The following is a 58756-nucleotide window of genomic DNA, read 5'->3' as shown; positions in this document are numbered from 1 at the left end:
CTACTGTTGAACAGGGTCCATAGGGTTCTGGTCAAAAGCAGTGCCATTTAGGATGCTGGTATGTGAGCAACAGGACTATTTGAAGGGACCTATTACATTATTAAACCTACCTGTCCTTTGGCCTCTAGAAAGTATTTTAGAAAGTTAATAATTAATTCATGTTTTCTTTCTTGTGATATTTGTCATTTTGTGCCTTCGTTAGTTACTGAGGGGAGGTTAGGAGAGTAGGGGCACCTGTATGAGCGACAACAATGATGCACACTAAGTACTACAACGTTTGTGAAAAGCACTGATACTATCCAGAGGCATGTGAGGTGGAAAACATGTCTCCCTTGGAGAGGAGAAACATTGTAATCCAATGGTAGGACAGCAGCATTTAGATTTTCTTCTGTTGGAAAATAAATATCGATATTATTTGTCTTTGGTCTTATAATCAATGTTTTTTAACAGGTGTTGCTTGCTTTCACTTCTTCAAAAAATGAAACCTCTCAATCCTTGTATGTGATTGAATGTTCATATCCCCGTTTTTGTCTCTTTTTGAAAATCATTTTAACTGGAAATATGTGCAATACATTTGCTATGTTCACCAAATCAGCAACAAGAGTCACAGGTTCACAGGTTTTTCGTGTCATTATCATTATTTTAAACGGATGAAACTAGCATGTACATATGAAATGGTGACTGAATTCGAAACTCCCATGAATTCTTTCAGTATCTGAAGTTTGCTGTATATTTTATGAGTAATAAATGTTATTTAATGATGAACTCTGGGTTATCGGTGTGGGTTATGTATTTTATTTTATTTTGCATTGCGTCCACAACATGACATTTTTAAGGGCAATAGTAGCCTACATTTGTGTACAACTCGCAGGATTTCCATGCGTGAGCTTTCAACCGCTCAGGGCGTTGCATCAGCACGAGATTGGAAGTGCGTCAAATCTGTACAGCATTGTTACGTCATCACTGATAAACGTTGAAACTGATGAGAAACCGGGAGCAGTTCAGTCTGATTCTCGCTAGTCCTGGAGGAGCGTTCATTTTGGCAAGGAAATGTGCTGATTTTGCAAGGACGTGAGAAGAAAGAGTTCAAGGTAGGCATGTTATTTAAGCAATAAGGCCCAAGCGGTTGTGGTATATGGTCAATATACCACGGCTAAGGGCTGTTCTTACAACCCGAAGTGCTAGGACACAGCCCTTAGCCATGGTATATTTATTTTATTTATTTCACCTTTATTTAACCAGGTAGGCTAGTTGAGAACAAGTTCTCATTTGCAACTGCGACCTGGCCAAGATAAAGCATAGCAGTGTGAACAGACAACACAGAGTTACACATGGAGTAAACAATTAAGTCAATAACACAGTAGGAAAAAAAGTCTATATACATTGTGTGCAAAAGGCATGAGGAGGTAGGCGAATAATTACAATTTTGCAGATTAACACTGAAGTGATAAATAAATGATCAGATGGTCATGTACAGATATTGGTGTGCAAAAGAGCAGAAAAGTAAATAAATATAAACAGTATGGGGATGAGGTAGGTAAAATTGGGTGGGCTATTTACCGATAGACTATGTACAGCTGCAGCGATGGGTTAGCTGCTCAGATAGCAGATGTTTTAAGATGGTGAGGGAGATAAAAGTCTCCAACTTCAGCGATGTTTGCAGTTCGTTCCAGTCACAGGCAGCAGAGAACTGGAACGAAAGGCGGCAAAATTAGGTGTTGGCTTTAGGGATGATCAGTGAGATACACCTGCTGGAGCGCGTGCTACGGGTGGGTGTTGCCATCGTGACCAGTGAACTGAGATAAGGCGGAGCTTTACCTAGCATGGACTTGTAGATGACCTGGAGTCAGTGGGTCTGGCGACGTATATTGGCCATATATCACGAATCCCAGAGGTGCCTTATTGCTATTATAAACTGGTTACCAACATAATTAGAGCAGTAAAAAATACATGTTTTGTCATACCCATGGTATACAGTCTGATATACCACGGCTTTCAGCCAATCAGCATTCAGGTCTCAATCCACACAGTTTATAATTATTTTGAAATACCCATTTATATTAATTACTGTGGATTAAATATTGTTAAATAAATGAAATTATGTGCTATTCATTCTGTAATATCAAACTACAAATTCTATGGCCGGGGAGTCATGAGAGTTGGCTAAAGGTACAGTAGAATCTGTTGTGGGTCAAATGGGGGTCTAGGGTCAAAGGCTATGACACCACCTTCACATTTACGTCCTAAATGGCACCCTATTCCCTATGTAGGCTAGTGCACTACTTTTAACTAAGATCCATACACTGGTTGGCTGGTCATGAAAAACATGCGCTCGCTCATCAATGGCCGGAATGCGTGTATCTTGTTATGACTCTAAACCTCAGCTAGCAAGTGCTCATTATGCAAATGTATTTGTTTGCCGGTAACATTTAGAGACTAAATATAGTTTACATGTTGTCAACGTTCTAAGCGAACCCTGTCTATTTACTTTGTCAATTTTACCCAGTTACATGCCAGTTTTGTTGCTAAACAACCAACCCGTCTTTTTAGGTGTCATAATACCCATAAAACCTTGCAGTCAAACAGGGAAGGAAATGGTTCCAATCGTTTTTCCACCATTCATTTTTCTCATAGGCGATTTCAGAAACACATAAAATAAGGGCTGTGTTTCATGTAGGCTTACCCTGGTGTGCCATTTTTAGAACCATGTACATCTGTCACGGACAAGGTGACTTTTAGCAATACATTTGGCTCTATTTACTCTCAGATTCGAAATGTGTAATTAGCATCAAAGTAGACATGCAAAACTACAAATCCCTGCAAGCTCCTAAACGTCATTTCTAGCTGACACCTTTGCTAACAGGTTTTGTGTCAATTTAAAACTTGCACTAAACAGTTCACAGAATTGGCCATTTAAAGAAATGTAGCCAATTTATTAATTACTACATTTAGCTAACATTAGATAGTTAATCAAGAGATTCTTACCTTTGCCTCGATCAGCATGATCATCGTGGCATTTGTAGTTCTTTATGATAGCCACATTAGCAGATAATTAGCATTTCATTTTTGGGGGGTAAATACAGGCAAATATATTGATAAAAGTCACCTTGTCCTAGAGAGATTTACAGTTATCAAAATGTCACACCAGGGTAAGCCTACCTGAAACACAGCCCTTATTTTAAGTGTTTCTAAAATCCACTATGGGAAAAGTGTATGGTGTAAAAACGATTGGAACCATTTCCCTGTTTGACTACTATGTTTTATGGGGATTATGACTCATTCCTGTGGCACTCTATAGGGCTCCGGCCAAAAGAAGTGCATTATATTGGAAATAGGGTGCTATTTCGGACACAAGCATAGATATGATGCATTATGATGTGACCATAGAAATAGAATCACTAGAAAGGATAGAGCCTCTGATCACGGCAATTTGACTGGTAAACTGAACTGTACACCTGACATGATGTTCTGGTGATTTTATAGTGACCTTAGAGAGATTCCTTTTTCTGTATCTAGATCTGATAAAGATCACAGAGAGGTTGAGAGACAGACCAAGTTGGAAGAGGCTGTTCTAGAGACAGATATCCCAACTCTGTCACTAGAGGCTGAAGGAGAGATTGAGATGCAGGAAGCTGATCTGAAGACAGATGGCACATCTCAGTCACAGGAGGTTGAAGGAGAGAGTGAGTTGGACGAGGCCATTGTCATCCCATCTCAGTCACAGGAGGTATGATGTTTTGTGTTTTAATGATGCATTGAAGATTAAAATGACAAATTAATTGTCCAAGCTTGAGCTAGTAAAGGTATTCTAATCTAGGAGGCCAAAGGAGAGAGTGAGTTGAATCAGGTTGATCTGAAGACATCCACATCAACTCTAACACTGGAGGTCGAAGGAGAGAGTGAGTTGAATCAGGTTGATCTGAAGACATCCACATCAACTCTGACACTGGAGGTCGAAGGAGAGAGTGTGATGCAGGAGAGTGATGATGTAGAAACAGCCGGGCCATCTCAATGCCAGGAGACTGAACGAGTGGCAAAGGTAAATGCTTCCAGATAACAGTGTGTGTGTGTGTGTGTGTACATGTCTGTTTGTGCACGCAGACAGTAGTTCGTAAACAGACATTACGTTAACACTGCATGGCGAATTTGATTGAATTCCAGCCTAAGTCTGCTTTCTGTCGTCCCCATCAGGCTAAAGTGGTGACCTTCACTACCATGACCCGCAAGGCTGCAGCCTCCCAGACCAGCCTCACCCTCAGCAGGGGAAAGAGAAGCTACCCAGACCTACACACCTTTGTGCAGGACATGAAGGATGGGTTAGTTGCTCTTTGGTTCCCTGTGCATCCCCTAGATATGTTCCCTATTAGAGCCTTGGTCAACAATAGTTCCGTATTTAAGGAATAGGGGCCATTTGAGACGTACCCATAGGGACAATCTCAATTGCATTCTCCTCGAGTCCTCTCTTCTCGCCTCCTTCTCAAAACCCATTGGATGAGAAAGCCCTCCCTTTTGACCATCTCGTCCTATGGGTTTTGAGAAGGAGGTGAGGTGTCTCGGGCAAATACAAGGGACTCAACTGACCAATCAGGGATGTTTGGATGTGGCCTAGTTCCGTAGAGGTCCATCCATACCGTAATCTAAGAGAATAGAGGTAATGTCATGTAGTTTAATTGTGTATCTTTTTTAATTTACTTTTCAGCCATTGGAATCTGCTGAGTGAGAATATGCGTGCCGGGGTGAGTTATAGTCACTTCTAAAGTAGTTCATGTTGGTAAGATGGACCAAACATTCCAAACTCCTATTGGTGGAAATCGTGCAGGACCTTTAATTCAGAGGTTCCCAAACTTTTCCCTCAGGCCCCCCTTTCCAGCATTGTGGAACATCCTGAACCACTGCTTTAATTGACTAGCTTGAGTAAACACATGGTGCAGCAGTGCAGCTCCGTTAACAAACTAACTCTGTATGGTCTTTTAACATTTCAGATGAGCAGAGATGAGTTTAGTGCTAGGTGCATGGATATTACAAATTGGGTGATGGAGTCTACATCCACTGTGGTCGTTCCCGCCCTTGACCTCACCATGCAGATCAGGCTCTCTGATTCGTCAAGCTCTTCTGGATCAGGAAGTAATGAGGCTAGAGAAGTGAGCTCTCTTGGCCGCAGCGTCAGATTCAGCTTTCGTGGTGGACCCAGTAGACGCATCAGTTCAAGAACTACTTGCAGCACACAAACTCCCACGCCTTTCCCCTCCTCTCACAGGTACTTACCCCTATCCCCTCCTCTCATAGGTACCTACCCCTATCCCTTCCTCTCACAGGTACTTACCCCTATCCCCTCCTCTCATAGGTACCAACTCCTATCCCCTCCTCTCACAGGTACCTACCCCTATCCCCTCCTCTCACAGGTACCTACCCCTATCCCCTCCTCTCATAGGTACTTACCCCTATCCCCTCCTCTCACAGGTACTTATCCCTATCCCCTCCTCTCATAGGTACCCTATCCCCTCCTCTCATAGGTACTTACCCCTATCCCCTCCTCTCACAGGTACTTACCCCTATCCCCTCCTCTCACAGGTACTTATCCCTATCCCCTCCTCTCATAGGTACCTACCCCTATCCCCTCCTCTCACAGGTACCTACCCCTATCCCCTCCTCTCACAGGTACTTATCCCTATCCCCTGCTCTCATAGGTACCTACCCCTATCCCCTCCTCTCACAGGTACTCACCCCTATCCCCTCCTCTCACAGGTACTCACCCCTATCCCCTCCTCTCACAGGTACTTATCCCTATCCCCTCCTCTCATAGGTACCTACCCCTATCCCCTCCTCTCACAGGTACTCACCCCTATCCCCTCCTCTCACAGGTACCTACCCCTTTCCCCTCCTCTCACAGGTACTCACCCCTATCCCCTCCTCTCACAGGTACCTACCCCTATCCCCTCCTCTCACAGGTACCTACCCCTATCCCCTCCTCTCATAGGTACCTACCCCTATCCCCTCCTCTCACAGGTACCTACCCCTTTCCCCTCCTCTCATAGGTACCTACCCCTTTCCCCTCCTCTCACAGGTACTCACCCCTATCCCCTCCTCTCACAGGTACCTACCCCTATCCCCTCCTCTCATAGGTACCTACCCCTATCCCCTCCTCTCACAGGTACTTATCCCTATCCCCTGCTCTCATAGGTACCTACCCCTTTCCCCTCCTCTCATAGGTACTCACCCCTATCCCCTCCTCTCATAGGTACTTACCCCTTTCCCCTCCTCTCATAGGTACCTACCCCTATCCCCTCCTCTCATAGGTACTCACCCCTATCCCCTCCTCTCATAGGTACTCACCCCTTTCCCCTCCTCTTCTTGTAGGTCTTTCTAAAAACATTATTCCCATGTCCCTTGTTATAAGTACAAATATCCATTCCAGATCCACCTAGAGAGAAATACTACTTAGGTACTTCCAAATTCTTGGATCATATGTTGTATTTTGTTATCATGTACTATTCATTTCTGTTGTGCATTCTGCAGGTCCATGACCTCTTTGCTGAGTGATGACGAAGAGCGATATGTCTCCTCACCTGAGGGTGGTGATAGAGAGATGAGACACAGACCCCACTCGGCACCACTGAGTTCTGTGTTTGGAATCTCTGAGGATTCTGTCTTCAACATGGTCCAGAGAGGCCAGTCGCAGAGTGGCATCGTACTGTCATCCAGTTGGAGTAGACGGGAGAAATACAGACCTGTCAAAATACCAACGGACACCAGGTTTATGATGGGTATTGTAGAGTTGGTAATGAACCTTCTCAACTCCAGATTGGCTGAGCTAATGCAAAGTTTCAGTCAGGGAACTCTAGGTCCGCTGTCTGGTAGTATCTCAGCAAGTCAGCAGTTTGCCCAAGAAATGCTAAGCATGGTGTCTGCTAAGATGTATTCCCATGCCATAGAGCATATTGCGCACGGCTACAAGTCTCCCCTTGAGTTAGAGAGGGAGCTTGAGGCCATATTGGGTCCTCTGGCTGGACAGGTTATAGTCATCATCATAGATAGCATCTTTAAGGCTAAAGCCAACGGAGGAAACAAGGGACGAGCGACCAGCCCCTTGACCTATTTTCTCACTGCCGTTTCGGCAGAAATACAAAGCCTAGTTGTTCAGAGATCGGTTAGCAGACCGTCCACCAGACTGTCCAACAACGACCCACTGCTGAACATTTCCAAGTCAAAGGTCTTAAAATCAGTTCTGCTCAAAATGGCAGAACTCTTTGGCCAAGGTCCAAGTGAAACCTGTCTAGTTCCAGTAGTCCAGAGTCAGTCCGACAACTCTGTTTGCGACTGGACTCTGAATGCAGGCACCGTTCATCCAAGTCAATTTCTGTCCCACAACAGAATGTCAGAAGTGTCATCCGATGTTGTGGATCTTGTACTTGAGGTTTTTGGGATAACAGGATTTTTGGATAGCAGGAGCCCGTCAAGGCCACAGAGTGCCTGCTCCTACAACTCAGCTAGTGGAGCAATAGATATGAGAGCTCTTGCTGGGGACTTGGTCAGACAGGTGTCTGTCAAACTCAGACCCTTTGTCTCTGAGAGTCAACTCTCCACCATGTCCATGACAGATCTGTCATCTATTTCTGACTCCACCTTGAAGCAGTTGTGTTGTAGCTCTGCTGTTGCTGCAGCAACGGTCTGTCAAGCAATCAAAATGGAGCTCGAGAACCAGAGACCAACCGACCTGTCAGCCAGAGACCTACTATCGTCTCTGGTAGAGAGCATTGAGGACATGGATATTTCTGACATCCTCCAGGGCCCGTCGGCCATTTTGGAGGAGGCTGCTATGATTAAGCACCCAGAGATCTCCACCTCGACAATATACAGGTCTCTGCTTCTCGACTCATCTCTCGCCTCCTCTAACATGGTCACTGAGAGCATTATCTTCAACAGCCCACGCCCATCAGAGGAGAATGTGAGTATTCAGAATGTGCTCCCTGTTGATAAAGTTGACATCCTCCATGGTCAACCAGTGGAGGGGTATATCGTCAAAGCTGAGCAATGCATCACTCAGGTCATTCAGGATGCAGCTGTGACATATACTAGCGTGCTGGATAAAACCGACACTGGGAAACTGTCAGAAGTTCTGTCTGTCTGCGTTTCCGCTGAGAATATTGAGGATGCATCCTCTGATCTATTTGGTGGAATTATTTCCGACCTGCATGAGGTATCTGAGGTCAATAAGACCTCCATGCGTACGAAATCAGGTCGCAAAATGTTCTGGATGGAAGTGAGTTCAGGTTCCCAGAAGATTTATACCAAAACCCTGGACAAACTGAGGAAGCTTTTCACCTCTCACCTTCTCACTGAGGGAAAAAATACTCCTGTGCAAATTGAGTTATATGACACTGGACTACTTGTAACTGAGACCACTGTGGAGGTATCTCCTGTACAGAAGACAGACAGTAATACCTCTTCAATGTCCTCAGCCCACCAGCTCACCCTCGACACCTGCACTAAAGGGGTCATCAAACAGGTGATCTCGGTGCTGAGGGTGGAGACTTCAAAGGAAGTCAAATGCGAGAGCATGTCAAATGCATCCTTCGACTTCAACCAGAAGTTGGACTCTATAATTTCGAAATTAGAGAGCCTCACCATTTCGAGTGACGGGACGTCAGCCAAGATTGCCAGGCTCACGCGATCTCGTAGTGCAGCCAGCAGATCCTCTAACATTTCCATCCAGAGCTTTCACAGTGCTGAGTTCCAAGCTACGGCCAAACTGATTGTGCGTGAGGCCATTCTCAGAGCTGCTAGCGAAGCCAACTGTTCTTTGCCACAGAGCATGACTAGCAGCACCTTCTCACACCATGTGGTTTCTACAACTGAAGATATAGTGAATATGATCATGCAAGACCTTGAAAGTCTATCCCGGTACACAGTGGAGGACACAGACTCCTTCCCACTAGGAGAGAAAAAGCTGCAGTCCCAGCTCAATCCCAGAGTTGTCTTTGACACCTTATTGGATGCTGCTCATACCATGTACCACAGAGTAAAGGATAGACTGAACGTCTTTTTGTCTTTTCCACCCGTGTCAGTCACCACAGCCAAAGATGTGCTGGACTCCACCCCTGTGGAGACACTCAGATGCTCAAAGTCCCCTGACACTGCTCTTGTTAAGGACAGGAGCCGCCCTCCGTCTGTGAGAAGTGAGAAGCCATTTTCAAAAGTCAGTTTGACTAAAAGGTCTAAAGCCCTTGTGTCTTCGAGTGGCTCCTCCACAGACCACCATGTAATTGACACATGCAGTGAGGATGTCACTCTGCCTACCAGGAGTATGTCAGTTGTGAGCGACACCAGTTTGAAGAGAACCTCTCCTCTCCATGGTAGTGGATTGAGTGCAAGTTGTGAACCTCTTGTGGCTCTACAAGACGGAACAGTGGCAGTCAGCCAAGAAGGCTTTAGCAAAACTGCAAAGGAGACGCTCAGCTTGATCCTAAATGTGATCAAGTGCAGATTGGCCAACTCTGAGAGTTCATCTGTTGGGCAGAATGCAAGGGAGGAGCTTCTGATAACCACTAACATGTTAGACTCTCTACTGGAGAGCCTTGACCTGTTGCCTGACATGAGTGCTGCCAATGAGATCACAAGGACAGAATGCCATACCTCTAACGCAATGGACAAGACAGGTTCACAGTCAGCGCTTGTGAATCAACAAGAAATAAACATATCTGACACCAGTCTCATAGTGAAAACTATAATGGACACATTGAAGACAGACGACCCAGAGATGACTTCAGCAGAAGAAAATCTGGATAGACTCCTGTCAATTGAAGCCCTTCAAGATGCGTCTGGCAACCTGATCGCAAAGGTCCATGGTCTCATTCAGGAGATAACCATAAGCCGCCAGCTTCAGTCCACGACTGGCCACAGAAGCCTCTCTCAACCAGCTCTGCCAAAGCCAGCACTGAGGAAGCTGTCAAAGCACGATGCGTCAGAGCTCGTTTACAGCTTTGCCCAGACTTCTGTTAGCAGACTCCTGGGGCAGTGTTTGGTTAGGCCTATGCCACCCACCGCTGACAGGGTTTTGGATCAGGTCATCAAGTTGATGACAGACATGGTGATGGACAGCCTGACTGATCTGTCCAAGTCTGCAATGGAGGATGGTAAGTGAAAGTACCTCTTCATCTGCATAGGACTTCATTGTAACATGATGCTCACTACATTGCATTTTATGATGTGAACTTTGCTGTTTGCGTCCAAAATGGCACCTTCTTCCATATTTAGTGCACTACTTTTGACCAGAGCCAGACCCTATGGGCCCAGTTCAAAAGTTGTGCACTATAAAGGGAAGAGAAGGCCTTTTGGGACACAGTGACTGATTTCCATTGTTGCGTCCTCTTCTCCCAGTTATTGTACCCAGGTCGGTCACACCAGCTTGCTCTTCTTACTCAGACACCAGCAATGCTGCAAGTGACATCACTCATGGTATTGTGGCTGACCTTAATGCTACTGAGGAATTCCCTGCCAGGGGCCTTAGCCCGGCTGATGTAAAGGCTGACGGCATGGCCCGCCTTCCCTCTGCCAGGGGGGAAGAGACTAAGAAGAACAGGAAGTGGCATTTCCTGCACAAAATTGTCAAGATTCCAAAGATCAGGATTAAGGTAGAGGGCTCAGTGTCTTTAGATTACCTCTGTAAGGCAGGGCTGAAATGTACCCTACATATTCACTAAACCCCTATTGTCTCTGCATTAGAACAATGCTGTTGTCATTGTCTTTAGGAGGTTGAGTGAGGCCGCTGTAATACAATCCTAATACACATGGGAGCGAGAGAGTCAATGGATGTGTTCCAAATTGCACCCTATTCCTTATATAGTGCACTACTTTTGACCAGAGCTCGATGGGCCCTTGTCAAAAGTAGTGCCTTAAGTAGCCAATAGGGTGTCTTTTGGGATCCATGCCATATATTTTACACAGGCTCAGTTGTCCTGATGTGTTTTGTCAACAGCTGTTCAAGACAAAGGGGGAACCGAAGAGCCACCCTGAACAGGATTCTCTGCCTACCAAACGTCTCAGAGAGACTCGTATTTCACAGGGTAAGTGATAAGCATCGATAATGTCATATTGATGTATCACCCTATGGCCAGCTTGTTAAAACGGTGACTACAGATACAGGCGGACAGACAGATACACACATTCATTTTCTGATTATGAAATATTATTTTCACAGATGCTGAGTGTGAGGTTCCATCCACTTCCCCACCCAAAGAGGACCTGACAACCACACTGGCCCCTGCTCCCCAGGAGTCCCAGTCCCGTAAACGCCCTCTCATAGTCAGGGTGTTACGAGCTATCTCCAGAGCCGTCTCCAAACCATTCAGAGAAGCTTTTGGGAAGAAGAATTAGCCAAATGCCAGATTTTATTACTATTTTAATCAGAGCCTTTATTTAATAAAACTTACTGCATGGATTTCTGTCTATAGTCGTCTTACTGTTTGTGCAAGATAATGGTACCACATTGTCAAACATAGTTATAGTGAAGCACTGTTTATGATTATTGATTGTGGAAATCACATTTTAATACAGAAAAGATGTCGTCACATAAAGACAGACATATAGGAGAAAACTCCGTCGACTATTCACATGATCAAGACACAACTAAAGCCATGAATGGATCATATTATTATACCTTGATTTCAACAAGGAACACAGACTGAGACCAAGGTGTCTTTTACAGCTGGGCCCTGCGTAGACATGTTACACATTCAGTTTAGCTACAATGATTAAGAAACTACACAAGACAAACAAGACCATCACAGATAACACACAAATACAGCAGCAGATTATTACGTTTGCACACAGGTTATTCCCCTAACAGCACAATAACTTGCATTACCCGAAAGTTACAAGCAATACAGAAATAAAAATCCTCCAATAATTATTTAAAATGGGCAACAGGGGGACAAGAGTCTCAAATTTAAGTTTAGTCTGCAGGCTTTTCCATTGGCAAGGAGCGTAACAGGAAAAGGCAGCCATACCCAACTCTGTGGAAATCGCATGGACCTCAAGTGTAATCCATGCTTGAGACCTGGTTTTAGGAATTCTAATTCTAATATTGATGAGTGATGATAAATAAGATGGTAGTTTATTCAGAAGTGCTTCATAGACAAACACGAGAACATATCTCGTCTCATGGACAGCGAAGTCCAACCCACATTTTGATACAAAACACAGTGGTGAGTTCTGTAGCTAGCGTCCGTAATAAACCTAAGTACTCAATGATAAATAGCATCCAGCGATTTAAGTGTTGATGCCATAGCATGCATGTAGATAATATCCCCATAATCTATAACAGACATAAAAGTAGCTTGCACAATTTGTATTCTATTTGTACAGGACAAACATGTCCTGTCTCTATAGAGGAAGCCTAGCTTGATTTTTAGCCGTTTACAAAGTTCGTCAATATGCATTTTAAAAGACAGTTCATCATCCAACCATATCCCTAAGTATTTATATGCAGAGACCAGACCTAATTCATTCGAGAACCATGTAAGCTCTTGTAAGTGCAAGTGTATTTTCAACCAACTTTTTGAACCTATTAAAAATCATAAAATGTGTTTTCTTTGTTTCTTGTTTTAAATGTACATTTTATTTTAACAATTTTAAAACAAGATGAACAGAGAACAGTTGTTACACTTTCTATGAAGCCCATATATATAATGCATACACTCAAGTCATACACTCATAATTATTTAATTGAGTTAAGTATAAGTGCAGTTATAAAAACATAATGAGACCTTGTTTTGTATTTCTTGCAATAAAAAAAGATACATATTCATAACTACTATCGTACGGCTCATGTGATTGGCCCTGAACCCGGAAGTCGCATAAACGGGTCATGCTTTGGGCAGCAGTGCCAGAAGTCGTCCAGTCACTCAAGTTTGCACTCTGTGGAGTAAGTGGCTATCGAAATATCTATCGATTGTCGCTACTCATATAATGCATTTTGTAATGCGGACAAAAACCAATGATTTGCAAGAGATCTAAAAACGACGTATAAGCTATTGAGTATCACTAACAGATTTCTGGACAGTAATAATGGAAGATGTGACAGGCGCTCAGCTCATTGCTGAGGCACTAAAAGCTCAGGTGAGATATGTGCAATTTATATAAAAGAGTATTACACTGTATAACGGTATTGCTACGGTTTGGTAAATAATATATTCGTCGCTGATCATGTCCTTGGCAGTGACAATGTAGCACTAGGAGTTGTGAAAGTGTGTCAAAGGTCATTGCACTGGTATTTTATTTTTTTATTTTTTTTATTTTACCTTTATTTAACCAGGTAGGCAAGTTGAGAACAAGTTCTCATTTACAATTGCGACCTGGCCAAGATAAAGCAAAGCAGTTCGACAGATACAACGACACAGAGTTACACATGGAGTAAAACAAACATACAGTCAATAATACAGTATAAACAAGTCTATATACGATGTGAGCAAATGATATAGCGAACTATTAATATTTGTGTAGCAAAACATTTAGATGTTTATGTGGATGTTTGTTAACATATGGAATAGCATATGTTAACACCCCTGTTGATGTATGCCAAAGTGTGTGTCAATGCAAAGAACATCTACACTACACTGTAACAATTCAAACTGTATCCACATGTATCTCTCTGCAGAATGTAGAGTATATGTTTGGAATAGTTGGTGTTCCAGTCATTGAAGTGGCTATGGCAGCTCAAGCCTCAGGAATCAAGTATGTGGGAATGCGCAATGAACAAGCCGTAAGCCACCTTTTATTTTTAGGAATCTTCCCATGACATTTTTTATGTGAATTGGTTGTGGGTACACCAGTAATACTGATGTGGTGTGTGTCATCCAACAGGCTTGCTATGCTGCGTCTGCTGTTGGTTACCTCACTGGACGGTAGGAGGATTGTCATTATAAGAGGGCTCTAGAGATACTGTCTCTCCTCTCTGAAATCCCTGACCTATCTCCATACATTGTTAATGTGGGAAGCAACCCATCTGCCTAGGGAGACTACTCTCTCCATACAATACTAAACCATGGGATATTAACTAGCCATACACAGACTTGTGTGTGAGGGTCAGTTTCATAGCTGTTTTACATTGCTAATTCTATCTGTCTCTGTTTGTTTTCCTGTCTTACTGCCTGTTCCTCTCTGTCTGCTTATCTTCCTGCCTGTCTGCCTGTTCCTCTCTGTCTGCTTATCTTCCTGTTTGTCTGCCTGTTCCTCTCTGTCTGCTTATCTTCCTGTTTGTCTGCCTGTTCCTCTCTGTCTGCTTATCTTCCTGTTTGTCTGCCTGTTCCTCTCTGTCTGCTTATCTTCCTGTTTGTCTGCCTGTCTGCCTGTTCCTCTCTGTCTGCTTATCTTCCTGTTTGTCTGCCTGTCTGCCTGTTCCTCTCTGTCTGCTTATCTTCCTGTTTGTCTGCCTGTCTGTCTGTTCCTCTCTGTCTGCTTATCTTCCTGTTTGTCTGCCTGTCTGCCTGTTCCTCTCTGTCTGCTTATCTTCCTGTTTGTCTGCCTGTTCCTCTCTGTCTGCTTATCTTTCTGTTTGTCTGCCTGTCTGTCTGTTCCTCTCTGTCTGCTTATCTTCCTGTTTGTCTGCCTGTCTGCCTGTTCCTCTCTGTCTGCTTATCTTCCTGTTTGTCTGCCTGTCTGCCTGTTCCTCTCTGTCTGCTTATCTTCCTGTTTGTCTGCCTGTTCCTCTCTGTCTGCTTATCTTCCTGTTTGTCTGCCTGTCTGTCTGTTCCTCTCCAGTCCAGGGGCGTGTCTGGTTGTGTCTGGACCGGGACTCATCCATGCTCTTGGTGGAATGGCCAACGCTAACATGAACTGCTGGTATGTTAGAACTCTACAAACAGAAGGCCCTTCTACTCATGTAGTGGTCCTTCCTTTCAAAAGAAGGGATGCTATCCTTACACTGCAAAAAATGATCTGAGGACTCCAAACTATCTCCGCTTGTCAGTTGATGTCATTGTGTGATACCACTCTCTCTGTAGGCCTGTGATTGTTATTGGAGGCTCCTCCGATCAAAACCAGGAGACCACTGGGGCGTTTCAAGAGTTTCCACAGGTACTAATTCAACCATGAGGTTTCTGACTATTGAACATTAGGGGGTGGTTTCCCGGACACAGATTAAGCTTAGTCATGGCCTAAAAAGCAAACTCAATAGAGAATCTCTGTCCAGGAAACTGGTCCTAGCAGTTTAATTGCTGAAAGAAGACATCATTTGTTATTTGTGGTTCTCTTTCTCCGTCAGGTGGAGGCGTGCAGACTGTACAGTAAGTTCTCAGCTAGGCCCAGCAGTCTGGATATGATCTCCTCAGTGGTAGAGAAGGTATACAGTCTCCTCTGACTCCCTATGTTTAGTCCTCTTCATATCATTTGGTATCACCTGCAATTGTTTTCTGAATTTCTCTAATTTTCCAGCTTAGCAAGGTAACTTAAGTGCTTCAGAAGAACACAGCCTTAATTGATAGTGAATGGAAGGGTATTTGGTCTGTCTTAGGCAGTACGCACTAGCATGTATGGACGTCCCGGTGCTGTATACGTAGACATATCTGGGGACATGGTCAATGCTAAAGTGGACAGGAGCAGAGTCAGGTTGGTGGCTATCACTGTCTCTCATCCGTTTAAAATGTATACTAATGTGTTACTGTTGAATATGTATACCTCTGACTTCACATCACCATTTAGATTTTATTTTGTTCTACCTTTTAACGTCTGAAGTGAACAAGAAATTACCAGATTTTGTTAAATTAGTTAGAAAATATAGCACTATATCAAAGTATTCTCATCAGAGAATAGCAATAAGCCTAGATAGCCCTTCATGATTTATTTACCTATGCAATGAAGTTGATAGGTAACATGTTTAATGTTTGACCAATTCTTTCCTATTTCCTTTGTCAGAGAGGTGCCCTGTTGTCCACCTCCTCCAGTGAGTATGGCTGACCATATGGCGATCACAGAAGCACTGGCTGTTCTAAAAGGAGCCAAACGGCCTTTACTCATCATTGGGAAAGGTAGGCCAAACGGCCTTTACTCATCATTGGGAAAGGTAGGCCAAACAGCCTTTACTTATCATTGGGAAAGGTAGGCCAAACAGCCTTTACTTATCATTGGGAAAGGTAGGCCAAACAGCCTTTACTTATCATTGGGAAAGTTAGGCAATGCTTTTTAATAGCCAAACCCAGAAGTGACATCTTGTGGAATTGCGTCAGGTACTTGATTCAGTTCTGTGGGGAGATATTAAGAGAAAGATACAAAGATACAAACGTGACTCTTCACCCCCCCCCCCCCCCCCCCCCCCCAAACAGAAACTTTCTGCAAGTTTCAGGCAAGTTTATGGGCCAAATGTCCCCATCCCCTTCTGACATTGAAAAGATGCGAGCACCTGTGAAATCGTGATTTGTCCAAATGATCAGTAGTGAAAAATCAGCGTACCAGAACAGAGTTCCTCGTTAGCGGAAGGTAGCCTAGTGGGTAGAGCGTTGGACCACTAACCGAAAGGTTGCTGGATCAAATCTCCCGAGCTGACAAGATAAAAATCTGTCGTTCTGTCCCTGAGCAAGGCACTGTTCCCCGGGCGCCGAAGATGTGGATTAAGGCAGCCCCGTACCTTTCTGATTCAGAGGGTTACATACGGAAGACACATTTCAGTTGAAGGCATTCAGTTGTACAACTGACTAGGTATCCCCTTTCCCCAGTCTGTTGACAGACGCTACTACCAGCTATGTTACTGTCTGTCCAGGAGGGATCAATAGCCAGCTGAAATGCACTGTAACATCTATAGCATTGTACCAGGGTTCAGCTGAAAACAGGACCACGTTCAGTAGACAAAAGTTGTGGACACGATTATTCATTCTACCTGTCAGAGAGGCATGTTTGTTCTACATGCTATATTTTTATCAGAACATTGCACAACGTTGTGTTCAGCTGAATGCATCCCAGCTGGGAAGGTCAGTCTGTTGATATCAGTGTGGCGGTGCCCTCTGTCTGTTTCCCTCTGCAGGTGCAGCCCATGGAAGAGCAGAGGGGGCTCTGAGGGAGCTGGTGGAGGGGTGTGGCCTGCCCTTCCTGCCCACCCCCATGGGTAAAGGGGTGCTGCCTGACGACCACCCCAACTGTGTTGCTGCTGCCCGCTCCAGGTCAGCCACTCCTTCTCTCAGCTGGCATCATATTCATGTACAGACCTTTGACTGTATAAGTAGGACCAGGATGAACAGACCAGGAGAACTCTGGGCCTTCCTGAAATCCCCATCTATAACTAGTCTCTTTTCATCACATTTTGTTGAATCTGATTGTGTTTTTTTCCCTGCTCTCTTCCTCTCTTCCTAACCCTCTTCATCCTCTCTTTCTATCCTCCTCCTCTTTTCCTAACCCTCCTCCTTCTCTCTTTCTATCCACCTCTCTTCCTATCCTCCTCCACCTCTCTTCCTATCCTCCTCCTCCACCTATCTTCCTATCCTCCTCCTCTCTTCCTAACCCTCCTCCTCCTATACTCCTCCTCTCTTCCTAACCCTCCTCCTCCTCTCTTCCTAACCCTCCTCCTCCTATCCTCCTCCTCTCTTCCTAACCCTCCTCCTCCTATACTCCTCCTCTCTTCCTAACCCTCCTCCTCCTATACTCCTCCTCTCTTCCTCTCTTCCTATCCTCCTGGTTCTATGGTCTTGGTGTGGACTGCAGAGCTCTGCTCCAGTCTGATGTTGTGGTCCTACTTGGTGCCAGGCTCAACTGGATCCTGCACTTTGGCCTTCCCCCCAGGTTTGACCCCCATGTAAAGGTCATCCAGGTAGGTCAAAGTTCACCAGTCAGATTTTCTGATTTCTGGAATCTTCCAACAGGGATTTCTGGGAATTTTGGGAAAGTTGCCATAATTTTGCAACCCTAGTCACAGGTCATGTCATAGTGTACTGCAGTTCATTGTAACCAGGTATAAATGTCTTTGAGTCAGTCTATTGGATTTAGTCTATTACCTATATAAGCTTCTCTATAAGTCTCTTGTGGTCTGTCTAAATAATGTCATGGCTGTCATAGTGCTGTACAGTACATCTGTAAGGTGGTGTGGTAAATGGCCAATATACCATGGCTAAGGGCTGTTCTTATGTACGATGCAACGCAGAGTGCCTGGATACAGGCCTTATTCCGTGATATATTGGCTATATACCTTAAACCCCAGAGGTCCTTTATTGCTATTATAAATTGGTTACCACCACATTCTAACAGTGAAAATATTACCCATGTTAAACGGTCTTTTATAAGCCGGGTGGTTTGAGCCCTGAATGCTGATTGGCTGACAGCTGTGGTTTATCAGACTGTTTACCATGGGTATGACAAAACATGTATTTTTACTACTCTAATTACGCTGGCAACCAGTTTATAATAGCAATAAGGCACCTCAGGGGTTTGTGGTTATGGCCAATTTACCATGGCTATGGCCTGTATGGTATATTGGCCATATACCACACCACCAATATATAATATTTATATTTATATTATATTTATATGTGTGTGTATATATATATGTATGTGTGTGTATATATATGTATGTGTGTGTGTGTGTGTTAGCCTTATCATTATGTGGTGGAACCTGGTTATTTCTGTTGTGTTTGGCCGGTCTTCCAGCTGCTGTTACATGTGTCGTGCACGGTGCTCTTCCTGTCATGTGTCGCGCACGGTGCTCTTCCTGTCATGTGTCGCGCACGGTGCTCTTCCTGTCATGTGTCGCGCACGGTGCTCTTCCTGTCATGTGTCGCGCACGGTGCTTTTCCTGTCATGTGTCGCGCACGGTGCTCTTCCTGTCATGTGTCGCGCACGGTGCTCTTCCTGTCATGCGTTGTGTTGCTGGTATGTTGTAGTAACGTTCCACATACTTTATTTATGTCAAGGTTGATCTATGTGCAGAGGAGATGGGGAACAACATGCAACCTGCTGCGGCTCTCCTGGGGGACGTCAATGCTATTGTCAAGCAGGTAACACAACTCAGTCCTGGGGGACGTCAATGCTATTGTCAAGCAGGTAACACAACTCAGTCCTGGGGGACGTCAATGCTATTGTCAAGCAGGTAACACAACTCAGTCCTGGGGGATATAAATGCTATTGTCAAGCAGGTAACACAACTCAGTCCTGGGGGACGTCAATGCTATTGTCAAGCAGGTAACACAACTCAGTCCTAGGGGACGTCAATGCTATTGTCAAGCAGGTAACACAACTCAGTCCTGGGGGACGTCAATGCTATTGTCAAGCAGGTAACACAACTCAGACCTGGGGGATATCAATGCTATTGTCAAGCAGGTAACACAACTCAGTCCTGGGGGACGTCAATGCTATTGTCAAGCAGGTAACACAACTCAGTCCTGGGGAAATCAATGCTATTGTCAAGCAGGTAACACAACTCAGTCCTGGGGGATATCAATGCTATTGTCAAGCAGGTAACACAACTCAGTCCTGGGGGACGTCAATGCTATTGTCAAGCAGGTAACACAACTCAGTCCTGGGGGATATCAATGCTATTGTCAAGCAGGTAACACAACTCAGTCCTGGGGGACGTCAATGCTATTGTCAAGCAGGTAACACAACTCAGTCCTAGGGGACGTCAATGCTATTGTCAAGCAGGTAACACAACTCAGTCCTGGGGGACGTCAATGCTATTGTCAAGCAGGTAACACAACTCAGTCCTAGGGGACGTCAATGCTATTGTCAAGCAGGTAACACAACTCAGTCCTGGGGGACGTCAATGCTAATGTCAAGCAGGTAACACAACTCAGTCCTAGGGGACGTCAATGCTATTGTCAAGCAGGTAACACAACTCAGTCCTAGGGGACGTCAATGCTATTGTCAAGCAGGTAACACAACTCAGTCCTGGGGGATATCAATGCTATTGTCAAGCAGGTAACACAACTCAGTCCTGGGGGACGTCAATGCTATTGTCAAGCAGGTAACACAACTCAGTCCTGGGGATATCAATGCTATTGTCAAGCAGGTAACACAACTCAGTCCTGGGGGATATCAATGCTATTGTTAAGCAGGTAACACAACTCAGTCCTGGGGGACATAAATGCTGTTGTCAAGCAGGTAACACATCACAGGCATCTAATATGTGCCCCATATCTGTATGTTACTGTATTGCTGGGTCCTGGTGGTATGCACAGTGGTCTGTATTTACAGTGCATTTAACAAGTCTCAATACACTTTACAAAAAAAAAAAAATGGTTAAAACAAATGTATTTTTTTAAAGAAACAAGCATTGATTATCCTGTCTGTAACAACTATTTGATTTTCAGCAAAGTATATATGGAATTGAATTGGTACAGATGTAGGATCTTATTTGAAGCAGTTTGCTACAGGCAGGAAAATAATCCTGCAGCAACAGGAATGTGAATTATTATGTGGATTATAATAATTTGACATTTTCTGTAGGGGTTGATACATTTCTCATAGGGGAAAATCAAGTCTGAAATGTATAAGAGTAAACACTTCAGAAGCCTTTTTAAACCTCAAATATACAACACATTTTACATGTCCTGCATTGCAGGAAAGTTCTCCTGCTACAGGGTGCTCAAATTAAGATCGTACATCTGTACTTGATTCAGTTTGCTTAGTTTCTACTCCTCATCTTAACTTTCAGATCCTAGAGTATGTTCATAAAGATGGCTGGAAGTATCCAGCTGATACAGAATGGTGGACCACATTGAAAGAGAAGATGGCTGCTAACGCAACAATGACAAAGGTGTGTTGGTGTGTGCGTTCATGACCTGTGACCTAAGCAAGTTAGCCTATCTACCACCCCTGATTTGATTGTGTTTCTCTCTCCAGGCATTAGCTCTTCAGTCAACAACACCCATGAACTACTACCAAGTGTTCCACCACATCTCCCAGCTGCTGCCCCACGACTGTGTCATCGTGAGTGAGGGGGCCAACACCATGGACATTGGGCGTACCATGTTGAACAACTACCTTCCTCGACACAGGCAAGGCATGCCGCCTCACACAAGTATTTTCCCTGTAGGCAAGTAGGAATTAGTTGTTGTTGTCCAGGAACCTGACAGGTTGACTGGATTACTTTTCAATGTAGTGCTGCCTGACAGGTTGACTGGATGACTTCTCAATGTAGTGCTGCCTGGCAGGCTGACTAGATGACTCCTCAATATAGTGCTGCCTGACAGGTTGACCTCTCAATATAGTGCTGCCTGGCAGGCTGACTAGATGACTTCTCAATGTAGTGCTGCCTGACAGGTTGACTGGATGATTATTCAATATAGTGCTGCCTGACAGGTTGACTGGATGACTTCTCAATGTAGTGCTGCCTGACAGGCTGACTAGATGGACTCTCTTAGTGTCTTACCCCCCCAGATATTGTTCCTTGCTTCCTACTTAACACACACGCAAACAAAGATACCTTTTTTTACACACTCTGAGCTCTTATTAACACAGCCATGTGTGTGTGTGTGTGTGTGCGCGCACGCAGGTTGGATGCTGGCACCTTTGGGACGATGGGGGTGGGTCTGGGCTTTGCCATCGCGGCTGCAACAGTGCAGAGGAACCAGAACACAGGCCAGAGGGTGGTGTGTGTGGAGGGCGACAGTGCCTTTGGATTCTCTGGGATGGAGGTAGAGACCATGTGCAGGTTGGTACAGTCAAGGTCTCTCTCACATAGCAAAATGTGGTTGTAGTAATCAATGGTCTGGTGCATAGGAGAATTAAAGTGTCAACCCTCTAACCTAGTCATTGATGCTTTCCCTCGTTGTTGATGCTTTCCCCTCGTCGTTGATGCTTTCCCTCGTCGTTGATGCTTTCCCCTCGTCGTTGATGCTTTCCCCTCTGACCAGGTATAAGCTCCCGGTGGTCATCATCGTGGTCAACAACAACGGGATCTACAGCGGCGTGGATGCAGAGACGTGGGAAATGATGGGGAAGATGGGAGATCTCACCACTGTGTGAGTACAGAGGGGTTTGGGTTTAAAGGTCAATTTGGGACTGGGCCTACTCTGACTGGTCAGGATTACCAAGGTCAGGATTACCTCTAGTGATGGTATGTTGGTCATCTTGTCCTCGGTTCTCCCCCCTCCACTCTCCCCTCTCCTCTCCAGAGCCCCCCCTGTGACCCTGCTGCCTGAAGCCCGCTATGATGAGGTCATGAACGCCTTCGGAGGACGAGGGTTCCTGGTGCGGACAGAGGAAGAGCTGCGTAGTGCCTTACAGCTCAGCCTCAGTGACTGGGAGAGACCTAGTCTCCTCAACGTCCTCATAGACCCCTCCTCAGACAGGAAGCAACAGGTAACTACAGGACAAATCTGACATGACACCCCGTTCCCTGGTCTATACCAGGCAAATTAAAATCTGGACGTCAAAGCCAGTTTGACTGACTGTCCATGGTCTGTCTCTGTCTCTTAGGAGTTTCCATGGCTAACTCGCTCCAACCTGTAGGCCAGTGAGGAAGACCTGCTTCCTTCTGCCACCTGATGGACAAATTGGGTACATCCCAAATGGCAACCTCTTCTCTATAAGTTTCATTCTCTATGGGTCCTGGTTAAAAGTAGTGCACTAAATAGGGAATATGGTGCCATTTGGTATGCAGCCCTTGTCAGTGAAGTTTCTCTCTATAACGTGGTGTTTGGAGACTGACAGCTCCTCTCTCGACCATGAGAAGGCTGCATGTGTTTTTGTATCTAATAAAGAATCATGTTTCTATGAAATGTTTTAATCAAGTCACATTTACTACACGGTAGTATTACATTTTCGATTTTGGAAATTTATACCATGATTAAGATGTAGATTTGTGAGAAAATGTCAGGTATAATATTTGTCTTTGGCTTGTTTACTATATTTGTACAAGTGTCCTTGAAAATAAACTTTGTTGCAGACAAACTGAAAGATATTAGTAGTTATTTTAGAAAATTCTAAGTGAATTCAATGTCTTTCAGAGCAGTAGACTAGAGGACTCTTTGCCACTTCCTTTTGAAGTAAAGGAAATGATTCTGTGTCCTGTTCATCTCTCCAGTCCCTCGGTCAGTGTGCCTTGTCCCCAACAGTACCCAGGTAACTGCTGATATTACAAAGTCCTCCAGCTCAAAATAAGCTAATGTGTAGCATGTGGTCAACGCAACTCCTTCCTCAAACTAACCTCTTACCCCTCTTCAGGGTTCCTCTGCCAAGGAAACATCATGGCTGACATTAGTTAATGAGAAATGTGTGCAATGTCAGTCTGTGTGACATTGGGTTGGAATCAGTGGAGGCTCCTCGGGAGGAAGGGGAGGACCATCCTCCTCAGTGAATTTCATAAACATAAAAACAGTGAAACATTAAAGTGAACCTTTTTAGATAAAACTAAATATATTAATGTCGCCAAATAATCTATTAAAATACAGTGTTGCAATGAAGGTCGACAGTAGCAATAACAGCACTCTGTAGGGTAGTACTATGGTGTCGCTGGAGGACAGCTAGCTTCCTCCTCTGGGTACATTGACTTCAATATAAAACCTAGGAGGGTCGTGGTTCTCACCCCCTTCCAAAAATGTACACATATTCCAGAGGACTTCCTTCAACCTATCGGAGCTCTTGCAGCATTAACTGACATGTTGTTGACCCAATCAAAGGATCAGATAATGAATCTAGTACTGAAAGCATAAGCTACAGCTAGCTAGCACTGCAGTGCATAGCATGTGGTGAGTAGTTGACCCAAAGAGAAAGACAATAATTGAAGCTAAACAAAGGAATTTATTTTAAAAATTAAGCGAGAGAGAGCTAGCTATATATTTTTTTCCACTTTCACTTCGCTAGCTAGTTTAGCCTACTCAAACACCTGGCTCAAACAGAGAGGGATGCTATGTTACCTAGCTAGCTGGCTAAGGCTATCCAACACTGGAACTCTTCCAAGTCACGGTAAGCTTTTGGTTTTATGAATTTATTGCCACTGGGGCCGCCAGTGTAACTGCTTGCTGACTATACACTGTAGTGCAATATTGTAGCGGGTTTACTAACGTGTTAGTTCTAGTAGCCATGTTGACTTGATGTGAGCTAATATGGTGACAACGATGTAGGCTGTGTAGCGGTTATGATATGAAGGTTTGGCTTGGAATGTTTTTTTTTCGCCTGACAGCTGATGTGTTGTGCACTGAAGTCCACAAGTGAAGGGAAAGGTGAGAGGAGGAGAGCGCGTAGATGCAAGAAGGAATTAGCCAATGATCAAAGTCACACTGTGTGTGTGGCTGCTATGGAAGTGAACTGTGTTTGTGTGAGTGGGTGTATTCATTCCACCTACTCTGTTAAAAAACATTTCTTAAACAGAAGAAAATAGAACAAAAAGGGATAAACATACCTGAATTTCTCCAATAGAAACTTGTTTGCAACTGTTGGGCTAACGATTACACCCTAGATCAGCTCGATGCAGGCAAGAGTGTGCAAGGCGGTATTGAATGTGTCACTGTCTGTCACCTTGATTACTGAAATTTCTCTCGACCTGTGCACCTACATTGTAAACTTTCACTCATAGGCTAGGTTGTAGCATCCTCATGATGGCTATAGGGAAAACGTGAGTATCCTAAACCTATCAATGTTACATTGAGATAGTTGAACGGAATATGAATGACAGTCATCCAATATGCTGTAATAGAAAAAAAAATCATCCCTCATCTTAAACAGTACCGACCTCCACTGGTTGGAATAAGGCCTGTGTGTGTGTGTGTGTGCGCGTGAGTGCATGCATGCATTTCCAATGTGTGGCTGTGTCCCTGCCTGACCAGCAGCACCCTGCATGCCTGTCATTCCTCTCTATAGGTCAGGGATTTCCACTGGGACTGGGAGGACAGCTGGGTCCCTGCCTGCTTCCTGCCCTGAGGCCTCCCCAGCCCAGCGTCCTCCCCAGCCCAGCGTCACCCCCCACGCCCTCCTCCCCTTACAACCGTAACTAAACTCCACCCCAACCTGCACTCAAATAACACATTTTCTCTTTTGTGAGGGAAACATGATTTATTCACCTTATTTGTTGAATATGTAACAATTATTTACTTAACAAACAGTAAGATATTTCTGTCCTGCTAATGCTGTGTTTTATGGTCTCCACTCTAGCACCCTGCAGCTAGTCTGGGTGTTGAGGACATGGGTTCTACGAGAGAGCTTGAACCTGACAAAAAAAATATATATATATATATTTTTTTTTACCTTTATTTAACTAGGCAAGTAGGTTAAGAACAAATTCTTATTTTCAATGATGGCCTAGGAACAGTGGGTTAACTGCCTGTTCAGGGGCAGAACGACAGATTTGTACCTTGTCAACTCTGGGATTTGAACTTGCTACCTTCCGGACTTGTGTTGGTGATGATAACCTAAAAGCTAGCATTCTATAGACAAGATGTGGTCTGTGTGACTCAAGAGAGAGAGAGAGCCTGGAAGAATTAAGAATAATGTTGTCTCATCTTCCTGGCATCTGGGAAACTAAGTAAAAGACCATCCTGTGTAGATAACCAAGGTGGCTTATGGGAAGGTTAGAAGTGACTGACTAAGCAATCTTGGTATCAGCTATATAAAAACTGTGCTTTGTCTGTAAAGGCTAGACTCTCAGCCTAACAGTCAGTCAAGACTGGTGGGCTGACGGTCTCATTATTGCAATAATTAATTTATGTTAAATAAAGATGATTGTTTGAAGAAATGACTAAGACCAAGTCTCTCTCAGTACTGAATTTCCACAACACTTTTCTGTGGGAACGAAAGGCCAGTGACTGTGTTCATTATTTCATGACCTGCCACCAGTCCTGTCTCACTCAGGCATCCTGATGGGTCAGAGGTCGAAGCCCCCCACCCTCCCAGGATAAACTGATGAAGGTCACCCAGACTGTCCCTCTCAAATTATATTTTAGGGTCACACAGAGCACAAAATGGCCTCTGTATTCTTTTATCAACTTCAGAACTCTTCATTAAGATAATAGAATGGGCTGCATTTCTAAAGGCATCTACAGAGAGACATCTGTACTCTGCCCACAAATCACATTGGTCTGGTTAGGGAACCCAGAGTGGTAGGACAAAGAAAAGCAGAAGTAAGCTTTTACTTGGGCATCTCTGCAGGCAAATGAACCTTAATGAAATCATGGAGTGAAATATGACATGGTAATTGAGTTACGGAGAGGGGAGGGCAGACCGGCAGCCAACTCTTACCTACTCCTGTCCTGTACCCATGGCTCCCTGCCACAACCTGAGCCCTCAATCTTCTGCCTCAGGTGCACGCACACGCACGCACGCACGCACGCACGCACGCACGCACGCACGCACGCACGCACACACACACACACACACACACACACACACACACACCTGAGAGATCATACAATTCCTTTGTTTGCTTTTCAGTTGATTACAATTCCTTTGTTGGCTTTTCAGTTGATTAGGGCATTTACAAGAATAATGTTACTGCTCGTGAGGTAGACCATCAGGCTGACTATAGAAGACTAGGCCAAATCCGGGGGAGTTGATGACAATTCTAGCTGTGGTGTGTTCAGTTCAAGACTCTGTCTCTCTGAGGATATTTATGCCCTGCCAATACATGAAATAGTACAGACAGACACAGCACTTTGTCAGCAGCTGCCTGCTGACAGAGTCTTTTCTCTGCTTGATGCAGGTCCACTGCTGTGCAATGTGTTCTCTTCCTTCCTGAGAGAACGTCAACAGAATTTCCGTAACTGTCAGTCTGCTCCCCACCACACACCAACCATCCAATCACTGTCAACGACAGAGGAGACTCCTCTACTCGGGGATGCTGACAAACCCCTGACTCCCAGCCCCATGTCAGACCAACCAGATGCCCTGACACTAACTACAGAGTATTGACTCTGGTCAAAAATGTGTACGCAACCATTTGATGTGAGTTCCTTGGCTGAGTAAATAGCTTGTAGCAGTCAACAGCTTCCATTTTCTCATCTTTATTTTGTTCTCAATAATGCATGTCTGTGTCAAACATGTTTTAATTATGAAATCAGAGAGGAGTTTTGAAATCCTGATATGCGAGTGCATTCACCACCAAAAAGCATTGTGTAATGTTATCACATGCTACCAGTGTACCTACAGCATACAGTACACTCATATTAGCCAAACAAATGGATATTTCATGTGTTTATACACGGTGCAATGGATAATACATTTATACCTGTCATATAAAAGTTGACGTAATATTCAGTCCTTACAGTTATACAGTTACATTAACAAGAACCATCAATATTTCTTTAAAAGCATATACCTTGTCGAGAGTTGACTAATATTTACTTACAGCATGTAGGCTTCATTCACAGTCTCCTTTGGCAAATCGGTTGCATTTTAAACTTGTAAATTACAGTACCACTAACATGCAGATGTAACATTTAGAACAGTCTTGAAATGACATATTTTCATACATCCACTTTTACGTGAGCAACAATATTTTCCTAAGTGTGGGTGAGGTTAAAGGTCGGCCTCCGTTGGCACGGCGACCTATAGCTTGTGGTAAAGAACAGCTTATCCTGAAACGTTCTCTTAAACTACTGAGGGAATACAGGAAGTACTGCAGACTACAACTATAGTGTTCAGTTCTCCACTGAGTGGTGCAGTAGTTCTGCTCCAGTTATATAACAGGCAGGCTGGAGGTATCAAGAGGAGTGCTGCTATAAATACGAGACAGGAAGATGTCCAGAGCTTTCTAGACTGTCATAAGGTTTCCCACCCTAACTATCGGAATTCACTTCCTACCAATTAGCAGCTAAACAAGCTTCCTGTTCTGCAATGAGGAAATGATTTAAGAACATGTAGTAGTAGCAGTAATAATAACAGTTTGCCTGCCTTCACGTGTCATATCTCCCTGCAGACAGTAGTTCACTGAGGTCCTCCTCTTTACCTGGAGGACTGAGGGCACGAGTCATCAACATGTACAGTAAGCACATCTGAGTGAGGAGGGGGGCAGTGTAACAGTCAGTGTGCAGCATAGACTCATTGGTCTCATCTGTGTTCTACAGTGGATATGAGGGAGGATTTCTCTGAAAACATTATGTTAGAGGTTCCTGAGTTAAACCGTGGAAATGTCAATCTAAACTAAAGCAAAGCTTGACCTTGCCCACAATGTCCACATTCTGAACGGCCCTCTTCAACTACAGTACAGTGCCATCAAAAGCTAAGAGCGCACGGGCCTGGCTGTCCAAATGGCACACTATCCCCTATATAGTGCACTACTTTTAACCAGGGCCCATAGGACTCTTGTCACAAGTAGTGCACTACATAGGGAATAGGGTGTCATTTGGGACAACAGCTGTTCAGTTCTACCAGAAGGTGAGGGTTCCCAGTCTATCAGCTTGGCTGCTATTTCCACAGGCAGTCATCTTGGCTTAATGCTACTACTGTACAGTACATAGCTTTACTGTTCTTCTGAAGAGGATCTGACCAAGGCTTCAGATCTGCCTCTTCAGTACAGACTGACCAAGGCTTAAGATCTGCCTCTTCAGTACAGACTGACCAAGGTTTAAGATCTGCCTCTACAGTACAGACTGACCAAGGCTTAAGATCTGCCTCTACAGTACAGACTGACCAAGGCTTAAGATCTGCCTCTTCAGTACAGACTGACCAAGGTTTAAGATCTGCCTCTTCAGTACAGACTGACCAAGGCTTAAGATCTGCCTCTTCAGTACAGACTGACCAAGGTTTAAGATCTGCCTCTACAGTACAGACTGACCAAGGCTTAAGATCTGCCTCTACAGTACAGACTGACCAAGGCTTAAGATCTGCCTCTTCAGTACAGACTGACCAAGGTTTAAGATCTGCCTCTTCAGTACAGACTGACCAAGGCTTAAGATCTGCCTCTTCAGTACAGACTGACCAAGGTTTAAGATCTGCCTCTACAGTACAGACTGACCAAGGCTTAAGATCTGCCTCTACAGTACAGACTGACCAAGGTTTAAGATCTGCCTCTTCAGTACAGACTGACCAAGGCTTAAGATCTGCCTCTTCAGTACAGACTGACCAAGGCTTAAGATCTGCCTCTTCAGTACAGACTGACCAAGGCTTAAGATCTGCCTCTTCAGTACAGACTGACCAAGGCTTCAGTACAGACTGACCAAGGCTCTCAGAATCCTCCTGAATACTGTATAACATGTACTAACATGCCCCTGCTGTCCTGATTAGTACAATTATAACATACAATATACTCCCTACGTACAATTGGAGACGTATACCTACTATATATACACAGTACGAAGCTCATGACAACGATAGTAAGTATTGTGATTGGTTAAATGCCTAGGTAATGACATCTGTGGCCATGGTCTCACAGCAATCTCAGCCTCATGCAAATGCTACAGTACATGACGTCATTGACATTGCAGTAAAATACACAGCACCCTACTTCTGATTGTTCAGACCTGGTTCTCTCTTCTTTAACAGTTCTACGTCGAGGTAAATATGGCTTCCGGCTCCACCCACGAGTCTCTCACTTTCTCAGAGCTTTCCCATTGGCTGTCTTTCCCTTCCTGGCTGTCTCTCATTTGACCGCCTCTCGTTCAGCGGCTGGTCCTATCAGTTGGGCAGAGCCTCTTCAGTCTTGAGTTGAGTTTTATTTAAGACAAAGTGAAATTGTCCAGTGCGAATGGATGAGGGGACGTTTTACCGGCCCCGGCTCCCCTCCTCGGGAGCTACATGGCTTCAGCAGCGATACAACAGAGTTAGTGTGTGTAGTTTTAGTTATTTTGTCAGGCTTAGTCCAGTTTGTCAACACTTCCTTTTTGAGTCTCTTGTTTGCAGTGTTGTTGTTGATCTTTTATTTGCATTACCGTCATCCTATTCAGTACCAAAGCAAACGAGACAAGAAGGATCCCACTGCTGTGTCCAGGGTCCTCCTCATGTGAAATACTTGCAGTTTGTAGAGTCAATGACACAGTACGGAGTGCATCTGAGACGACCATAAGACCTGGGAATCAAGAAGAATTAGAACCCTCTGTCAACTAATCATGACAATGGCAGACAGTTACTGCTTCATAGGGAACACAAAGTTATGAGGTTACGTACAGTAAGATATGGAAAGCAGACAAGAATGGATCAAGCCAGTAAGCCTACTAACCCTGGGAGATATGAGTTGCATGTCTGATAGCCAAAGTCCTTTCCATCACATTCCTCGGCCCCGTCGTAGCGATAACCATCTCCACAGTAAGCATGTTTACACTCTGAGGAGGAAGGGATGGAGAGAGAAACAGAGGGGGAGAAAAATAGAGACACGCGGAGAGAGAAAGACACAGAGAGACAGGGAGAGATCAATAGCCATTCAAACCAGACCGGTGCTTCTGTGTGTCATCAATAGCATTATCATTTAACAAGTGCATTTATCCAAATCAACTTCCCATGCGGTAACTGAACCCACAACAAACAGAACCATCAGCAGAACCAAACCACGAATCTGGTTCATCCACTCTGATAACATGACTTACTGACGCAGCCGTCGGTGACAATCCTATTCCCGTCGTCACATTCCTCCCCATTGGGAATCTGAACGATCCCGTCGCCACAGTAACCCTCCTGTTCCGGAGCGTTCTCCGTAGACTGGAACGGCGTCAGCTGGAAGAAAGAAGTCTTTTACAGAGATTAGAAACTAAAACTAACAAAATGAAATAAAACTGTAACTTAAAGACGAACCTTGCCAGGCTGTAAGGCTGTATACTGTAAGCACTTAGACATATCCCGTTTAGAAGATAGTGTATCAAGTGAGGTACCTGAATGGGCAGCCATCCGCTGGTGTCTTTGAAGTAAAGCGATCTCTGGTCTTTCCGGAAGGCTAGGGCATTGTCCGTATGAAGACGATCTAGTTCTTCTTGATTGTTTACCACAAATATCTGTACGAGAAACAACAAAATACATTCTGGGTGAGACACAATAAAGACTAATTCGGCCTATTAAGTGCCTTAGCTGAGGCAAGTTTCTGATTCGCAATAAATGTTGATCATGTGTTACTTGTGTTGCCTGCTCACCGCCGGCACTTTGGCGTAGTCGCTCCTGGAACTATGTTCATCAAACTGTGGACTCTTCACACTAATGGAGTTACAGCTGCAAGGTCCAGGAAGACCTGGTAGCCCCCTCTCACCTTTCGTTCCAACCACGTAGAGTCCTGAACAAGAAATAAACATTTAGATCATATATTATCAATGTAGGCATATGTATAAAAAGTGATGTACACATGAAACCATCTCTATATCACAGAGTACCACATTCAGAGACAGCCATGAGCGAGGTCACAGGGACTATATGTTATAAATACCTCTGCTGAAATGCACTGTCCTGGCCCCCTCGTCTATCTATGAAGTTGGTAAAGCAATCAACTTAATTTGCGCAGACACCTGAACAAGACACCGGCTGTCACAGTTTAATTACATGGTGACATAATGTTTGTAAATATGTAAGGAGCTTCTTGGCCCACTATGAATTTGTTTTAAGGACATGATGTCATGGCTTTAGCATCCGTCCCATCCCCGATCCCCCCGCCACCCCCCTCATGGTATCTGTTACACCTCAGGAGGGGGAGAGAGGGGCGGTGATCAGGTTCCTCTGAAGCTAAATTAGCTCTCTGGTGTTACCTCCTGCTGTGTTTTAATGTCTGCTTCCTTTTGCTGATGCTGCACGGGGGGCTGCCTGCCTGAAGCTTCTCACACCCATCCCTGAAGCTTCTCAGACCCATACCTGAAGCTTCTCACACCCATCCCTGAAGCTTCTCAGACCCATACCTGAAGCTTCTCACACCCATCCCTGAAGCTTCTCAGACCCATCCCTGAAGCTTCTCACACTCATCCCTGAAGCTTCTCACACCCATCCCTGAAGCTTCTCACACCCATCCCTGAAGATTCTCACACTCATCCCTGAAGCTTCTCACACCCATCCCTGAAGCTTCTCACACCCATCCCTGAAGCTTCTCACACTGACAGGACCTCATATTAAACCTCAAAATGTACTTTCCAGTGAGATTCTCCATGTTGCCTTTCTTTTAATTACAGGACAAAGTTTTAATAATCTAGGTCTGAGAAACTAGCCTTCAGAGTCCAGAAAATGGGCAGAGCCTCCAACAAAGAACATACCAATCACTCTAAATCTGACTCGATGTTCTTCCCTGGAATTCATCCAGGTACACACTCAGCCTGCATATCACAGACTGGCAACAGATTAGCATGTTAGCCCAGCCACACTCCCTAGCCCTACAGCGGTCTCTAAAAAAGCAAAGCTCAGATGGGAGAGCTGATGGAGGTAGAGTCCTTACCTGAGGCTGGGAGACCTGGGGGACCAGGGTGGCCTGGGGGCCCCTGAGGACCTGCTGGACCTAGAGGGCCGATAATCCCATTGTCGCCCTTCCCTCCCTGTTTAATCAGACAAGAAAAATACCACATGTAAAAACATTGACAGACAAACATATGGTAAACCTTTAGTGGTCGAAACATGTCACCACATCATAGTGATTTGAAGTTACAGTATGTTGCTCAAAGAGGGCAGCAGGTAGCATAGTGGTTAGAGCGTTGGACTAGTAATCGAAAGGTTGCTAGATCAAATCCCCGAGCTGACAAGGTCAAAATCTGTTGTTCTGCCCCTGAACAAGGCAGTTAACCCACTGTTTCTAGGCTGTCATTGAAAATAAGAATTTGTTCTTAACTGACTTCCCTAGTTAAATAAAGGTAAAAAACCTTTTTTAATCACAGCTTCTAACAGCATATGATATTAAGTAATTAAGTAAGATCCTAATACAGTATATCTCTCACCTGTTTAATAAACAAAACACCTCTTTAATACAGCATCTCTCACCTGTTTAATACAGCATCTCTCACCTGTTTAATACAGCATCTCTCACCTGTTTAATACAGCATCTCTCACCTGTTTAATACAGTCTCTCTCACCTGTTTAATACAGTATCTCTCTCACCTGTTTAATACAGTATCTCTCTCACCTGTTTAATACAGCATCTCTCTCACCTGTTTAATACAGCATCTCTCTCACCTGTTTAATACAGTATCTCTCTCACCTGTTTAATACAGTATCTCTCTCACCTGTTTAATACAGCATCTCTCTCACCTGTTTAATACAGCATCTCTCACCTGTTTAATACAGTATCTCTCTCACCTGTTTAATACAGTATCTCTCTCACCTGTTTAATACAGCATCTCTCTCACCTGTTTAATACAGCATCTCTCACCTGTTTAATACAGTATCTCTCTCACCTGTTTAATACAGTATCTCTCTCACCTGTTTAATACAGCATCTCTCTCACCTGTTTAATACAGCATCTCTCACCTGTTTAATACAGCATCTCTCTCACCTGTTTAATACAGCATCTCTCACCTGTTTAATACAGCATCTCTCACCTGTTTAATACAGTATCTCTCACCTGTTTAATACAGTCTCTCTCACCTGTTTAATACAGTATCTCTCACCTGTTTAATACAGTATCTCTCTCACCTGTTTAATACAGTATCTCTCTCACCTGTTTAATACAGCATCTCTCTCACCTGTTTAATACAGCATCTCTCACCTGTTTAATACAGCATCTCTCTCACCTGTTTAATACAGCATCTCTCACCTGTTTAATACAGCATCTCTCACCTGTTTAATATAGTATCTCTCACCTGTTTAATACAGTCTCTCTCACCTGTTTAATACAGTCTCTCTCACCTGTTTAATACAGTATCTCTCTCACCTGTTTAATACAGCATCTCTCTCACCTGTTTAATAAACAAAACACCTCTTTAATACAGCATCTCTCACCTGTTTAATAAACAAAACACCTCTTTAATACAGCATCTCTCACCTGTTTAATACAGCATCTCTCACCTGTTTAATACAGTATCTCTCTCACCTGTTTAATAAACAAAACACCTCTTTAATACAGCATCTCTCACCTGTTTAATAAAGCATCTCTCACCTGTTTAATACAGTATCTCTCTCACCTGTTTAATACAGTATCTCTCTCACCTGTTTAATACAGTATCTCTCACCTGTTTAATACAGTATCTCTCTCACCTGTTTAATACAGTATCTCTCTCACCTGTTTAATACAGTATCTCTCTCACCTGTTTAATACAGCATCTCTCTCACCTGTTTAATACAGCATCTCTCTCACCTGTTTAATACAGTATCTCTCTCACCTGTTTAATACAGTATCTCTCTCACTTGTTTAATACAGTATCTCTCACCTGTTTAATAAACAAAACACCTCTTTAATACAGCATCTCTCACCTGTTTAATACAGCATCTCTCACCTGTTTAATACAGTATCTCTCTCACCTGTTTAATACAGTATCTCTCACCTCTTTAATACAGCATCTCTCACCTGTTTAATACAGCATCTCTCTCACCTGTTTAATACAGTATCTCTCTCACCTGTTTAATACAGTATCTCTCTCACTTGTTTAATACAGTATCTCTCACCTGTTTAATAAACAAAACACCTCTTTAATACAGCATCTCTCACCTGTTTAATACAGCATCTCTCACCTGTTTAATACAGTATCTCTCTCACCTGTTTAATACAGTATCTCTCTCACCTGTTTAATACAGTATCTCTCACCTGTTTAATACAGCATCTCTCTCACCTGTTTAATACAGCATCTCTCTCACCTGTTTAATACAGTATCTCTCTCACCTGTTTAATACAGTATCTCTCACCTGTTTAATACAGTATCTCTCTCACCTGTTTAATACAGTATCTCTCACCTGTGTAATACAGCATCTCTCACCTGTTTAATGCAGTATCTCTCACCTGTTTAATACAGTCTCTCTCACCTGTTTAATACAGTATCTCTCTCACCTGTTTAATACAGTATCTCTCTCACCTGTTTAATACAGTATCTCTCTCACCTGTTTAATACAGTATCTCTCTCACCTGTTTAATACAGTATCCCTCTCACCTGTTTAATACAGTTTCTCTCTCACCTGTTTAATACAGCATCTCTCTCACCTGTTTAATACAGTATCTCTCTCACCTGTTTAATACAGTATCTCTCTCACCTGTTTAATACAGTTTCTCTCTCACCTGTTTAATACAGTATCTCTCTCACCTGTTTAATACAGTATCTCTCTCACCTGTACAGTATACAGTACAGGTGAGTATATAATACAGTATATCTCACCTGTTTAATACAGTATATCTCTCACCTGTTTAATACAGTATATCTCTCACCTGTTTAATACAGTATATCTCACCTGTTTAATACAGTATATCTCACCTGTTTACTAATCAGGTATATCTCTCACCTGTTTTCTACAGTAACTCTCTCACCTGTTTAATACAGTATCTCTCTCACCTGTTTAATACAGTTTCTCTCACCTGCTTACTAATAAATAATATCTCTCACCTGTTTACTAATCAGGTATATCTCTCACCTGTTTACTAATAAAGTATATCTCTCACCTGTTTACTAATAAAGTATATCTCTCACCTGTTTACTAATCAGGTATATCTCTCACCTGTTTACTAATAAGATATATCTCTCACCTGTTTACTAATAAAGTATATCTCTCACCTGTTTACTAATAAAGTATATCTCTCACCTGTTTACTAATAAAGTATATCTCTCACCTGTTTACTAATAAAGTATATCTCTCACCTGTTTACTAATAAAGTATATCTCTCACCTGTTTGCCCCTCTTCCCTGGTCTGCCCGTCGGTCCTCTATTCCCTGAGATTCCAGGTTCTCCCTTTGGACCCATTTCCCCCTGAGGACATAAACCACAGCACTCCATCAACAACAACATATGCCGGTACGTCATATAAATAACTGTGGTCCAGTTTAGAATTGTGTTCTTCAGTTATTATGGAGGGCCAGTTGATTCTGGTTCTATCCTGTTGTTCAATGAGCCTCCACTACACGTCACCCACAATGACCTCCTCCTGCTCCTTCTCCCCTTCCTCCAGCTCCTCCACATCAACCCCAGCAGCCGATAAACATCAGATCATGTAACAAGATGTATGTCTCACTTCTGTCCAAGCATTCCAGGGAAGCCCATTGTGCCCTTGTCTCCCTTCATCCCTCTCTCACTACGGTCACCACGGGAACCCTGATGAGACAGACAGGAGACAAAACAACTGTAAACAAAACATCCATAAACACACTGAAAACACACACATGTTGTTGAACCAACCCAGAGGAACTAAAATATGGTTTGTAATGTAATAGAATAAAAGAAAGCAGTCAAAAACATTTGAAGTAATCACCCACCTTTTCTCCTTTGTATCCAGGTAAACCCTAGGAAGGAAGATCAGAAGTCTGAAGTATAGAAATTATGAATAACATGATGGTTGAAATCAGACAATTTTCTCAGTGAAGGATGAAGGTTCACAGACCTTAGGTCCAAGAGGTCCTCTTGCTCCAGGTATTCCCATCAATCCACCATCTCCCTTCTCCCCCTGCCAGACACAAACGCACGCGTGCACACACACACGGCTCTGACAACACAGTTTTCATCTACCTTTACAAATAATATCATACAGATGTGGTATCTTAATTTTGATCACTCTGTCGCAGAGAATTTTCCTGCACCATAGGAAATTCAAATGAGCCTCATGATTTACATAAATTCACTGAAAACCCACAGTTCTCTTTCCCTTACTAGATTTTACTGCTAATATATAACCTGCTGTGGCCTATCAAAACTACAGTCCATTCTCATTAGAAATGATCACTTAAAAAAAAAAATCTAATCCTCCTGCTGCAAGATTATTTTACTCCTGCGACTAAACTGGTCAAATTAAGATCTAACACCTGTAGGTACAGGAACACACATATCTTATTGCATAATTTGTGTTCTATCATTTTTTTTCCCATACTATGATACGGTATAATATCATATTGACATTTGGGCACCATGAAATAGGACTTACTCACCTTGGGCCCATTTGGTCCTGGCCACCCGGCTGGTCCCTGGCGCCCCGGGAGACCTGGAGGCCCCGTCCGACCCTGGTGGGCCACAACATAATTTCTTTAGCACAGGGTTCCCAAATTGATTTTTTTTGCGTGGGTGACCCCTTATGTGATAGCAAATTCATCAGGGACAACCTCATAATATCAGAACACAAGTCCTACTTCAGAGTGGACTTTAACTAGCATAGAAGCAGTTTTACTATGACTTCAAGTCTTGGGTTCCAGGAAATACATCTTTAAAGGCCCCTTTTAGCGTCAGAGAAGAAATGCTCATTACCTGGAATTCTACACATTTTGCCTTTGGGCATAGAGGCCATTTTGCCATTTTAAAGTTGATTTCTTGCAATTCTAGTACCAGTGTAAATTTTGCCAACAACAACTACAGTGGGGCAAAAAAGTATTTAGTCAGCCCCAATTGTGCAAGTTCTCCCACTTAAAAATATGAGAGGCCTGTAATTTTCATCATAGGTACACTTCAACTATGACAGACAAAATTAGAAAAAAATAATCCAGAAAATCACATTGTAGGATTTTTAATGAATTTATTTGTAAATGATGGTGGGAAATAAGTATTTGGTCAATAACAAAAGTTTCTCAATACTTTGTTATATACCTTTTGTTGACAATGACAGAGGTCAAACGTTTTCTGTAAGTCTTCACAAGATTTTCACACACTGTTGCTGGTATTTTGGCCCATTGCTCCATGCAGATCTCCTCTAGAGCAGTGATGTTTTGTGGCTGTTGCTGGGCAACACGGACTTTCAACTCCTTTCAAAGATTTTCTATGGGGTTGAGATCTGGACTCCTTCGTTGCCCGGGCGGTGTGTTTGGGATCATTGTCATGCTGAAAGACCCAGCCACATTTCATCTTCAATGCCCTTGCTGATGGAAGGAGGTTTTCACTCAAAATCTCACGATACATGGCCCCATTTATTCTTTCCTTTATCAGTCGTCCTGGTCCCTTTGCAGAAAAACAGCCCTAAAGCATGATGTTTCCACCCCATGCTTCACAGTAGTTATGGTGTTCTTTGGATGCAACTCAGCATTCTTTGTCCTCCAAACACGACGAGTTGAGTTTTTACCAAAAAAGTTCTATTTTGGTTTCATCTGACCATATGACATTCTCCCAATCTTCTTCTGGATCATCCAAATGCTCTCTAGCAAACTTCAGACAGGCCTGGACATGTACTGGCTTAAGCAGGGGGACACGTCTGGCACTGCAGGATTTGAGTCCCTGGCGGCGTAGTGTGTTACTGATGGTAGGCTTTGTTACTTTGGTCCCAGCTCTCTGCAGGTCATTCACTAGGTCCCCCCGTGTGGTTCTGGGATTTTTGCTCTCCGTTCTTGTGATCATTTTGACCCCACGGGGTGAGATCTTGCGTGGAGCCTCAGATCGAGGGAGATTATCAGTGGTCTTGTATGTCTTCCATTTCCTAATAATTGCTCCCACAGTTGATTTCTTCAAACCAAGCTGGTTACCTATTGCAGATTCAGTCTTCCCAGTCTGGTGTAGGTCTACAATTTTGTAGCTTTTTGGTCTTGGCCATAGTGGAGTTTGGAGTGTGACTGTTGGGGTTGTGGACAGGTGTCTTTTATACTGATAACAAGTTCAAACAGGTGCCATTAATACAGGTAACGAGTGGAGGACAGAGGAGCCTCTTAAAGAAGAATATACAGGTCTGTGAGAGCCAGAAATCTTGCTTGTTTGTAGGTGACCAAATACTTATTTTCCACCATAATTTGCAAATAAATTCATTAAAAATCCAACAATGTGATTTTTCTGGATTTTTTTCTCATTTTGTCTGTCATAGTTGAAGTGTACCTATGATGAAAATTACAGGCTTCTCTCATCTTTTTAAGTGGGGGAACTTGCACAATTGGTGGCTGACTAAATACTTTTTTGCCCCACTGTATGCCAAAAAAATACTTGACAACTTATTTTTCCTGACTAAAGCTATGATAATGAGACGCTCTGGAAAAAAACGATAACTGTAACTTGATTTTAGTTGATAAAAATGTGACCAGATGAGAATTCCACACGGGACTAATGGACATTTCATTTGACATGAAGCTCCTTTTCATCTGTTTTGTCCAATCAGAAGTCAGGATATTTCATGCAACCCTCTCATTGGCAGAGTTGACATCTTTCAGTTGCGCGATCTGATTTATCTGATCTGTCCGACTCTCCCACAAAGCTCCCAGGTGGTCTCTTCAGTCCATCTTTTGAACGGATGTGAAGCCAAGACACTTCACTTGTAACTAACCTCAACCAGAAACAATCATGTTTATTCTCTTTCTTACTTTCATGTAGGGAAGTTCTGTTTGATATCATCAGAAGCTCTATTTTCCCATACAATAATATTTCTGGAATTTCTGGAAAGCTAAAATTCTCCCCTTCAATGAAACAATTGTTATTTACCCCTTCAACAGTCACGATGGGGAGAAAATCAGAGCTGTACATTTTATTTACCTGTAGCCCAGCCTTTATGGTTAATTATGGCTGGCTTTGGTTACAATCTGCCACAATATCAATGTGGCTAAATTATACCAGGGACAGTAGGCCTAGTGGGACAAGGCCACCTGAATGTAATCTACACCTTCATTAGGTTGATATACACTGAGCGTACCAAACATTAAGAACACCTTCCTAATATTGAGTTGCATCCCCTTTTGCCCTCAGAACAGTCTCAATTTGTCATGGTATGGAGTCTACAAGTTGTCCAAAGTGTTCCACAGGGATGCTGGCCCATGTTGACTCCTATGTTTCCCACAGTTGTGTCAAGTTGGCTGGATATCCTCTGCGTGGTGGACCATTCTTGAAACACACAGGAAACTATTGAGAGTGAAAAACCCAGCAGCATTGCAGTTCTTGACACAAACCGGTGCGCCTGGCACCTACTACCATACCCCATTCAAAGGCACTTAAATCTATTGTCTTGCCCATTCACCCTCTGAATGGCACACATACAACATCCATGTCCCAATTGTCTCAAGGCTTAAAAATACTTATTTTAACCTGTCTCCTCCCCTTCATCTACACTGACTGAAGTGGATTTAACAAATAACATCAATAAGGGATCATAGCGTTCACCTGGATTCACCTGGTCAGTCTACGTTATGGAAATAACACTCTCTTCAAACAATAGCATGGTATTATTTCACTGTAATAGCTACTGTAAATTGGACAGTGCAGTTAGATTAACAAGAATTTAAGCTTTCTGCCAATATCAGATATGTCTATGTTCTGGGAAATGTTCTTGTTACTTACAACCTCAGGCTAATGTGACTAGCCTACGTTAGCTCAACCTTCCGGAGGGGAACTCACCAATCCTGTAGAGGTTATGGAAAGAGCATAATGTTTTGTCCACTCAGTGTAAATTGTTATTATGTTGTTTGAGTGTCATTTCTATATAGCCGACACTTTCTCTTTCTGAACTTCTGACAAGAGTGGAATGGATGTGGCTTCGTGAAAATGGCCACATGAGCAGCTGCCTCTCACCGATTTGACAGCTCTAACAGAGTTACAACCTCTGACACCGCCAAAACATCAGCTATGCGGGTGTCGGATGTCGCCTGTTAACACTTAATCTGATTAAATCTAGGTCTAAGACTAAAACAGGTGACCAAATTAGTTCTACCCATTTTGCCATGGACACAGAGAAAATGTTGCCGTTTAGGCATAAATTACAGTGCCATTATGTTCAAACAACATTTTGGGGAATACAAGAAGAATTTAGTTAAAGAAGTGTATAATTGATGGAGAACTGTGGATATCTATATACCGATGAACCTCCCAGTCCCAGGCTGTGCATCTAAGGTTTAACAGAAATTGTGGTTGAATAATATATTGTATTGTATTGCACCCTCTAGTCTAAACACTTTTCACAGATCCCTTCTGCAAAATGTGTTTAATCGGTTGTTGGTAGCAATATTATTACAAAATATATTGTATTAATGAATGTATTATCATTGTTAAAAAAATAAGAATCATGCCGCAGACCCCCTGCAGTACCTCCACTTTGGAAATGCCTGATTTAGCAGATTTTTTACAGTTATCACACAGTAATGGTTGGAGCAGACTTTTTACAGTTATCACACAGTAATGGTTGGAGCAGACTTTTTACAGTTATCACACAGTAATGGTTGGAGCAGACTTTTTACAGTTATCACACCGTACTGGTTGGAGCAGACTTTTTACAGTTATCACACCGTACTGGTTGGAGCAGACTTTTTACAGTTATCACACAGTAATGGTTGGAGCAGACTTTTACAGTTATCACACAGTAATGGTTGGAGCAGACTTTTTAATATATTTTTTTACCCCTTTTTCTCCCCAATTTCATGGTATCCATTGTTGTAGTAGCTACTCCCGTACGGGCTCGGGAGAGACGAAGGCTGAATGTCATGCGTCCTCCGATACACAACCCAACCAGCCGTACTGCTTCTTAATACAGCGCGCATCCAACCCGGAAGCCAGCCACACCAATGTGTCGGAGGCTACACCGTGCACCTGGCAACCTTGGCTAGTGCGCACTGCGCCCGGCCCGCCACAGGAGTCGCTGGTGCGCGATGAGACAAGGAGATCCCTACCGACCAATCCCTCCCTAACCCGGACGACGCTAGGCCAATTGTGCGTCGCCCCACGGACCTCCCGGTCGCGGCCGGTTACGACAGAGCCTGGGCGCGAAACCCAGGGACTCTGATGGCACAGCTGGCGCTGCAGTACAGCACCCTTAACCACTGCGCCACCCGGGAGGCCGGAGCAGACTTTTTACAGTTATCCACAGTAATGGTTGGAGCATACTTTGTGGAATGGTATCAAATACATCAAACACATGCTTCCATGGTTTCCATGTGTTTGATGCCATTCCATTTGTGGCGTTCCGGACGTTATTATGAGCCGTCCTCCCCTCAGCAGCCTCCTGTGTACGGTACATAGGGTATGTGTGGGAATAGCTGAGCCATATCAGAACTGTTAGAACACTACTTTAACCAGACCAGAAGTTCTGAACTGACTAGAAAAACACAGGGCATGAAGACTGCCGTATACAAAGAAATTACCAGCTGACCTGGCATCATTTAAATAAAGAAAAATAAGTATTGAATGAATCAGCAGCTATCCATGTAGCTTGTAGTGTACAGTATAATATTTCCATGTGTAATATCATAGACGTAGCATATAGCAGGAGTTACAAACATGATTGTTCTGAATAGTTACAGAGAATTCCATAAGCCGATCGGGATGTTGACATGACAACCTGTGTTCTGTATTTACCCTGGTCCGCCATGTGGAGAGAGAGAAGGACTTTAACAAGGTCTGTCACTCTGTCCGCTTTAATTAAATGATAGGCCGTATATATAGAACAGGAAGGCCCTCTGCTTGTGGGAAATAAAATGATTTATGGTCTGGCTCGAGCACTAAGCTAAATTGCACTGCAATGCTGCTTCTGTACACAGCCAGCCCTGCAGCTCAGACAGAGCAGGGCAGTGACTGAGGACACGTTCCAATGGCACCCTATTCTCTATATAGCGCACTACTTTTGACCATGGGTCCTGGTCAAAAGTAGTCAACTATAAAGGGAATAGGGTGCCATTTGGGACGCATTGTGAAGCTCTCCCAACGGAACTGTTTTAATACATAACTGCAGCCACCAATTGATTAGACCACACTTCTCTTCTGACAGGTCTCACTCTTCCCCTGTCCCTCCGACAATCTTCTATTTTCTATGCTATACATCTCTATGTGAAGGTGCTGTAACGCTGCACCCTCCTGAACAGGGCCCAGTGAATCTGGATAGGTTTCAGGAGCTAACAGGGTGACCATAAGTTCCCCATCTGTTAGAGGAGACATGGGACGGGGTGGGAGGTTTATCCACTCTCCTCTACAACTCAGCAGAATGATTCTATGCATCTTCTATCTCAGCGGCTCTCTCTGTGTCCTAGCTGTACTGGCATCGTGTCAAGGTTGTGCTGCTTGTCTTTCTCTCTCTGTGTCCTAGCTGTCCTGGCATCGTGTAAAGGTTGTGCTGCTTGTCTTGCTCTCTCTGTGTCCTAGCTGTCCTGGCATCGTGTCAAGGTTGTGCTGCTTGTCTTTCTCTCTCTGTGTCCTAGCTGTCCTGGCATCGTGTACAGGTTGTGCTGCTTGTCTTGCTCTCTCTGTGTCCTAGCTGTTCTGGCATCGTGTACAGGTTGTGCTGCTTGTCTTTCTCCTCTGTGTCCTAGCTGTCCTGGCATCGTGTCAAGGTTGTGCTGCTTGTCTTGCTCTCTCTGTGTCCTAGCTGTCCTGGCATCATATCAAGGTTGTGCTGCTTGTCTTTCTCTCTCTGTGTCCTAGCTGTCCTGGCATCGGTCAAGGGTTGTGCTGCTTGTCTTGCTCTCTCTGTGTCCTAGCTATCCTGGCATCGTATCAAGGTTGTGCTGCTTGTATTTCTCTCTCTGTGTCCTAGCTGTCCGGGCATCGTGTCAAGGTTGTGCTGCTTGTCTTGCTCTCTCTGTGTCCCAGCTGTTCTGGCATTGTGTACAGGTTGTGCTTCTTGTCTTTCTCTCTCTGTGTCCTAGCTGTCCTGGCATCGTGTCAAGGTTGTGTTGCTTGTCTTTCTCTCTCTGTGTCCTAGCTGTCCTGGCATTGTGTCAAGGTTGTGTTGCTTGTCTTTCTCTCTCTGTGTCCCAGCTGTCCTGGCATTGTGTCAAGGTTGTGCTGCTTGTCTTGCTCTCTCTGTGTCCTAGCTGTCCTGGCATCGTGTCAAGGTTGTGCTGCTTGTCTTTCTCTCTCTGTGTCCTAGCTGTCCTGGCATCGTGTCAAGGTGGTGCTGCTTGTCTTGCTCTCTCTGTGTCCCAGCTGTTCTGGCATTGTGTACAGGTTGTGCTTCTTGTCTTTCTCTCTCTGTGTCCTAGCTGTCCTGGCATCGTGTAAAGGTTGTGCTGCTTGTCTTTCTCTCTCTGTGTCCCAGCTGTCCTGGCATCGTGTAAAGGTTTGTGCTGCTTGTCTTGCTCTCTCTGTGTCCTAGCTGTCCTGGCATCGTGTAAAGGTTGTGCTGCTTGTCTTGCTCTCTCTGTGTCCTAGCTGTTCTGGCATCGTGTACAGGTTGTGCTGCTTGTATTTCTCTCTCTGTGTCCCAGCTGTCCTGGCATCGTGTAAAGGTTGTGCTGCTTGTCTTGCTCTCTCTGTGTCCTAGCTGTTCTGGCATCGTGTACAAGTTGTGCTACTTGTCTTTCTCTCTCTGTGTCCTAGCTGTCCTGGCATTGTGTCAAGGTTGTGCTGCTTGTCTTTCTCTCTCTGTGTCCTAGCTGTTCTGGCATTGTGTACAGGTTGTGCTGCTTGTCTTTCTCTCTCTGTGTCCTAGCTGTCCTGGCATCGTGTCAAGGTTGTGCTGCTTGTCTTGCTCTCTCTGTGTCCTAGCTGTCCTGGCATCATATCAAGGTTGTGCTGCTTGTCTTTCTCTCTCTGTGTCCTAGCTGTCCTGGCATCGTGTCAAGGTTGTGCTGCTTGTCTTGCTCTCTCTGTGTCCTAGCTATCCTGGCATCGTATCAAGGTTGTGCTGCTTGTATTTCTCTCTCTGTGTCCTAGCTGTCCGGGCATCGTGTCAAGGTTGTGCTGCTTGTCTTGCTCTCTCTGTGTCCCAGCTGTTCTGCATTGTGTACAGGTTGTGCTTCTTGTCTTTCTCTCTCTGTGTCCTAGCTGTCCTGGCATCGTGTCAAGGTTGTGTTGCTTGTCTTTCTCTCTCTGTGTCCTAGCTGTCCTGGCATTGTGTCAGGTTGTGTTGCTTGTCTTTCTCTCTCTGTGTCCCAGCTGTCCTGGCATTGTGTCAAGGTTGTGCTGTTTGTCTTGCTCTCTCTGTGTCCTAGCTGTCCTGGCATCGTGTCAAGGTTGTGCTGGCTTGTCTTTCTCTCTCTGTGTCCTAGCTGTCCTGGCATCGTGTCAAGGTGGTGCTGCTTGTCTTGCTCTCTCTGTGTCCCAGCTGTCCTGGCATCGTGTAAAGGTTGTGCTGCTTGTCTTGCTCTCTCTGTGTCCTAGCTGTCCTGGCATCGTGTAAAGGTTGTGCTGCTTGTCTTGCTCTCTCTGTGTCCTAGCTGTTCTGGCATCGTGTACAGGTTGTGCTGCTTGTATTTCTCTCTCTGTGTCCCAGCTGTCCTGGCATCGTGTAAAGGTTGTGCTGCTTGTCTTTCTCTCTCTGTGTCCTAGCTGTCCTGGCATCGTGTCAAGGTTGTGCTGCTTGTCTTGCTCTCTCTGTGTCCTAGCTGTCCTGGCATCATATCAAGGTTGTGCTGCTTGTCTTTCTCTCTCTGTGTCCTAGCTGTCCTGGCATCGTGTCAAGGTTGTGCTGCTTGTCTTGCTCTCTCTGTGTCCTAGCTATCCTGGCATCGTATCAAGGTTGTGCTGCTTGTATTTCTCTCTCTGTGTCCTAGCTGTCCGGGCATCGTGTCAAGGTTGTGCTGCTTGTCTTGCTCTCTCTGTGTCCCAGCTGTTCTGGCATTGTGTACAGGTTGTGCTTCTTGTCTTCTCTCTCTGTGTCCTAGCTGTCCTGGCATCGTGTCAAGGTTGTGTTGCTTGTCTTTCTCTCTCTGTGTCCTAGCTGTCCTGGCATTGTGTCAAGGTTGTGTTGCTTGTCTTTCTCTCTCTGTGTCCCAGCTGTCCTGCATTGTGTCAAGGTTGTGCTGCTTGTCTTGCTCTCTCTGTGTCCTAGCTGTCCTGGCATCGTGTCAAGGTTGTGCTGCTTGTCTTTCTCTCTCTGTGTCCTAGCTGTCCTGGCATCGTGTCAGGTGGTGCTGCTTGTCTTGCTCTCTCTGTGTCCCAGCTGTTCTGGCATTGTGTACAGGTTGTGCTTCTTGTCTTTCTCTCTCTGTGTCCTAGCTGTCCTGGCATCGTGTAAAGGTTGTGCTGCTTGTCTTTCTCTCTCTGTGTCCCAGCTGTCCTGGCATCGTGTAAAGGTTGTGCTGCTTGTCTTGCTCTCTCTGTGTCCTAGCTGTCCTGGCATCGTGTAAAGGTTGTGCTGCTTGTCTTGCTCTCTCTGTGTCCTAGCTGTTCTGGCATCGTGTACAGGTTGTGCTGCTTGTATTTCTCTCTCTGTGTCCCAGCTGTCCTGGCATCGTGTAAAGGTTGTGCTGCTTGTCTTGCTCTCTCTGTGTCCTAGCTGTTCTGGCATCGTGTACAAGTTGTGCTACTTGTCTTTCTCTCTCTGTGTCCTAGCTGTCCTGGCATTGTGTCAAGGTTGTGCTGCTTGTCTTTCTCTCTCTGTGTCCTAGCTGTTCTGGCATTGTGTACGGGTTGTGCTGCTTGTCTTTCTCTCTCTGTGTCCTAGCTGTTCTGGCATCGTGTACAGGTTGTGCTGCTTGTCTTTCTCTCTCTGTGTCCCTAGCTGTCCTGGCATCGTGTCAAGGTTGTGCTGCTTGTCTTGCTCTCTCTGTGTCCTAGCTGTTCTGGCATCGTATCAAGGTTGTGCTGCTTGTCTTTCTCTCTCTGTGTCCTAGCTGTCCTGGAGTCGTGTAAAGGTTGTGCTGCTTGTCTTGCTCTCTCTGTGTCCTAGCTATCCTGGCATCGTATCAAGGTTGTGCTGCTTGTCTTTCTCTCTCTGTGTCCTAGCTGTCCTGGCTTCGTGTACAGGTTGTGCTGCTTGTCGTTCTCTCTCTGTGTCCTAGCTGTCCTGGCATCGTGTCAAGGTTGTGCTGCTTGTCTTTCTCTCTCTGTGTCCCAGCTGTCCTGGCATCGTGTCAAGGTTGTGCTGCTTGTCTTGCTCTCTCTGTGTCCTAGCTATCCTGGCATCGTATCAAGGTTGTGCTGCTTGTCTTTCTCTCTTTGTGTCTAGCTGTCCTGGCATCGTGTCAAGGTTGTGCTGGCTTGTCTTGCTCTCTCTGTGTCCCAGCTGTCCTGGCATCTTGTACAGATTGTGCTGCTTGTCTTTCTCTCTCTGTGTCCTAGCTGTCCTGGCATCGTGTCAAGGTTGTGCTGCTTGTCTTTCTCTCTCTGTGTCCTAGCTGTCCTGGCATTGTGTAAAGGTTGTGCTGCTTGTCTTGCTCTCTCTGTGTCCTAGCTGTCCTGGCATCGTGTCAAGGTTGTGCTGCTTGTCTTTCTCTCTCTGTGTCCTAGCTGTCCTGGCATCGTGTCAAGGTTGTGCTGCTTGTCTTTCTCTCTCTGTGTCCTAGCTGTCCTGGATCTTGTAAAGGTTGTGCTTCTTGTCTTGCTCTCTCTGTGTCCTAGCTGTCCTGGCATCGTGTCAAGGTGGTGCTGCTTGTCTTGCTCTCTCTGTGTCCTAGCTGTCCTGGCATCGTGTAAAGGTTTGTGCTGCTTGTCTTTCTCTCTCTCTGTATCCTAGCTGTCCTGGCATCGTGTCAAGGTTGTGCTGCTTGTCTTGCTCTCTCTGTGTCCTAGCGTCCTGGCATCGTGGTACAGGTTGTGCTGCTTGTCTTTTCTGAATGTCATAATGCTCATAACCAGGCAGTGGGCGGACAGACGGGCGGCGGGGACGTGAGTTACAGCCCACCAGACAGACTGAGGAGGGACTGGATCTCATTTTTCAGCAAATCCACTTAGCAGAGCTAATAGAATGATCAATGGGTGCTCTCACCTTTTGTCCAGGTCGTCCCAGTTCTCCCTGGCAACAAGATCGTTGGATGGAGGTGGAGAGAGAGAGCGAAGAAGAGAGACAAAGAGACAGACAGAGATATAACTACTGATTTTTTATACAAGGCCTTTCCGCTTCGTATAATGGTAGTTTTCAATCATTCACTAAACATCTAATGCAAAAACAACTGTTTATAAATTACACTTACCTTTTCACCTTTTGGTCCCGTCAGACCTGGTAGCCCAGCTGGACCCTGTAGAAGGTCAACAATAATCAGATATCTAACCAATCAGAACATGGGCTTTTTCTGTCTTTATGCCATCAACTGATTATTTACAATCCCAGTAATATTCTAAATATTATTCCCTTCACAATGTCATGTGAAATAAAATTAATGAGTAGGTACAGGATCCATACGGACACCAAATGTGTTTTGTTGTTAGCTTCCTTAGCAGTCAGCTAACTCCGGTGCCATACTGTATAGGCTAAATTGTGTATGAATACAGATGTGAAAAACAAATCTGAAGAGTTTACCAATCATGCTCTCCTCTCCCTGACAGAATGCCATCTAGGCAAGTGGCCATTTATAGGACTCTGGAATTACTATAGGATCTTCTGCATTACAACACCACCACCACCCTCCACACAGCAACACCACCACCACCCTCCACACAGCACACACCACCACCCTCCACACAGCAACAACACCACCCACCCTCCACACATCAGACAACACCACCCACCCTCCACACAGACAACAACACCACCACCCTCCACACAGCACACACCCACCCACCCTCCACACAGCAACACCACCACCACCTCCACACAGCAACACCACCACCACCCTCCCACACAGCACCGAAACACCACCCACCCTCCACACAGCAACCACCACCACCACCCTCCACACGAGCAACAACACCACCCACCCTCCACACAGCCACACCACCACCCACCCTCCACACAGCAACAACACCACCACCCACCCTCCACACAGCAACAACACCACCACCCACCCTCCACACAGCAACAACACCACCACCCACCCTCCACACAGCAACAACACCACCACCCACCCTCCACACAGCAACAACACCACCACCCACCCTCCACACAGCAACAACACCACCACCCACCCTCCACACAATAACACCACCACCACCCCCCCACACAGTACCATCACCACCCACCCTCCACACAGCAACACCACCACCCACCAACCCTCCACACAGCACCACCACCCACCCACCCTCCACACAGCAACATCACCACCCACCCTCCACACAGCAACACCACCACCCACCCTCCACACAGCAACAACACCACCACCCACCCAACACCACCACCCACCAACCCTCCACACAGCACCACCACCCACCCACCCTCCACACAGCAACATCACCACCCACCCTCCACACAGCAACACCACCACCCACCCTCCACACAGCAACACCACCACCACCCTCCACACAGAAACACACCACCACCCACCCTCCACACAGCAACAACACCACCCCCACCCTCCACACAGCAACAACACCACCACCCACCCTCCACACAGCAACAACACCACCCCCACCCTCCACACAGCAACAACACCACCACCCACCCTCCACACAATAACACCACCACCCACCCTCCACACAGCAACACCACCACCCACCCTCCACACAGCAACACCACCCAACCTGGTGGGCGATACAGGAATTGACTCCCTCCACTCAATATGTCTTTCCATGCAGACTGTTTGGGTTGTTTCTAAGAATGGTGTGTGGAGGGACGGAGAGTCGTGGCAGTCAGTGGAAAAAGTCTATTTGCGTCGTGTCTAAATGTGGAGCATTAATGTGTTGCAGAGCTCCATGTAATCCCCATTCCTGTCCCCGTCCCGTCTCCGTCCCTGTCCCCGTCTCCGTCTCCATCTCCTTCCCAGTCTCTGTCCCTGTCCCGTCCCTGTCCCCGTCTCTGTCCCTGTCTCCGTCCATGTCCCCGTCCCTGTCCCCGTCTCCGTCCCTGTCCCCGTCCCTGTCTCTGTCCCTCTCTGTCCCTGTCCCTGTCTCCGTCCCCGTCTCTGTCCCTGTCTCTGTCCCCGTCCCCGTCCCCGTCCCTGTCTCTGTCTCTGTCTCTGTCCCTGTCCCTGTCCCCATCTCTGTCCCTGTCTCTGTCCCTGTCTCTGTCCCCGTCCCCGTCTTCGTCCCCGTCTCCATCCCCGTCCCTGTCCCCATCTCCGTCCCCGTCCCTGTCCCTAGCTCTAGAGGAACAAGAGGAAGGAAGGAGAAGGAACTCACATGGGTCTCAGATGGTAAAGAGCTGATAGAGGTCTATAGAGGACTTAGCCAACCCCCCAACACCTGTCTACCACCATTACTGACAAGTAAGGAAGCCCAGGCAACTAACCATTGTCTCCACCTGATAAACCCTGATGAAATACTCTTCCAAATATCTGCATTATAACCGTATTATAACTGTATGGGCCATTATCGGGCTTAAAAAAGATATATTGAATTGATGAAGCCAGTGGGATGACAACATTAACAGAGACATTTGGGGGTGATAGGTTTACCTACCTGAGGACCGGGGGTCCGTTGGGGCCAGGGGGTCCTGGGACACAGCTGGGCCCTTTCAGCTCCGTCCCTGTATCTGGATCTGGTCTGTGATCACCTCCCTTACTGGTCTCCTCATTCTAAACCAATCAAACAAAAACACTCTTCCATTCAATCAGTGCTCTATTTTATAATAAAATGATCAGTAGCCGTTTGTGGTACTGAAGTACAATTACAGTGCAGTTAAGATTGTGGATCACTTATGCTCACTACTTGCCAATCAAAATGACAGCTGTGTGTCATGTCATCTGTCAATTTGAATTTCAGATTCTACACAATTATTCAGTGTCAACTCCTGCTCATCACCCCTCTTGAGTTTACAGTCCAGGCTCGAGACTGAGGGTTGTATCTCTGGGAAAGGGAAGGGGAATACCTAGTCAGTTGTACAACTGAATGCATTCAACTGAAATGTGTCTTCTGCATTTAATCCAACCCCTCTGAATTAGAGAATTAGAGAGGTGCGGGGGGGCTGCCTTAATCAACATCCACGTCATCGGCGCCCGGGGAACAGCAGCTGCCTTGCTCAGGGCCAGAACGACAGAGGACCCTCTAACAGGATAGACAGAGTCGTATCTCTGAGAGGACCATCTAACAGACATAGTTGTATCTCTGAGAGGACCCTCTAACAGACAGAGTTGTATCTCTGAGAGGACCCTCTAACAGGATATACAGAGTTGTATCTCTGAGAGGACCATCTAACAGACATAGTTGTATCTCTGAGAGGACCCTCTAACAGGATATACAGAGTTGTATCTCTGAGAGGACCATCTATGGTCGTATCACCTCATCAACCCTGATCTGCAGTCAGCACTGTTGGGAGACCAGTTAATCCATTGCTTCCTGCACACACCTACTCTATCATCAGAAATCCCTACTGCTCTTAGTCAGTGGCGGAGGAGGGCAAGAGTGAGGCTAAGTCAGAAATGACACACTGTTCCCTATACATTATAGTCCACTACTTTTGACCACAGCCCTATCAAATGTAGTACGCTAAATAGGGAATAGGGTGCCATTTGGAACGTAGCCAGGGAGTGAGGGTTGGACAGCACCCAAGGACAAATAAACAATCATACACCTGTCAAACGGGCAAGTCACATGACATTGGACTCACATGACCACCGGGGTGCCACAGTGAGGGAGGAGGAGGGAATAGGGGGGGGGGGGTGGACTCTGTAAACAGCAGGGTTGAATTTCCTCTGCTGGTCCACGGCAGGTTGTTGTTGGAGAGCTGAGGAAAGTAGTGGACAGTATGGTAAGTCAGTCACATGGGAAATAAATACACACCGACCCTGCAGAGGATGCCCTTGTAATAGACATATTTCATTTGTTTGTCATGTTGACATCAGTGGGAAATTAAATGAATAGAGTCCGTGTCAAAACTAGTTGAAGGGGCTTAAAGAAAACTCAATGTTGGCTTATTTCTAACAGCATCAGAGTGGATGGTAAGGTGTGTAATAGAATCTGTATGTTACTGCATCCTGCAGAGGCAGAGAACAAACACCTCACTAACAAGCCACGAAGGAAAAGCTCCTGCATAGGGGCATTGGCAAAGAAGTGGTGTTGCAGCTGCCAAGTTAAAATCCACTCAATCAGCAGATCCTCCCCTTCACAAAAAACATCAGCTGAACTGAAAGTAATCTGTAAATGTATCCAAATGTACAGTTGTGGCCAAAAGTTTTGAGAATGACACAAATATTAATTTTCAAAGGCTGCTGCCTCATTTTGAATGATGGCAATTTGCATATACTCCAGAATGTTATGAAGAGTGATCAGATGAATTGCAATTAATTGCAAAGTGCCATGCAAATGAACTGAATCCCCAAAAAACATTTCCACTGCATTTCAGCCCTGCCACAAAAGGATCAGCTGACATGTCAGCGATTCTCTCGTTAACGCAGGTGTGAGTGTTGACGAGGACAAGGCTGGAGATCACTCTGTCATGCTGATTGAGTTTGAATAACAGACTGGAAGCTTCAAAAGGAGGGTGGTGCTTAGAATCATTGCTCTTCCTCTGTCAATCATGGTTACCTGCAAGGAAACACGTGCCGTCATCATTGCTTTGCAAAAAAAGGGCTTCACAGGCAAGGTTATGGTTGCCAGTAAGATTGCACCTAAATCAACCATTTATCGGATCATCAAGAACTTCAAGGAGAGCGGTTCAATTGTTGTGAAGAAGGCTTCAGGGAGCCCAGACATTCCAGCAAGCGCCAGGACCGTCTCCTAAAGTTGATTCAGCTGCGGGATCGGGGCCCACAGAGCTTGATCAGGAATGGCAGCAGGCAGGTGTGAGTGCATCTGCATGCACAGTGAGGCGTAGACTTTGGGGGATGGCCTGGTGTCAAGAAGGGCAGCAAAGAAGCCACTTCTCTCCAGGAAAAACATAAGGGACAGACTGATATTCTGCAAAAGGTACAGGGATTGGACTGCTGAGGACTGGGGTAAAGTCATTTTCTCTGATGAATCCCCTTTCCGATTGTTTGGGGCATCCGGAAAAAAGCTTGTCCGGAGAAGACAAGGTGAGCGCTACCATCAGTCCTGTGTCATGCCAACAGTAAAGCATCCTGAGACCATTCATGTGTGGGGTTGCATCTCAGCCAAGGGACTGGGCTCACTCACAATTTTTCCTAAGAACACAGCCATGAATAAAGAATAGTACCAACACATCCTCCGAGAGCAACTTCTCCCAACCATCCAGGAACAGTTTGGTGACAAACAATGCCTTTTCCAGCATGATGGAGCACCTTGCCATAAGGCAAAAGTGATAACTAAGTGGCTCGGGGAACAAAACATCGATATTTTCGGTTAATGGCCAGGAAACTCCCCAGACCTTAATCCCATTGAGAACTTGTGGTCAATCCTCAAGAGGTGGGTGGACAAACAAAAACCCACAAATTCTGACAAACTCCAAGCATTGATTATGCAAGAATGGGCTGCCATCAGTCAGGATGTGGCCCAGAAGTTAATTGACAGCATGCCAGGGCGGATTGCAGAGGTCTTGAAAAAGAAGGGTCAACACTGCAAATATTGACTCTTTGCATCAACTTCATGTAAATGTTAATAAAAGCCTTTGACACTTATGAAATGCTTGTAATTATACTTCAGTATTCCATAGTAACATCTGACAAAAGTATCTAAAGACACTGAAGCAGCAAACTTTGTGGAAATTAATATTTGTGTCATTCTCAAAACTTTTGGCCAAGACTGTACAGTCTGGTAGGTTGTTGACAACACTAGACGCTAGAACTGGTATCTACATAGATATACAACAACAAGTAAAATAGCTCTACAAATCTAACACGTAATAACTAGAATCCAATAAGAACAGCAGAAATATTCCGACTGGGAGCTGTAACATGATACGTGGAGTCATCCACACCGGAGAGAGCTGCTCCTGGCTCTGACTGAATACACATATGAAGCACCATGCGCCTTCCCTGTCAGGAACTGTCCACAGACGCTATTTATAGAGACATTTCCATTCTGACAGCATTTCATATTCCATAAATGAAGGGAAAATACACAGGAACACACACTTCTTCAAAGTGCAAAGACAATCAGGATAAGACACGACATGGGGTTTACCCAGGGTCGGACTGCAGCTTGTCAAAACCGTGCATGACATATTCCTGCACGCACACACACATATAAACACACACACACACACACACACATATAAACACATACACATGCATGAGTATGCGCATGTACACACACACACACACGGCTGGCTCGCTTACCTGCTGGGAATGAGAGAATATTGTCCAGGAAAGAGGACTGAGACAAGACATAACAAAACAATAGTGGAAGATAGAGTCCAAATGTGATAAGGATCATGCTGCTGTCAATACAATGCCCTCTCTCTCCAACTTGGGTTTACTGAGGAGCCACAGCAAAACGACACGACTCCACTCTCACTCTCTGATCTCTCTTGCCTACTGCCCTCAACAGCCCGCTCTCTCCTCTCTCAGTATCCCTGCGTCTTTAGGAGGGGGGTGCCTGCCAACCATTGCCCATTAAATATCCTGCCTCAGTGAGCGCTAAATTTACAGGAGGCATCGTGTCAGCTGCTCTTTGTGACAATATTACAATCTTACTACTGCAAGGGATGCCTTTCTGAATCCTTTCCCCTCTCCTCTCACAAGGAAACAACGACACAACGACGACACAACATACTACATGGCTGGAATGTCATTGGAAAGACAAAGACCATACATACTATGTGGTCACTTCACAACTGTAGACAAATAAACAGAACACAATTTCACAAGGTATCTGATCTTGTACATGTTGCACAAGACAAGGAAAAATGAACACGGTTCTGTCATGAATGCAAATCACAAAGCACCTGATTTACGGTTGTCACCGTAAAAATATAGAATCTAAAACACCACAACGTCGGTCTCTAGGATATATCAATTAGACCCCCATCTATTTATCAGCCCTCTGCCGCAACATTAATGGTCAGGCATTTATAAAGAGGCACTTGGATCGTGGGTTGGCAGGGGATCAATATAGACGCCAGTATCAATTTAAATAAATGAATGTAAAGTTTTGAATTATATTTGCCATTTTCCCAATTAGAGCAATCAGTTGTTTGCATGTGTAGGTGATTGCCATGACTTGAATTTTACGTTCAGTTTTATCACCCCAAATGAAGTGAACAAATTAATTACTCTTACAAATGAACATTTCCTCTCCAAATGAACATAGCCTTGTGAGTATCAATTTAACCTTGTTTGACAATTATTTCTCACTGATATGAAAGGTCCTTATGCTTCCAAAACCATGCTCTCAACAAACTCAAGTGTCAGGACTCTTAAGAAAACCCCATGGAGAAGATGCCTTTACCTAATGACTTCTGTGTAATGGAGAGTCATAATCAAGGGCTAGGAAGAGGGATTTCACAGGGTTGTAATGGAAACTGAAATGCCCTAGGTAGAAATAACATCCAAATGACCAAAACATGGCCATTCACGATTTCATCCAGTTTAATACATATGTAAAAATGCCATCTTATGTACATTCGTATAAAATGTGTTCTGAAATTGTGAGATACAAAAACATTAGCATTAACACTAGAAATTATTCACAACAAGGAATCAGCCTATTGCAAATCGGTCAGATATTCCTGCTTTGTCCAAATGGTTCAGTGCATCTATAACAAGACTGAATTAATGTCCAGAACTAAGAGGCCAAAGTTAGACTGCCTCTATGATGATCCCCGTTGTATTATTCTTAACTCACAACATCAGTCACAGAGAGGAAAGTCAGCTAATAGAAGACAATAACAATCTATCCACCATGATTGTTAATACATTTTGAATCAAGGCCTTGCTATATATCCCACTTCAGTTGGCACCTCAGTCGAACCCTATACATTAAAACATGGACATTTCCCATCCATATAGAACATGGTTTATTCCATAAGTTACTCATAAAGACTACATTTAAATGATTACGATAAGGAGGAAAATAATAGTTCATGTTAATGTCACTTGGTAAACAATACATTTGTAGATGAGACAATGTGAGAGAATGAGAATGGTTCTGGAGGGAGGGAGGAGGTTGGTTCTGGAGAGGAGGTGGGTTCTGGAGGGAGGAGGTGGGTTCTGGAGGGAGGGGGGAGGTGGGTTCTGGAGGGAGGGGGTTGGAGGAGGTGGGTTGGTGGTGGTACGCATGTCATCCATGTAGGTACAGTATATTGGTGTAGGAGTTCAGCAGGGATCAATACTAACACGCTACATTATACTCTTCAGTGTTGTATGCAGTTCATTACATGCAGCCTATGTAGGCTGTCAAATAATGCTGTCAATAATAACAATATCAGCCTCAATTTAAAGTAAAAGTCCATATTTGTGCAATCTCAGCCACCAATGGTGCAGCTGTTCATAATGGAAGTGACTTCCAGGAGGGAAAAGAGCCTGAGTCTAAAGTACTGTACACTACATCAAGTACACCAGAGCCACTGCTCTGCTGCGGCGGCTCATATCGGGCTCTCCTCTTCTACCTCCTCCTCCTCCTTCGTCACTGTATCCCAGATGGTCTGAGTCTGAGGGCTCTCTTCCTCCTCTGGTAGTGTTCCTCTCAGGCCACCAGTTTGGATCTCGTCCCCTCCTCTCAGGCCAGCAGTTGGGATCTCGTTTCCTCCTCTCAGGCCAGCAGTTGGGATCTCGTCTCCTCCTCTCAGGCCACCAGTTGGGATCTCGTCTCCTCCTCTCAGGCCACCAGTTGGGATCTCGTCTCCTCCTCTCAGACCACCTCATCTGACTCCAGGTTGTATTCTTCATACAGGGCATCCAGGATGGCCAGTTGTTTCTCCATGGCAGGCAGGTAGACCCCCAGGTCCCGGTGCATGCCTGTGTTGAATCCTTCTTTCAGTTCCTCCCCCTCTCTGGACACCAGAGCCGCCGCAAAGCTGCTGTATGATGGCGCTGCTCGGAGGGCCAGCTGGGAACGGAGAGACGAAGTGTCACTAAGTCTCACACACCAACACACCAAGGTTATATAGGTTTGTACTTACACTACTGTTTTGTACTTACACTACAAAAGTTTGGGGTCACTTAGAAAATGTCCTTGTTTTTGAAAGAAAAGCACTTTTTGTCCATTAAAATAACATTGTTTATGTTGTAAATGACTATTGTAGCTGGAAACGGCAGATTTGTTTAATGGAATATCTACATAGGCCCATTATCAGCAACCATCACTCCTGTGTTCCAACCACACGTTGTGTTAGCTAATCCAAGTTCATAATTTTAAAAGGCTAATTGATCATTAGAAAACCCTTTTGCAATTATGTTAGCACAGCTGAAAACTGTTGTGCTGATTTGAAGAAGCAATAAAAAAACTGACCTACTTTAAACTAGTTGAGTATCCGGAGCATCAACATTTGTGGGTTCGATTACAGTCTCAAAATGGCCAGAAACAAATAACTCTTCTTAACTCATCAGTTTCTTGGCAATTTCTCACATGAAATAGCGTTCATTTCTCAGAACAAGAACAGACTGAAGATCTCGTACAACGCTGTGTCCACGCTGTGTCCACGCTGTGTCCACGCTGTGGACGTCCTGGGCTGGTGTGGTTATACGTGGTCTGCGATTGTGGGCCGGATGGACGCCAAATTCTCTAAAATGATGGAGGGGGCTTATGGTAGAGAAATTAAGATTAAATTCTCTGGCAACAGCTCTGGTAGACATTCCTGTAGTCAGTATGCCAATTGCACGCTCCCTCAACTTGAGACATCGGTGGCATTGTGTTTGACAAAACTGCACATTTTAGTGGCCTTTTATTGTCCCCAGCACAAGGTGCCCTTGTGTAATGATCATCCTGTTTAATCAGCTTCTTGATATGCCACATCTGTCAGGTGGATGGATTATCTTGGCAAGGGAGAAATGCTCACTATCAGGGATGTAAACCAATTTGGGCACAACATTTCAGAGAAATAAGCTTTCGTGCCTATGAAAAATGTCTGGAAACTTTACATGTTGCATTTATATTTTTGTTCAGGATAATTTATTTCAGTTTGTGTGTGATGTAGGGGTTATATACTGTACACATTATAAATAAAACCTTTTTATAAACAATGGCATCGCTGCCATGTTGATCTGAGCCTTGCTGTTAGAGAACATTAGTGTCTGACTTTCAGCTGTCGCAAATGCACCTCCCCCGACTCCTCCAGTCCTTGACAGTTGGTTGTTTTAGAATTACCACTCAAACGCGCCCAATATCTGCAGTGCTGCTCCTCGTCTTGCGGAGTCTCCCTTTAAATTATAAAGTCAATCTCAATGTGATCCGCAAGATTCAGAAGCTTGAAAACCCCATTAGAAAAAAATCCTTAAACCCCATTTTTGCCTCCCAAAAAAAAACGACATTTTAGTTTTTATTTCAGTTTGTTTTGGAGTCAAAGATAACAGTTTCAGTATAGCTTTTCAAACAGGTTTGTTAATTATTTTATTTCCGTTTACTAAATAGTTTTTGTTCCTTGATTAGTTTGTTTCAGTTGACTATAATAGCCTTAGTGCACGCACGCACAGACACACGCACGCACAGACACACGCACGCACAGACACACGCACGCACAGACACATGCCCGCCCGCCCGCCAAAGTGGGCCTGATCTTATGATGGGAGACTTTTTCCAACTATAAACTGCTTCCTTAAAAAGAGCTTGAAGACTGATTATCAAGCATTACTCACAGCAAATACACCTCGCACAACCCATCCATGATACTGCCGCAGACTCCGTCCATAAGCATTACCTGAGTGGACGAGGGAGGGGAGTGTGTTAGGATAGAGGACATTACGTAATACACTATATGACATCAAACCAAAAGAGGACTATCACCTAACCATTACCGTGTGTGTGTACCACAGTGTTGCGATGCTAACTCACCCAGCGCTCCGGGGATATCCCTTTCCCCAGAGTTGACCAGGGACAGGAACTCCTTGAGGAACTTGAGTCCTCGTTTGAGCCACAGCAGGGCCTCGGTGGCTGAGTTGCGGACGCGGGCCACGCCGGTCTGCACCTCGTGGAGCACTATGGTCTGCAGTGTGGGGAAGCTGCCCGGGTCCGACGACAGCTTCTGGTGGATCTTCTACAGACAGCCACACAGAGAGACAGAAGAACTTGTCGTCATAAAGACAAATGTCTGATGACCAAACGGCACCCTATTCCCTTTATATACACTATATGTGCGCCCTGGTCAAAAGTA

General features: G+C 44.7%; 3 protein-coding genes and 2 long non-coding RNA genes across 6 annotated transcripts; 3 read left to right on the top strand and 2 right to left on the bottom strand.

The window, feature by feature from the left end:
• Nucleotides 1–937: 937 nt before the first annotated feature.
• On the top strand, nt 938–11437 carry LOC118944735 (serine-rich adhesin for platelets-like). 2 transcript variants are annotated; one of them, XM_036965332.1, is made up of 9 exons: nt 938–1091; nt 3517–3670; nt 3818–4039; nt 4192–4316; nt 4700–4736; nt 4983–5257; nt 6517–10631; nt 10976–11063; nt 11198–11437. In XM_036965332.1, the coding sequence occupies exons 2-7, from the start codon at nt 3623–3625 to the stop codon at nt 10139–10141; spliced, it is 4332 nt and encodes a 1443-aa protein (XP_036821227.1). In that variant the 5' UTR covers nt 938–1091; nt 3517–3622; the 3' UTR covers nt 10142–10631; nt 10976–11063; nt 11198–11437. The 2 variants fall into 2 exon arrangements, with proteins under 2 accessions (XP_036821227.1, XP_036821215.1); XM_036965320.1 differs by having other exon boundaries at nt 3517–3727.
• Nucleotides 11438–12850: 1413 nt separating this feature from the next.
• Nucleotides 12851–22876, top strand: LOC118936608 (2-hydroxyacyl-CoA lyase 1-like). Its single transcript, XM_036965348.1, has 17 exons — nt 12851–13116; nt 13655–13759; nt 13861–13901; nt 14758–14838; nt 15000–15072; nt 15260–15337; nt 15509–15603; nt 15910–16022; nt 17012–17147; nt 17686–17791; nt 18888–18971; nt 20627–20728; nt 20815–20969; nt 21467–21625; nt 21828–21935; nt 22089–22275; nt 22393–22876. Exons 1-17 carry the CDS (start codon nt 13066–13068, stop codon nt 22423–22425), a joined length of 1707 nt encoding a protein of 568 aa, XP_036821243.1. The 5' UTR covers nt 12851–13065; the 3' UTR covers nt 22426–22876.
• On the top strand, nt 18978–20189 carry LOC118944736. The gene is made up of 2 exons (XR_005040037.1): nt 18978–19936; nt 20088–20189. It is a non-coding gene; the product is annotated as an uncharacterized LOC118944736 (long non-coding RNA).
• A 4017-nt stretch (nt 22877–26893) lies between the features above and the next one.
• On the bottom strand, nt 26894–49296 carry LOC118964346 (acetylcholinesterase collagenic tail peptide-like). Its single transcript, XM_036975421.1, has 14 exons — nt 49113–49296; nt 47655–47699; nt 47450–47476; nt 36852–36923; nt 36311–36373; nt 36186–36212; nt 35945–36024; nt 35602–35761; nt 32240–32336; nt 30963–31099; nt 30708–30827; nt 30426–30552; nt 30062–30164; nt 26894–29911 (listed from the first exon to the last, which is right to left on the bottom strand). The coding sequence occupies exons 1-14, from the start codon at nt 49185–49187 to the stop codon at nt 29842–29844; spliced, it is 1203 nt and encodes a 400-aa protein (XP_036831316.1). The 5' UTR covers nt 49188–49296; the 3' UTR covers nt 26894–29841.
• A 7113-nt stretch (nt 49297–56409) lies between these two features.
• Nucleotides 56410–58674, bottom strand: LOC118944733. Its single transcript, XR_005040036.1, has 3 exons — nt 58438–58674; nt 58242–58303; nt 56410–56496 (listed from the first exon to the last, which is right to left on the bottom strand). It is a non-coding gene; the product is annotated as an uncharacterized LOC118944733 (long non-coding RNA).
• Between the last annotated feature and the right edge of the window lie 82 nt (nt 58675–58756).

The sequence above is a fragment of the Oncorhynchus mykiss genome, chromosome 3, assembly GCF_013265735.2.
Source record: "Oncorhynchus mykiss isolate Arlee chromosome 3, USDA_OmykA_1.1, whole genome shotgun sequence".
Classification (NCBI taxonomy): Eukaryota; Metazoa; Chordata; class Actinopteri; order Salmoniformes; family Salmonidae; genus Oncorhynchus; species Oncorhynchus mykiss.
Note: the sequence above shows the minus strand (reverse complement) of the source record. Positions and strands in the feature narration are given on the sequence as shown.

What these genes read in the sequence shown, in the direction of transcription:
- LOC118944735 (XM_036965320.1), top strand. Translation starts at nt 3,623, where the DNA reads ATGCAGGAAGCTGATCTGAAGACAGATGGCACATCTCAGTCACAGGAG. An exon ending in AGACTGAACGAGTGGCAAAG is followed by an intron (nt 4,040 to 4,191) that starts GTAAATGCTTCC and finishes CGTCCCCATCAG; the next exon opens with GCTAAAGTGGTGACCTTCAC. An exon ending in GTGAGAATATGCGTGCCGGG is followed by an intron (nt 4,737 to 4,982) that starts GTGAGTTATAGT and finishes TTAACATTTCAG; the next exon opens with ATGAGCAGAGATGAGTTTAG.
- LOC118936608 (XM_036965348.1), top strand. Translation starts at nt 13,066, where the DNA reads ATGGAAGATGTGACAGGCGCTCAGCTCATTGCTGAGGCACTAAAAGCT. An exon ending in CGTTTCAAGAGTTTCCACAG is followed by an intron (nt 15,073 to 15,259) that starts GTACTAATTCAA and finishes TTTCTCCGTCAG; the next exon opens with GTGGAGGCGTGCAGACTGTA. An exon ending in ATGGGAGATCTCACCACTGT is followed by an intron (nt 21,936 to 22,088) that starts GTGAGTACAGAG and finishes TCTCCTCTCCAG; the next exon opens with AGCCCCCCCTGTGACCCTGC.
- LOC118964346 (XM_036975421.1), bottom strand. Translation starts at nt 49,187, where the DNA reads ATGGAAAGACATATTGAGTGGAGGGAGTCAATTCCTGTATCGCCCACC. An exon ending in GTGGTGTTGCTGTGTGGAGG is followed by an intron (nt 47,700 to 49,112) that starts GTGGGTGGTGGT and finishes GACCTTCTACAG; the next exon opens with GGTCCAGCTGGGCTACCAGG. An exon ending in GCGGATGGCTGCCCATTCAG is followed by an intron (nt 30,553 to 30,707) that starts GTACCTCACTTG and finishes TCTTTCTTCCAG; the next exon opens with CTGACGCCGTTCCAGTCTAC.